Genomic DNA, 72,089 nt, shown 5'->3' on the forward strand with positions numbered 1-72,089 from the left:
AGAAAAAGGAGAAAGGCAAGAAGTTAATCCAAATGCAGAAGTTGATGAAAGATGTGGGTTGCTCAAGACATGGCCAAGGCCACAAACACTGCATGCCTGGTCCTGATCCGAAAAGCCGAAGCAGGATGAACTAGCACCTGCAACTAGCAAGCGCCAAGGTTCAAATCTAAAGTCTGCATGAAGAACCATTCAAGACTCAAGATCAAGCTTCAGAAGACTTATAGATAGGAATCTTGTAACTCATAGTTGTCAAGCTTAGCTAGTCTTTTTCATTTCTTTTGATTTTGATGTAATAATAGGACCGCGGACCGGAACCTCGGCGGACGGCACCTCGACTGGCTCTCCATCTCGGCATACTCCATCGTCTCACTCACTTCTGAACTACACGTGGCCTGATTCCTTTATAGCCAAGTATATGTAGGCAGCTCAGATACCAGGGCTCGGTCACATTCCCCTTTTCTCTTAGTTTTAGTCTCTCCAAATAAGGGTCGGGTCAAAAAACCTGTCTAGTCGTTCTTTGTCTGCAAATACTTCGTATTTCCAGTCAAAGAGGGGCAGCTGTAGACATGTGATTTTTGACCTTCCCCAAGATTTTTTATATTTTAGCATGTAAATATTTAATGTAGGCCTAATATAGCTATTTCAGCCATTTTTGACTTCTTTCCTTTATTTTCGTCACAAAAATGGAAAATTACAAAAAAATATTTTAGCTTACGTATCTTTCATAAATTTAAATAAGAATTATACAAAAATAGTACCTTATATTTTTCTTTACACAATCTTGAAAATACAAAAAAATATATAATAGTTTCATGTTAGATTTTGCATTGTGTAGTATTTTTATCTTATTTTAAAAGGAGTCAATTAAGGTGTTGGATCACAATTTTAAAAGTTTTAGAGCTCAATTCTTGGCCCAATTCGGATTAGTCCATTAAGCCTAGGGAACCTTCTAGACTCTTCTTTGGAACAAAAACAAATAAAAAGGAACCTAAGGACTTAACACAAAAAGACCTAGGGACTAATTGGCAAAATATACAAAAATGCACCTAAACCTAGACTCTACATATAAATTAATGCCAAAAGAGCTGGGAAAAAAAGAGACCTAGACCCCTAGGAAAAGAGGCAGCGCCGCAGAGAACTAAATACACTACCCCCACCTCCCCATTCGGTCTTCATCTCCAAGAGAAGACCAGCTTCTCTCCATGGCAAAATGAGGGAACCTTCCTAAGATCCTTGAGCAGCGGCTGAACACAGAAAACGACCCCTCGTCCAAACAACACCCCCTTTATCTTCTTCTCTTCACACCCCATCAGTTTCTTCTTCTTTAATAACGGCGAACTCGCCGGGAATGCCGTAACACACACACACGCACGAACAGTAGAGAGGACATGGAGCCGACCGCCGCAAATCACCCCAAATAGTCCATTCCCACGACTGTTCCGGTGCCAGGTGTTGACGTTTCGAGTTCGTTGTGCGCTAGCGCTAGCGAGTTAGCGCAACAACTTAGTGTCTTGTTTTTTTCGCTGCTTTTTTTTTACATAAGGTTCGAGGTCCGGCGCGCCGAGGTTTCTGTTCCCAAACGTTCTCAGATTCAAGAGTTGTTGCTTTCAAGGTACACATCACAAATCTGTACTGTATTTTGATTTGCAAGGAAACGTTGCTTATTTTGTCTAAAGTCGTTTAACGTGATTGGTTGAATTTGCTTCCATCTTGTTTTAAACACAAGCACAATATTTAGTTTGATTTAGTTAACTCCTAAAACATGGGCATTAGCTTGTTTGAATTAAATGAAGATTTTGATATATGTTGTGTCTGGAGATTTTCAACTTTGTTGCGAGTTGTGTGTTAAGGTTGCTGCTAAAATGTCACAGCCTATTTGAGCAGATATCCATTTACTACGGCTACACTAGCAGACATTTTCTTCTTTCTTTTCTTTGCAAAGATCTTTGTTTTTTAAATTGCTGATTTGTTTGGACCAGGTGTTTGGATGCTAATGTTATAGCGTTTGTTTCTATTGCTCTGTTTCAATGTTGGGATTTTAGTTATTAATCTTGAGTTTCTAATCTCATAAGATTGAATTGAATTTGCTTTAGGTCCGTAATTAAATCACTACAATTATAGGTACAGTTCTCGTGATGTAGTTGTGACACTTAATTTCGAATTAGCTTTAAATGCGAACATTCGTAGTTAAATGCTTTTCCCTTTAATAAAATTGAGGTGTGCCATCCAATCACCTAGTCTATGGCCCTCACTTAATAATTTTAATCCATTAGAAATCGAGATGCGCCATTTAGCGAATTTCCATGGCCCTCGCAAAGTTAACAACGCGTTAGTTGCTTTAGGGTGTTATTTAATAATTTTACCTTCCTAAACTCGGGTGCGCATTTATGTGACCCAAATCCAAATCTCAACGATGTTAAATTATGTCAAAAACCACGGGTGCATTTATGTGACGTGGTTCGAGACGTGTTTTAACGACGTTGCAATTCTCTTTAAAAATGAATAAAAGCGGTTAAAAGTTAAAATTTGCACATAGGTTCATAATTGTTTAAAATCAGATAATTAAGCCAAATATGACAGTTGAGCGACCGTGCTAGAACCACGGAACCCGGGAATGCCTAACACCTTCTCCCGGGTTAACAGAATTCCTTACTCGGATTTCTGGTTCGTGGACTGTTAAACAGAGTCATTCTTTTCCTCAATTCGGGATTCAACCGGTGACTTGGGACACCACAAATCTCCCAGTGGCGACTCTATATTCTCTTAATAAACGAATCCCGTTTTTATTGTCACTTCAAGTTGGAAATAACTCCCTTTATTATACCCTTCCGAGGGTAGGAAAAAGGAGGTGTGACAGGTCCTCCTCGAAATTCTGCCCCAGTTTCCAATTGCAGGGGGAAATGAAAATTTTTATTGAATTGCGACCGAACCCATAGGGCTGCCTACGTATCCTCTCTTAAACGGGAATCAGGTCAGGCGTAGTTCAATTTACATCATATAAGGAAAGCATAAAGATTACACATAGTAATGCTTGACTGCATCTGAATTGATCGGCTTTGGCCAGACTTCTCCGTCCATTTCTGCAAGTATGAGGGCTCCTCCTGTTAAAACCCGATGAACCATGTATGGACCCTGCCAGTTGGGAGAGAACATCCCTTTGGCTTCATCTTGATGTGGAAAAATTTTCTTCAACACTAGGTGCCCCGGTGTTAACTGTCTTGGCTTGACTCTTTTGTTGAATGCTCTGGACATTCTGTTCTGATAGAGTTGACCATGGCAGACTGCATTCATTCTCTTTCCATCTATAAGGGCTAGTTGCTCACAATGGCTCTCGTCCAGGTTGGACTTAGGTCTGTTCTCAAAATTCTCAACTTCTTTGACAATCTCATCAGGTATGTCATCTTCCTCTGAATCCACGTCCGTTTGTTGCGTTGTCTCATTGCAAGTCACAGTCATTGGTTCATCAAGACAAGTAATAGTAATGCTGTATAGGTAAAGTAATGAGAGAAAACGATAGCAATGAATATTAATTCATAAGAAAAATCAAAAATGCTTTTGATAAAGTGAATAATTGTTTTGAACATCGAAGATCTTATTGCGGGAATTGAAAACTGCGAAAAGAAAATCACTTAGTAAATAAAATGGTGAATAATGCTTGTTTTAGCCTTGCTACCCGAGGCTCGTCGGGCTTTGGTTGTCCTGATGGTCCAATTCTTGAGATGTGCCCCACTGCTCATAGCCTGTATGGAAGGGACTTCCTCCCCATCCTCCTCGAGAATAACGCAACAGTCCATATCACTGTCCTCTAGAAATAAGTTCTTCACTGCTGCAAGTGCTTCTTCTTCATCTGACCCATAAATAGTGTCGGCCTGTTGGAAGGTCTGCTCCAGATGCGGTATTGGCTGCTCTAGTGGGTAGTAAAGACCGCGCCATGGTGGCGACCAACTATTGAATTCTTCCCAGGTGTATTCATATCCCAAACCGAAGGTAGTGCCATGTTTCTTGAGTTTTATGGGTTTAGAGATTCCTTGGAGGTTCTTCCCGAGCCCTTTTCCAGAATCGTACCCACTCCAACTCAGTATGCTCTCGATTTAGCTATCCCACCATTTGTCTTTATCGATAGCATTGACCCGTTCAATGTGGTGGTAAGTTTCGACACCCAGCTTCCTTCTTCCCTCGATCGCCGGAATAGTCTGGTGACTGTATATAGGGTTGCTACCATCGCCGTGAATGATCACTTCGTATTGATTCCATTCGAACTTTACTGCCTGATGCAGCGTTGATTCTACGGCCCCAGCAGCATGGATCTATGGCCATCCCAGTAGCAAGTTGTAAGACGCTGGTACATCTATTACCTGGAAATTGACCTCGAACCAGGTTGGTCCCATCTACAGGCATAGACTAATATCACCAATGGTGGACCTCTGAGAACCATCGAAAGCTTTCACATTGATTGCTCCATCCTTTATCTCATGCAGCCCTTTACCCAACTTCTTGAGCGTTATCAGCGGAAAATGTTAAGACTGGACACTCCATCAATCAGGATTCTAGTGATGGAATAATCTTCGCATCGTACGGTGAGGTGCAGTGCTTTGTTGTGCCCCATCCCTTCAAGTGGCAGCTCGTCCTCATGAAAGGTGATCTTGTGGCTTTCCAGCACTTGTCCTTCCATATTAGCTATTTCCCGGCTAGTGATGTTGTTTGGTACGTACGCTTCATTCAGCACCTTCAACAAAGCATTCATGTGCGTCTCAGAATTTTGCAGCAAAGAGAGAATGGATATTTGTGCTGGCATCTTGTTCAACTGGTCAATGACCGAATACTCCTTGGCCTGTACTTTCCTCCAAAGGTCGTCCGGACCTGTCTCAATGAGGGGTGGCCGATTGGAGGCCTGCTTGCTTGATTCAGCTAGATGTTCAGGGGTATAGACTCTACCAGTTCTTGTCATACCCTGTGCTGCGATAGTTTCTACAGTCCTGACCTTGCCCTTCCTTCTCGCCTCGACTGTATAGTCCCAGGGTATAGCATTTGTATAGAAGGGTGGCGTGGTTGGCATCGCCACTGGGATCGGCGTGGCTATCCTCACGAATGGAACATGTGCCTTGGGTGGCAAGACTGCAACCTCAAATGGTGCAGGTGCATTTGTCGGAGACACGAATTCAACCTCAATTGGTACTGGTATCTTTGCGGGTGGCACTGCTTCAAACTCAAGAGGTATAGACATATTCACCTCAGCATCCTCAGACGGTTGGATCTGGACTATGATTGGATTGAGAGTAATTGCCGGTTTCTTCGGGTCATCACCTTCTGCGATCAACCCGATTGATCCCTCAGGATCCCAGTCATCTTCTACTTCAATCATGTGGATACCTCCACCCTTATGGTCTGGCAGAGGATTGTTGAGGACGTTTGGAGCGGGTTCCTTTTCCACAATGATCTGGTTATCAATCAAAGACAGTATCTTGTCTTTCAAAGAGCGGCATTCATAGATGGTGTGCCCTTTCATGCCGGAGTGGTATGCACAGGACTTGTTTGGGTTAACCCATTGAGAAGGATTCTCAGGGATCGCAGCAGGGATGGGGGTGACATAACCAGCAGCTTTGAGCTTATCATACAGCTGGTCGATGGGTTCAGCGATGGCGGTGTATTATTTTGGAGGTCTGCGATCAAAATTAGGTCGAGGTCTGGGGAAGTTTTGGCATGCAGGGGGTGATTGATAATGGGATGGTTGAGAATTATAAGTGTGGTAGATATGAGCGGGTTGGGAGTATCTGGGTGAAGTAGGTTGATATGTAGGGGGTGGAGATGATTGACAAATTGGTGGCGGAGCTTGGTGCGAGGGTGAGGGTGCTTGGTAACTTGGGGTTGGCTGGTATGTGAGTGGAGGTGTTGGGTAAGTTTGGTATTTGAGGGGAGACTTGTTCCTTTGTGCAACCATCACGGCCCCCACGTCCCTTTTCTTGGACAAACCACCGGACTGTAAAGCCTTATTTGTAGCTTGCAAGGCTTCAAAATTTGTAACCATACCACTTTTAATACCCTCTTCAATTCTTTCACCTAATTTAATAATGTCGGAGAACTTGTGGTTCTCAATTATCATCAGCCGTTCATAGTACTGCAGGTCCTGGGCTCGGACAAAGAACTTGTTCATTTGCTCCTCTTCTAAGGCAGGTCTGACCTTAGCAGCTTCGGACCTCCAGCGAGTAGCATACTCGCGAAATGTCTCTGCGGGCTACTTCTTCAAATTCTGGATATAGAACATGTCTGGTGCGTTCTCTGTATTAAACCTAAATCTATCCATATAGTCAGATGCCATGCTCACCCAGCTTGACCACTTCTTGGGATCTTGGCTGATGTACCAAGACAATGCATCTCCTTTCAAACTCCTCATGAACAGCTTCATGCGGATTCTTTCATCCTTCCCTACTCCAACCAGCTTGTCGCAATAGGTCCTCAGATGGACCCTTGGATCACTCATGCCATCAAACATTTTGAACTTAGGAGGTTTGTACCCCTCAGACAGTTCGACATCAGGCTGTATGCAAAGGTCCTCATAGTTCAGCCCCTCGATTCCTTTGCTTCCCTCGACGCCCTGAATCCGGCTGGTCAGCTTTTTAAGTTCCTCGGCCAAGTTCCTGATAAGCAGATCCTTTTCATCAGACTCAGGTGTGTATGAGATGGGTTGGGTGGACTGTGGCATGGTCTCCACATACATAAGTTTGTTGCGGTGGCCTGGTGTATGGGTGTGGAAATGGTCGTTTGTGGAGTTCTGAGGCTCTAGGATGAGTAGTGAAATGTTATTTGGGGTATGGCAGGCGTTACATTGGTTCTTTGGTGGAGCAACGTGATGGTGAGGTGCGGGATGATTCTGCTATTTTGGGATATTTTGAGGAGGTGTGGGGTTTTGAGCGTTGGGGAAGTTGATGTCTGGGGTGTTGAGGGAAAATGACAGGTTTGCCAGATTTCGAACCTGATCGAGCTCTTCCTGGAATTTGAACAGATTCTGTTCAAGCTGTGACACATTCTCATTAGGAACCCGAATACCCTGGCCATCAGTGGCCTATACCCGCTCAGTTGTGTTTTCCTTCCTGATGTTGTTTCAATCTTCCATTTTATTCTTGCCTTTGCTCTTGCCTTTAGAGGGACTAGGAGGAGTGGGTGGAGGGCCCCTGGATCTTGTGAAATAAGATGATGATGCCAGAGTGCACGAACTAACCTTTGGGGAGGGGAATAAAAGAAAGAAAACAAAAATAAAAACAAAAGGTAATCAAGTCAGTGAGGATTATAAAAAACATTGCAATATTTAAACACATAGTGCGGGAAAGTAAAGCGTGTCCTAATTTGGGAACCTCTTTGTGCCCGAGGTAGGCCTAGCGACAAATTGATTTGGAGAACCTAGAATGCTAAACGCCTCATCTTATTGATAAAAAAATAGGCGAATCCCAAAATGACACTAAATAAGCAAGAAATAAAGGTCACTAATGGCCATTGGCCTTATTACATTCATAAAGCGAAAAAGTAAATTCCTGTCTATTTGGTCCCAGAAGGACCTTCCCCAGACTCGACATCCTTGGCTCCTTCGAACAGCTTCCCCAATTCGCGAAGTCCCAGCAACAGGTATGCTCTGGCTAGATGTCCACCTTCGGTCCCTTCAGCCTTTTGACAGTCTTCAATCCTTTTGAGAAATTTTCCCTCTAATTCTACTATGCCTCGCTCTAAGCATCCTAGCCTTTTGTTGGCACTGATAGCCATGTCTTTCCACTCCTCAATCAACTTCTAGTTGGACTCTTGTATCTCGCGGTGTTCGCTCTCGCATTCACGAATCCTTTTGCGCAGCTAGTTGTATTTGACTTGTGTCTCAGCCTTTTCATCTATAATTCTGTGGCCTTGAACGAACCCTGGCTTGCCCAGACCAGCCCAATTGTCTTCCAACCAACCAGAATAGAAAGGGGTACAACCGGCATGATATTTGTCTGGCTCAATGGTGTCTTTCTCAATTACGATCTTGCAGTGTCACATGTGCTGGGCTTGGCACTTGTGGGGACTATCATCATTTTGGAAGTCAGCTCGAAGATGGCTCATCTTGTCGACCCTGGGTATGACTTGCTTCCTACCTGCTTGCCTCATAACTCGAAGAGGGACGTAAGGGTATGTTCCTGTTAGACCAATCAGTATCAGGAAAGGTGCATCTATGGATCGGGCGATGAACTCCTCTGTCGGAAACCACTCGAACATCCACTGAACATGTTCTTCAGTAAGGTTATCAAAGAGCTCAACCCATTCTTTGGCATTCTCAGGCTGAGCAAACATATTGGGGATGTAATTCATTCGCTTTGGATGGTGGAAAGCGATGTGGTCATCCCAGGCCCTTCGCTGAATTTCTTGTTGGTATTCGCCCTTTTGGAGATGTTCCATGAGCCAAAGCTGAAGTAGTAGATTGCAGCCTTCGAAGTGTCTTGATCCTTGTTGACACTTCTCCAAGGCTCGGTATTTGTCTGCAATAATCATAGGTACAATGCTGAATGTCTGCCCACCAATCCCCTCCATGAGGGTCTTGGTTACCATAGCTAGCCTAGTATGGATTCTCCCTTTCTTCATTGGAAACACGATCAGACCCAGAAAGCAAAACATGAAAACGAATACCCTACGATGGATATGTCCCAAGGATGTGATGGCAAACTCGTCATGGTAGGTACGGTATGATTTGCTGTGACCGTACCTTTCATACAGGTAGTCAAAATGGATGTACGATTCCTTTAGGCATACCAATTTTGCATTCTTCTTCAAACCCGTCAATTTTAGGAAACCCTTGCCTGTGCGGTTCTCAGGCATTAGCAAACCCGGGGTTTCCCACACTAGACCGGCCAGTCCTCCTATCTCCTCTAGCAAAGGTGTCATTTCGATGTCCCCAAAGCGGAACCACGGCCCTTTCACAATCCCAAAATAAGGTAGCAACCTCTATTATCATGTTGTTAGGCTGGATCTCCAGGAGGGATGGTAGATTACCCAGATATTTTCGGACGAGGGTTTTGTCACTAGAATGCAAATCTTCCCACCAACTCAGCAATCTTGGGTGGATATTGGTGACCATGCCGAATCTGGGGACTTCGTGCCTCATATTTCTGCAAGGCAAACAAGGTTAGGCCCTTACCTCCACCAGACTCGACTATTTAACATCAACAATTAGCATGAAGCATTTAGTTCTCCAAATAAATGCACGGAACGTGATGATGTCAGTTTGGGTTTTAGGGAAACCCAGTGGACTTTTGGAAAAGGCTATCTTAAAGGATCATTGTGTGGACAACATAACTGACCCGACTAGGTTTGACCATGATGCATGCAGCAACAATAACACAGTAAGGTTTCTATGGGGTTTTAGACTGGTACCCTCAAGCGGACAACTCGAGGGGAAAGGCACGGAACCGTCGACTGCACCGCTGATCGACTAGTTTTACCACAAATAAGCCTTTCCGAATTTAGGGGGTAATGATATAGGAAGGGCGCAACCACTCATCAAGCGTTGCTATAGTATTTTGTTTGGAACGAGTGGAGTATGATGTTGAGCATGATTATGCAATAATTAAAAGCATGTTGTCATGTATTTGCACGTTAAGAAAGTGATAAATACAACAGTTTTATAATTTAAAGCGGCAGTAAAGGAAGGAAACAAGAAAGATATGTCAGTTTGCATTTGAAGAAGAAATTAAACGCTTAAAGGAATTAAACAAATAATTGCACATAGGGGGGGTACAAATTCACAAAAACGGTCTGAAATCGTAAAAGCCTAAAAATCCCCAGCAGAGTCGCCATGCTGTCGCACCCCCCTTTTTCTCGCGAAATCGGGTTTGTGACATTTTGGTTGAGACAACTCGTTCCTTTTGGGAAAGGGGTTTGCACTTTTTGAAGAGTTGCCACCTAACGATTTAAGGTGCGTTAGGGCACCTATAGGGTTCATTTATAACTACGTTTAGTAACCGGAGACAAGGTAAAAGCTTAAAATTATCCTAAGGGAAAGGTGTTAGGCACCCCTCAGGATCCACCAGTGTGGTTCCCGGCCAAACAGCTTTTGTGGATTTGTACAATTTAGCAAATAAAAAAGTATGGCTCAAATAATAGGGGATTTAAGTTTAAGTACACAGATGTTCGAAAAAAACAGTTAATGAAAAGCTAGATTTTGAAAAGAATTATAATCTAAGCATGTTTGTGAATGTAAAGGGGTGTCCTAGGTTAGTTAGCCTATAGGATCACATCAATGCAATACCCGGTATGACACTCCTCAAAGAGGGGCTACACGTGGTATTAACGCACCGGTCATCATATCCATATCAACCCTTTCCCATCCCATGAAGGTAATTAAAGCGAGGGTGGTCTCGACCCCTATTGCATGCTGTTACTCGTCCCTTCCTATCAGTCCCGGAGGAATTTAGGACTCCTATCCTATAAAAAGGGGGTTCTAGGTAGACCCTCAAGTTTAAAGGTAAAATACTAAGGTGACACATAATAAACAGATAGGACTTTAATTAAAGGGGAGCATGGAAGACAAATAAAAGGCTCAAATATACCTCCACACATAGTACACATAAACAACATGACTCATACACAATTAAGGTCTAAATTCAGATCCTAAGCATGGTATCTATGTGATAACAACAGAGTCAGATTTATTACATAACTCAGAGAGAAAGTCCTAATCAGGCTTGCCTACTGATTTTAACATGCTGATAGTTAAACACTAATCACAAAGACGGTTCTGGTTTTATTTTTAAGTTGATTACCTAAGGCTTGCCTAGGCGTAAAATAATATACAACAGTTTATTCAGATTTGTTAATAATTCCAGGTTGTTATACCTAATAGCATGCAATTCTAAATGTTGCAAACATCCAGAGACTAATTACCAGTTTGTTTAGAACAGGAGGACTGTTTATACATCTGTATTTAGACCAGTGTGATTGAATAAGTGCGATCCTATAACATGATGTCTAATGCAGCATGATGCATAATAACTTAAACAGGATTTCTAAATGCAGAGCATGATTGCAATATGGTGAGTGCATGAATAACAAATTGTGTTAACACGTTTACCCTAAGGCAAGATTTCTAAATGAAATTTCAGAACATATTAACATGGGCAGAATCACATAATAGCAGCTTATTTTATTGTTATTATCTACCCTATAGACAGGATTTCTAAGTGCGGATGAGATGCTGAAAACAGTACATATAAATCCTAAATAACATGATATCTAATGCATGGTATGCTTGGCATGTTGTACCTAAACATGGCTGCTATTGCGCATAGAGAAAGTAAACCTAGGAACATGATTTCTACCCTGGATTATGCTACAGCATGCATATTACCCACCCCTTTTCACTATCCAACCCCAGAGCCGTTTACAAATAATTAATACAGGCCTTTGAATAGTAATGGCATAACTGAAAATAAAGAAAAAAATAAGAAGTTAATTATAGGGAGCCTGCAGAATTGGCCCAAGTCTCCAGGTCCTCAATGCCAAGTATTGTTTCACAACCTTTCTCATAATCCGGGTGTGTCAGAGTTCCCTAAGGACCTCAAGGGCTCCCGGCAGTGCTCACACCCAGATTTCATAGCCAAGATAGAGTAAGTGCAGTATGGAAAAGCCATCTTTTGTGTGTCAAAGTTCAGTGGGAGCTCAAGGGTCCTAAGGTAATGCACACACAAAAGGGGCAGAACATAGTGATCTAAGAGTAGAGTGAGAGTGCTCGACATAGTTTTGAAGAGCTTAAGTAAGAAAAAAAGGGTAAGTAAGAAACAGTTTTGAAAAGAGAGACTTAATTGAAATAGTTTTATAACAAAGGTTAACTGACTAAAACAATTTGAAAGAGCATGCATACCAATCTCAGAACCAAAACATAGTTGGCATTACACCAAGGACAAAGAATAGTCGAGCAAACACAAACAAGGGAATGGGATTGGAGGGACAAATATGGAGTATGTGAGGGCAAACATGTAGCTGGTAGGAACATATATGAGCACACAATCAGAAACTCCTACAGGTTCAGAGGATCAGGGGGGACAGTAGGGTATTGGATTAGATTAACATATCAACACCAAACAACTAAGACCATGATCAAACTAACGTACCAATCATGAGGATTCACATAAGAAACATGAACTAAGTATACAGAAACATGTTGGTCATAACTTAACATGTAGAGGGAATTCAGGATCTTAATTACATGTTGAACAGCAAATATAGTAAATAAAAGCATATCAGAGATACAAGGAATTGTAACAGTAATAGAAACATGTTGGTTATTAGAACATACCAGTGAAGTGAAGAAAGCAAAAACACAAAGCAGAAATGGGAGAGGCGTTGTAGTTAGCCTTGGCTTGCAGACGGCTAACTTAGAATAGTAGCAAGTAGCACAAAAGAGAGAATAGAGAGTTTTAGTTGTGAGAGAGAGAGAGAGAGAGTTGAACAGATTCTTTTTTTGTTTTTATGCTAATGAATCAATAGAGTATATATAGTTTGAAAGCAGGCGGAAGAATAAGGTAAAAATAATAGTTCGGCAGTAATTATAGAAATAAACGTTAATTAAAATCAATTTAGTGTACAGGCTTCCTTTAATTAAGGAATCATACTCAAACGGTAAGAAGCTGTGGCAAAATAAAGAGAGGAATCAAGTAAAGCTGCTTATGACACAATAAGGAAGTAGTACAAGTGTAATATAGGTATAGAGCATGCAATTAAGGTCAAGTTCAGAATCCTATTTAAGGAAAATATATACAAATTAGTTTGCCAGTGGAATCAGCCAGAGAAATATGACAAGAGATATTTCAAATTCTGGAAATCAGTAAGGAGATCCTCGAGTGAGGTTCTAATTACAGGGAATCAATATTTATCAAAGGAAAATATCACACATGAGCGGAGTAACATGCTATAGGCAAGCATAAACAGGAAACCAGCCTTAATTAAAGGGATATCTCAAGAATCAGTAGAGAATATCATGCAAGATCGATGAAGAACCAATCACAGGGATTCGAAGACCCACAAATAGAGAACAATACCAATTTAGGAGAAATTAGCATAAGCTCATGAGAATAAACAGATTAAACTCATAATAGACGAAAATCAGCAACTCTAACAAGCACACATAGGGTAATTTTCTTTAAGCACAATTACATCAAGAGTCACCACTATCAAGGAATATTTTTCACAGCAATACAACTATAATTTTCTTTGTTTTTCAATTCAAGTGGCTCTTACTTTTTCAAAATAGTGCACATCTTTCTCTTTATTTCATTAGTTCCACTCAAAAGCCAAACCAACCACCCCACACTTTAACTTTTACAAAGTTCATAACAATTCAAGTGCTCATGAGAGGTGAAAAGGTTCAAATAGATGGTTAATTCAAACAAATGGGTAAGGCATTTAATGTGGTTTCCAAAGAAACAAGATTACAGGCTCAAAGGAGTTAACTACGATACTTAACAATTAGGTGTGTATATATATATATAGATATATCTGGCTCAACAAAAAAATGCCTATATCACTTCCAAGACTGAACAAAACCACTATTTTGCTTTGCAAACACACGGGGCAAGTTCTAGACATCAAATGCAATGCACAGAATAACACACAAACCTCTCACACTCATGGCACATAACTCACTCAGGATTGGACTCATCAAGACACTCTAGTCAAAGCAGTTAAGCAAAGTTAAGATCATACAATTTAAGGTACTTATACAAGAGTCAAAAACTAAGCCTAAGCATCACAACCAAAGTACTCATCATTCTCAAGGCATAACAAAGTCAAGAGATATTGCTTCAATTCAAATCACAGCACAATGGCTCCTACTCCTAAAAAAATAAAACTAGATACACTCGGTTCAAACAAAACCCTTGGAAAAGAACCGCAGCACAAAGAAAAACCAAGGGGGAATTACTACACTACCTACAAAGAAAACCTTTTTGTCCTTTTTCTTTCGACTTAAATCCCTCAAGAAAACTGTCTAGGAGATCCATCATCGGGAAAAGTCCAATTTTTCTACTTTTTTCCGATTTTTCTTAAGAGCTATTAAAATACTACAGAACTATAAAAACAAAAATAAGAAGTTAACATTTTTCAAATACACTACTACTAATTATCTAGATAAATTCTCCCAACCCACGCTTAAAAGAGTGCAGTGTCCCCAATGCACAAATAAGACAAAATAATAACGAGGGTGGACAAGAAACTCCCTGAAGGCCAAAGGCCGAAGCAATAGCGGCTCACGGGTACTCAGACTTCCCCCAAGTACGGTCCTTTGTGTGGACACCCCACACTTAGTTCTCACCATCTAGCTCGCTTTTGCACACTTCCTCTGGATTAACTCCCTATGCTAAAAATCCTACAAAATAAAACCATACTAAAAAAATAATACAATAAGAAGAAAAATCAAAACTACAAGGAAGCAGTAAAGCTGGGTTGCCTCCCAACAAGTGCCTGATTTAATGTCGCAGCACGACTCAACACGTTTTTAAGTATCGGCCAAGTCCACTGAGGTCTTGTGACTTGCAATGTCACCACCCAAATAATGTTTTACTCTCTGTCCATTCACCAAGAAGGTACCACTTGAGCTCGTATCACGCAATTCTACCGCTCCATGAGGCCTCACACTTACCACAACGAAAGGACCTGCCCATCGAGACTTAAGCTTTCCGGGGAAAAGCTTCAACCTCGAATTAAAAAAGAGACTTCTTGACCTAGCTCAAACTCGAGATATTGGATGTGCTTTCATGCCACCTCTTGGTCTTTTCTTTATACAATTTGGCATTTTCATACGCGTGCAATCGAAACTCATCAAGCTCGTTGAGTTGTAGCAAACTTTTCTCGCCAGCTAAGTCCATATCCATATTTAGCTTTTTAATCGCTCAATAGGCTTTGTGTTCATGCTCGATGGGCAAGTGGCACGCCTTCCCATAAACCAACATGTACGTAGAAGTACTTATGGGGGTCTTGTGTGCAGTTCGTTATGCCCATAATGCGTCGTCCAGCTTTCCGGCCCAGTCCCTCCTATTTCCACTTACTGTTTTCTCTAGAATCTGCTTCACCTCTCTGTTTGACACTTCCACTTGACCACTCGTTTGGGGGTGATAGACGGTGGCAACCTTGTGCTTAACTCCATACTTTGCTAGAACATTATTCAACAATTTGTTACAAAAGTGAGTTCCTCCGTCACTTATCAGCACCCTTGGAGTCCCAAAGCGTGTGAAGATGTGCTTCTTTACAAAGTTTACCACTACCTTTGCATCATTAGTAGGAAGAGCAATGGACTCCACTCACTTAGACACATAGTCGACCGCCACCAAGATGTACCTATGATCGTTAGAGTATCGGAAAAGTCCCATGAAATCAATCCCCCAAATATCAAAGAGCAATATTTTACAAATACATCTCGTGCTTCTTCGTGATTGTTCCGGTTCTTTAGCAACTGTCACATTTTTTTAACAAATGCGTGTGCGTCCTTAAACAATTTTGGCCAATAGAAACTCGATTGCAGCACTTTTTGGGAGTTCTGTCCCCACCATGGTGACCTCCATATGGAGAAGCATGACAGTCATGCAATATTGCATTCATCTCCTCCTCAGGGACACACCTTCGTACCAACTGATTTGTGCACTGCTTATATAGGAATGGCTCATCCCACATGTAGAGCCTCACAAAATGTAGAAACCTTCTTCTATTATGGGGTGTCAATTCTGGTGGCGTCACCCCACTTGCAATAAAATTCACATAAGCTGCATACCACGGGGCTTCACTCGAGGTGATTGCTAATAACTGCTCATCAGGAAATGTTTCTTTCATCGACCCCCCTTCAGCTACATGGCTCCAAATTTCTGGTCTGGACAAGTGATCAGCCACTTGTTTCTCTGTCTCTTTTCGATCTCGAATGTCTAAGTCAAATTCTTGCAAGAGAAGGACCCATCGGATTAGCCTTGGCTTGGCGTCTCTCTTTTCAAACAAGTACCTTATAGTTGAATGATCTATATAGACAATGACTTTGGTTCCCACTAGATAGGATCTAAACTTGTCAAATGCCCACACCACTGCAAGCAACTCTTTCTCAGTAACAGTGTAGTTCATCTGGGCTGGATTTTGAGTTTTGCTTGCTTAATAAATGGAGTGAAAATTTTCATCCCTCCTTTGCCCTAAAACAGCTCTGATTGCTATGCCACTCGCATCGCACATCAACTCAAATGGTTGAACCCAATCCGGGGCAATGATAATTAGTGTAGTCACCAATCTTCCCTTTAGCTCCTCAAATGCTTTCAGACATGCATCATCAAAATGCTTTCAGACATGCATCATCAAACTTGAAGGAGATATCTTTCTCAAGAAGCCTGCACAAAGGAGAAGAGATTTTTGAAAAATCTTTAATGAGACGACGATAAAAACCCGCATAGCCCAAGAAACTGCGAATGCCTTTGACGGATGTCGGTGGGGACAATTTTTCAATCATCTCCACCTTTGCTTTGTCCACCTGCAAACCACTTTTGGACACCTTGTGCCCCAAGACTATACCTTCACGTACCATGAAATGGCACTTTTCCTAGTTCAGCACCAAGTTCGTCTCTTCACACCTAGCAAGCACTTTATCAAGGTTCATTAAACAATTATAAAAAGAACATCCAAACAGAAAAATCATCCATGAACACTTCTACAAATCATTCAACCATGTCAGTAAAAATAGCCATCATACACCTTGGAAAAGTCGCAGGTGCATTACAGAGACCAAAGGGCATTCTCTTGAATGCATATGTGCCATAGGGACACGTAAATGTGGTCTTCTCTTGGTCCTCTAGGGCGATAGCAATCTGATTATACCCTGAATAGCCATCTAGGAAACAGTAGTATTCCTATCCAGCTAACCTATTAAGCATTTGATCAATGAAGGGAAGGGCCTCTTTAATCGACGGCTTTGGAGGAGGCCCACTTGGCCTATTTAGGGGCTCAAAGGGGTTTAATCCCTGCATGTAAGCACATGATGCATCTAGGATATGCATCATCTCCTCAACCTCATCATCAATCTCCAAGATATCGAACTACATGAGTGCTTTCTCTAAAGAATCATCTAGATATACACTCGTGTCAAGAAGTTTCTCATCCACCTCCACAACAGATATCATAGAGAGCTCCTCATAATGTGGGGAAGTTGGATCACCTTGTAGACATTAAAAACTTCTTCCTCGTTGTCCACCCTCATAATCATTTTTTTCCTCTCTCACTTTAATAATTGCATCACATGTAGCCAAGAGAGGTCGTCCCAATATGATTGGAACTTGTTCATTAGCCTCATAATCTAGGATAGTGAAGTCCGCTGGGAAGATGAATTTCCCAATTTGTAGCAACACATCTTCAATCACTCCTTCAGGGTAGGCTATGGATCTATCAGGTAGTTGCAACATCACAGTGGTTGGTCTTGGAGCTCCCAGACCCAATTGTTTGAACAAGGACAAGGGCATCAGATTTATGCTCGCCCCCGAATCATAAAGAGCACGCCCCACATCGATATTACCAATTCGCACAGGGATGGTAAAGCTGCCAGGATCTTTAAGCTTTTGAGGAACCTTGTTTTGGACCCATGAAGCGCACTCCCCAGTAAGTCCGACTATCTCAAATTCAGTCAATCTCCTCTTGTGAGCCACTATATCCTTTATGTATTTAGCATATTTTGGAATTTCGTGAAGCACATATACCAATGGAATATTCAATTGAACCTGACTCAACATAGAGAGAAATTTATTGAACATGCGATCATCATTCTTCTTCTGCAGTCTTTGGGGGAAAGGTGGTGGTGGAATTGTAGCATTTACTGTTCTGAACTTGCATCATCTTTCTTTGAATTCATGTGTTGCCTTAGGATTCAATTCCCATTCAAGTATAGGCTTGTCCTTTCTCTTCTTTGGCACTTCTTCCAATTCCCTCCCATTTATGAGTGTAACTGCATTAACTTGAGGGTTATTCTCTGTATCATTGGGAAGAGCGCCTGCAGGCCTAGTATTTTGATTTGATGCCAACTGCCCCATTTGCCTCTCAAGATTTATGAAATCGGTTCTGAGTTGTTGATTATCAAGCATCAACTTCTTCAACAAGTCATTCGTACTCTCTTCTATGTGTTGGGGTGGCTTTTGAGGTTGATTGAAATTTCCTTGGGGCCTATAGTGATTCCGAGTCGGCTGATTTCCACCCCAGGAGAAGTTAGGATAATTCTTCTAATTTGGATTATAAGTGTTCCCATACTGTGTATGCTGGTTCATCGGACCCCTGCTTTGTTGCCCCACAGAATAAATAGATTCAGGATTCATAGGGCACATGTTACTCGTGTGACTGTCGCCACATACTACCTAAAAACTATCAAGCAATAAAATAACTAGAATTTAATCACAACACTTAAGCAATTTCAGATAACAATCAGTAGGAGAGGATATTCCAGGGTCATAGGCTAACTAACAATCATGTTGCATTCTTGGGTTAAATGACTAATTGGTTTATCTCTATTGTTGATTGATAGAGATGATGTTACTCATAAGAATCTTTCGAGTTCTTACTCGCCTATTCAAGCTAACTTAATGTCTATATGTCTATGGAGTTAAGATTAACAAGAATGCATTTACAATTTCTGTATTTCAACCAAGCAAGGCAATGAGGTATATTTCTATCCTAATTGCGAATCCGTTCCCGGATGCCCGGGTTAAAGAGCTTGCTCTATTTAATTCTATATTCAATCTAGAATTCCCACTTTCGAGTTCAACTCTAGATTCGTAGAAAGTATTTCACTATTAGCTACTCAGCAAGATAATTAAAAACAGAATTAAATAAACAAACCAATATGACAAACTCAAACTCGTCAAATTAAACTTCAAACATCACATTCATGTAGCACCCACGACCCCAAAATATTAGGGTTCTTAGCCACTCATGTTCATTCAACATCAAAAATAATGTTTTAAAACATAAAATCAATGAATACTAGAAGAAGACTGGAAGAATTGATCAAATCCGTACTCCGGAGTGCTTCGTACTTTTGTTTTCCTCTCAAAGTTAGGTCTAAAGTATGTCAAAAGTCCTCAAAATAATGTTTTTACATGTATTTATACCAAGTAGGGTTGGGCCAAGACGAAATCTACTTTTCCTAGCCGAAATAGGAAAACTTGCAAACTTAGTGCTTTCCATGCGTCACACTGTGTGTCGCCCAGTGTGTCGCACTAATGCTTTTTCCTGTCATACCACAAAAAACCCAGTCTTTGAACTTTGGAAATTTCTGACAAAAATTTGCACTAATGCGTCGCACTGTGCCTTGCACTAGTGTCTTTCTTCAGCAGTTGCTTCTTCCTTGAATTTGGTCGTCCAGAATTGATCCTCGACCCCCGAACACGATCCCGGCTTAATCCTTGGGGATTTTACTCAGACTTCAAAGCTCCAATAGCTCGAATTCATTCCATAATATCTACATAGCTCGGAATCACTCTTACAAGGCATAAAATATGCAATTAGTGCAAAACACTTGCGATTAAAGCTCAAACTCAATTAAAGTGTAGAAAATTAGAGTATAATAAGCGACTAAAATACTTAATTATAGCCTATTATCAGGAATCTATCCCTTGACTCGAATTTTGACCATGTGGGCCTGAATTGACTTTTGTTGACTTTTGAAGATTTGATTTAAGACTGAAGCTTTATTGTTTGGAATTTATTCATAAGCCTTGTTTGACTTTATTGAGTTATATTTGACTATATTCGAGACGCTGCGGGGTGGATTTGATGGGAAAATATATTTTGGAAGGTTGAAGCTTACTAGGTGGAGGTGAGTCTTTTGTCTGTCCTTGTAAGAGGAAATTCTTCCCATATGTGATCTATTTGCTACTTGTTGCTTGATTTAGAAGCCACGTATATGTGAGGTGACGAGCGTATATGCATAGCTAGGTTATGGTTGTATCTAGTATTTCTGATTTGAGTTATGTTTTGTTTGGATTATGTGAAGTTATTATCCGTATTTCAGTCGATTCTATGACTATGTCATGATTCATAATTATTGATTTGAAGTATGTTTAAGGTTATGACTTGTCAACTTGGGCATAAAGCATTATGTTTCCACGTTGACCTTTATTATTTATCCATAGTCAGATGATTATCTTAATTTCTCCATTATTTGGTGGTTATAAGGCCAAATTTTTACTCATGTTAAATAATATGATTAGACTTATGCATGTTGAAATAGCTTATTGAGTCGTTATGATAAATAAAAATTACATAATCAGCCATAGCCATTTTTTAGCCATATGATCTTTTATCCATATCCTTATTATTATGTTCGATGCTTCTTTATTATATTGTTTCTTACACATATGGATGAGTAGAGAGTTGATTGTTGTGGAAAGTTGAAGATCTTGGCACTACGGACACTATGAGCGAATAATGATTATTGGATAATTCATTGTAAAATGATCAACACATGGATATGGATCCGTCCATTCGGAGTCAGGTGATTACCCATGTTATTTTGGGTCTTATGAGCGTAGGCACCCGATTTTCGGTGCTTCGTTTGGACTCGTGGTCTGTGTCAGGCACATGGATTTATGCTGTGAATTATTGAAAAAGGATCCTAAGCGTGCATATGTATACTTTGAATCATGCAAGAGTTTTATTTATATGTTGTTGACATATATCTTGATATGAGGATTGAGGTGTTAATACCTTATTTGATCTCCTTTATCGGTAAAGCATACCTAAACCTCGTATAAACTATGTTTTGAGCTTTCACACTCATTTGATGATGCTATGCTTTATTTCATATCTTATTTATAATTTCACCTAATTATTGGACTGTTAGTAAGAGTCGATATTGACCCCTCGCCACTGATTCTTCAAGGCTAGACTTGATACTTACTAAGCACCGTGATTTTATACTCTACTGCATTTCTGCATATTTTTGTGGAGGTCTTGGGGTTGGTATTAGTGGTATTATCCTAGAGGAGCATGAGATGTTTGTGGAGACTTCGTGGTGAGTTGTTTTACTTGATCGGATTCGTGGCACATGGAGTCCTCCTACCAACTTGTCTACTTTTGTCTATCTTTTGCCTTTTTTCTAAAAGATATTGTTGTTCAGTTGATACTCTTTCTTATATTTAGATACTCATAATGTTGAGACACGGGGTTTTGAGCATTATAGACAATTGTGGTCATGTTTAGACCACGTCTCAAACATTTATATTATAATATTAGTTGTTGAGACTTTTATATATATATATATATATATATATATATATATATATATATATATATATATATATATATATATATCATAACTCTATTAAAGACTTAATAATCTACTTTCATAAATGATGATTGAGTGTTGGGTTGCCTAGCGAGTGGGTTAGACGCTATCACGGGCTTTGGTGAAATTTTGGATTGTGACAAGTTGGTATTAGAGCTCTAGGTTCTAAGGGTTTCGCAAGTCACGAGCAGGCCTAGAAGACTCTTTTGCATTGATACAGAGACGTCAGTATCTATCTATGAGAGGCTATTGGGTTTTAGGGAACTTTCCATTTCTTGATTCCACATTCTGCATTGATTATTGTCTGAGTCTAAATATTTATATTTTATTCTCTCATAGATGGTGAGAACATGCACTTCAGCAACAAAAGCGAGTGATGGAGAGGCAACACCACCGGCTGTAGCCAGGAGAGGCAACGCCTGAGGTAGGACAAAGGCTCCCACTAAGGGTTGCACAGTCACACCTAGGAGTGGAGCATCCACCGGAACCCGTGGCCATATCAGGGCAGTTGTAGCGAACCCGCCTATGGATCAGGTGGAGGATCATATTATAGATGACCATGTTAAGGCTCTAGTACCTACTCAACATCCAGATAGTTTCGTTGTTGCACTAGTATTTCATGAATCCATGTCCAAGATGGTCAGCTTTATTAATACACTAACCAGGCTGGAGGGGTTCCAGTGGCCCAACCACATCTCAAGTTGGAGAGGAAGCTCAAACCCTTATCACTCATACTCCAGAGTAGCCTATTATAGCAGCTAGACCTGAGATTATACCTGCCATGTCTGCTGAGGAGCAGCAGATACTATAGAAGTTTCAGAGATTACATCCTCCTCACTTTGATGGTGATGCTTCAGAGGATGCCCAGAATTTTCTAGATCAATGACATCAGATGCTTCGCAATTTGGTTCTAGTAGAATCCAATGGAGTGCACTTCACTATATTCAGCTGAGGGGAGTTGGCAAGAGATGATGACGTACTTATGAGTTGGGCAGGCCAGCTGATTCATCTCCTCTTACTTGGACCTAGATTTCACATTTGTGTCTTAAGTTGGTGGAGGCTCGCCCAGTGGCGGTCAATCCCGTTATTATGATTTTTTGGGTAGACTCGAGGCGGTGGCCTCAGATGCAATAATCACAGATATGGTTTCAGTTTGTCATAGATATGCTTCTGTGTTGTTTGATCTAGGGGTCTACTTATTCATATGTATCATTGTATTTTGCTCCTTATTTGGATATGCCTCATGGTTCTCTTCATATTCATGTTCATGTGTCTGCACCTGTTGGTGATTTTATCATGGTGGATCATGTATATCGGTCCTGTGTGGTTACTATTGGGATTTATGAACCTAGGGTTGATCTTCTATTTCTTTATATGGTAGATTTTGAGGTGATTTTGGGTATGACTTGGCTATCCCTGTATCATGTTATTCTTGATTGTCATGCTAAGACTGTAATTTGGCTATGCCCGAACTACCAAGGTTTGAATGGAGGGTTCTGTTGGGCATACTCCTAGTAGGATGATTTCATTCTGAAGGCTTAATAGAGGGTTGAGAAAGGGTGTTTGGCATATCTGTCCTTTGTTACAAATGCTAGTACTGAGACATATATTGTTGATTCAATCCCACTAATGAGGAAATTTCTAGATGTATTTCTTGCAGAGCTACCAAGCAGGCCACCCGATAGGTATATTGATTTTGGTATTGATTTGGGGTCGGGCACTCAATCCATACCTATTCCACCGTATCGTATGGCTCCAGTTAAATTGAAGAAATTGAATGAGCGATTGCATGAGTTGTTGGATAAGGGATTCATCAGGCCGAGTGTTTCTATTTGGGGTATGACGGCGTTGTTTGTAAAGAAGAAATATGTTTCCATGAGGATGTGTATTAATTATAGGCAATTGAACAAGGCCATAATCAAGAACAAGTATCCATTGCCTCGTATTGATGATTTCTTTGATCATCTTCAAGGTGTCAAGGTGTTCTCAAAGATTGACTTGAGATGGGTTATCATCAGTTGAAGTTAGGCCTTCAGACATCCTTAAAACAACTTTCAGGACTCATTATAGGTATTATGAGTTTTTGGTGATGTCATTTGGTTTGACTAATGCCCCAACAGCTTTCATGCAGCTAATGAACAATGTCCTCCAGCCTTATTTGGATTCATTTGTCATTGTATTCATTGATGATATCATTGTATATTCCCACAGTAGAGAGGAGCACGAGCATCATTTGAGGTGTAACAACATGACCTGTCGTTATTGAGCTTCACCATTCCGTTCGACAGTTTGAGACTTTGGTAGCTTTAATGTTGTATTGTGGGCCGGTCTGGGACCGGGCCCGCGGTTTTAACGGGCTAAACGGTCCCGGCGGGCCGGTCCTGGCGGGCCGGTCCCTTGCATGAGGCCCACGAGACCGGAACCGCTAAGCCCGGGACCGGCAGGCAGTCCTGCGCCGGTTCAACCGGGCCTAACGGTCCTAATAGGATCCAACGGCTCTTTTTTAAAAAAAAAAATTTTTTTAAAAGACCAACGGTCAGATTTTAAAGTCTAGCCGTTGGCCTTTAATTTTCAACCGTTTGGAACTTTAAAAAATAGCCATTTGGCCCCCAAACTTTATTTTAACCCCAAACTTTATATAATTACACTTTTTCCCAATTCTCAACTATAAATACCCCCTCATTCTTTCATTTTTACTCACCAATTCATCAATCTATCACAATCTATCTCAATCTCTCTCAATCTCTCTCAATCTATATCTAATTTCTCTTCTATAATTGCTTATTTTATTATTGCGATTTCGTGAAAAATTGTGAAGTTGGTGAATTGAAGTATTCGAGTCTTCAAGTCTTGAACGATTTTCAATTTTCAAGAAGTTGTTCGGCAATTCGGTAAACTCGTTCCAACTCTTAAGTTTTAAGAATATATTTTTGTGTGTTTAGTTTGCATAATTGTAATTAATATGGCATTTTCTTTGAAAATAATGTTTGGTGGTAAGGGAAAAGCTAAAATTGGTGAAAGTAGTCTCCAACCTACTACCCTTCCCTCGGCTCCCCGACCCAGACCTGTTACCCGTCCTGCTGCTCCTATTATTCTTGATAGTGATAACCCTTGTTTTCAATTTTTCGATGGTGAATTTTGCCATAATGTTGCACCAGGTGAACAATTAAATGAAGAAGTTATGAATGCTCTTTATCCTAATCAAACTATCTTAGAAAATGATGAGGAAAATGAGGATGTAGATGAAACCCAACCGGATTTAGATGATTCACCTACTAGTCCTGTTAATAACCCAACCGATGCCCCGCCCGACCCACCTGTAGAAACCCCTACTTTTAATAGACAACCTTCTAAACGCCTAGAAACATCAATAGGATTTATTTACTCATATAACTAATCGGATTTCTATTACTACTGATATTGGTAGAAGTAATAATGACTGTGATTATCTAACTGTTACAAGTCATTGGATAGACGAGGAGTGGATAATGCAAAAACGCATTATTGCGTATAGAATAATTAATTCACGTCACACAGGTAAGTTTATTGCTAACACTGTTGCAGATATTTGTAGATATTTTTGCATTAGAGATAAAATAATGGCAATTTCTATGGATAATGCTTCTAGTAACACTAGTGCTATAGGCATACTTACAACAACACTAAATCCTGCATTTAGTAATTGTTTCCATGTGAGATGTATTTGTCACATTTACCATTTAATCGTCGGTGATGGTATGAGAATTTTAAATTTAGAAATTGAAAAGGTTAGAATGGCTCTTATTGGCTTTTTTATTCAAACCGTAGAAGTAGACTTAGAGAGTATTTTAAAAAATGTGATGAATTTGGCCTTAGAGAAAGAAAGGTTCCTAAACCTTGTCCAACTAGATGGAATTATATGTACGAAAGTTTAGTAGTTGCATATGAATATAGAAACCCAATTAATGCAACGTTTAATGCTCGTGTTGGTGGTGAGGATGATGATGAAATCCTTACAAATCAAGATTGGACGAATGTCAAAATTCTTATAGATTTTTTAGAACATTTTCAAATTGCTACAAATGCATTTTCTGGACAATATTATCCTACTATTTCAAATTGTTTAGTTTATATTGCAGCACTATGTGATTTGTTTGTTGAATTTTCGGAGGGTGGGGAAATTTATAAACTTGCTATAAATGCAATGAAAGAAAAGTTTAAAAAATATTTTCTCCCTATCCCCCCTATTTATGGTGTTGCTGCAATGTTAAATCCTACAATGAAATTAGGAGGTCCTCACTTTTGGTACTCAAATATTTATAAGGCTTTAGATCTTTCAGTTGAGGAATTTTCTACACTTGCAGAGGCAAAAGCCTCAATTAAAATAAATGCTCAAACAATTTATAATGCTTACCAACTTGCGTTAGATCATGCTAGGCCAAATGTTCCAACCCCTACTTCGTCTAGTTCACAATCATCTAAAAGAGCTGCGGGCCTAAAAGCACTTAAATCTTGGACGGAGTTTAGGGGTTCTCAAGGTGATAATTTTGATGAGACTTCACATCTAAATGAGCTTCAAGTTTATTTGTCGCAGGGACTTGAAAAGGAGAATCCAGACGGCACCTTTGATCTTTTGGAATGGTGGAAGACAAGGGAAAAACATTTTCCGGTTCTTGCAAGGATGGCTCGGGATATTTTATCTATTCAAGCTTCAACAGTTGCATCAGAGAGCACTTTCAGTCAAGCAAGACTTCAAATAGGTGATCATAGAGCGTCTATGAGGGAGAGCTTGGAAAAATCAGTACTATTCAGAGATTGGATCCGCTCGGAAAGAAGAAACTTTGGACTTGCAGAATCACAACCGGAGATAGACGAAGCTTATGAAGAAATGATAGCGGAACTTGCGGAGGATGCTGCTTCGCCCGGAAGCGGTGATGAACAAGCTTCTTTTCCGCCACCACCAACGGAACCTCCTCCGAACCTTGAAGGATTTATGAGATTTGTTAGAGATACAATGTAGATTATGGTGTAACTTGTACTTTGGCATATCTTCTTTAGTTTTTTTTCCTTTTAATGGTGGTATTAGTACCTTGTTGTGCTCATTCCATTGGGGGGAAGAAGACTAAGAAAGATATGCCATTTTTGGTAATAAAAATTATAAGACATGCCCTTGAATATCTCTTCGCAATATTTTTTTGTCTTTAACTTGCAATTATTTATAAGCTATAATATATATACATAACATACAATATATACTACAAGAAATTATATAAGGGAATATATATACATAACATACAATATATACTACAACTATACTAGTATACTATACTAGTATACTATATATATTATATTTACATGAAGAAGTAGTACTATATATACTACAAAACAAGATTTTTCAAAATGAGGGCCCCACCCCCAATGACCACAACGGTCATATTAATTGCACAAATAGCCGTTTTTTTTTTCAATTTACAAAACTAACCTTCTCTAACACTATAAGTACCCCCCTCCCTCTTCTTCATTTCAATACTCAATACTCATTTCTCAATCTAAATTTCTCTCAATCTCTCAATCTCCAATTTTCAAGACTTCAAGTCTCAATCTCAATTTTCAAGTTAAATCATGCCTCGTTCGGAAAGAGTGCGCTTATTTGTTTCGCAATACTATGAAGTGCTTGAAGAAAATGAAGAAGGCCAAATATTAAAGTGCAAGAACTGTGGAAGAGTCTTAAATTTTCGTTCAGGGTGTACCACAGGCATTTTAAGGAGGCATATAAAGTATTGTGTTGAGGGTATTTATCCGCAAATTCGTCTTTAAGATTTTTCAACAATTTATGTTATTTTAAAATTATTAGACGTATTTATGCTTCATGTTGTACTTTGTTATTAATTTATTATGCATGCCAATTTAGTTTTACTATTGATTTGTTATATTATATTTTCGTCAAACACTTTAATAATTAGATTTCTATATTATATATACTACATATATTTATATAGCCATGCATAAGAACAATTTATATATATACATACACATATGGTTTACAAGAAATTGCCTTAAATAAAAAAAATTTAAAAAAAAAGCCCGAAAATAAAAAAAGCCCGTTAGGCCCGCTAAGCCCTCGAGCCCGGCCCATTTAGCCCAGGACCATATGGGCTTAGGCCCGTCACGGGCTGGTCCTACCCGTTGAGCCCACGAAGCCCGGGACCGCGAAGCCCGGGACCGCCAGAGCCCGGGATCGCTAAGCCCAGGCCCGTTTAGTCCGGCCCGTTTAGCCCATTTAGGCCCGGGCCCGGCCCACCATACAGCCTTAGGTAGCTTTATATGATGTATTATGACTTGTGTGTATGGTTGGTTTCGATGTTCGAGAGGTTCAGAATGGATTTCGAAGAGTGATTCTCAATTTGGAAGCTTTAAGTTTGAAGCGTTGATTAAGGTTTTACTTCTGAGTAAATGATCATGAATCAGAGTTTTCATGATTCTAATAGATCTGTATGGTGATTTGGACTCGGAGATATGCACAAATTTGATTTCTGATGTTCCTAGATGATTTTGAGGATAATTGCCAAAAGTTGGCATTTTGAAAGTGTTGGAATTGACTAAGTTTAACTTAGAGTGGACTTTGGTGATATCGAATCCCATTTGGTATTCCGAGCACTAGGCCAGGTTCGTGTTGTTATATTGGACTTGTGTGTGAAATTTGGTTCTATTTCGAGGTGTTTAAGAGTGATTCGGACACTTGAGTTGCATACTAGTTAAGTTTAAGAATTTGAGTTGACACAGTTAAATAGTGGAGTTAATGAGCTCGGATTCATGATTTAAAAGTTTTAACAGGTTTGTATGATGATTTTGGACTTTTCCGCATGTTTTTTTTTAGATTCCGATGAGTTCCGGATGGGTTTAGGTTGTATCACGCTCTTATTTGATATTTCGGCATCATTTATTCGGGCATAAAGTGTACCATGTCGAGAATATAAAATCTAAGTTATGTTTGATTGAACCATTAGATCTGTATCGTGATTTCAGAATCGTAGAAACAAGAATCGTCAAATTTCAAGGTCGTGTGAGAGAGTTATGCCCATTTTCCGTGTCAAGAATGATTACTGGTTTCTGATGCGAACTTTTTTTCTTCGCGAACATGAGGAAGCTCCAGCTAATGCGAAGAAGGAAATTTGGGTTGACCGGTAAACGATAAAAATTTCTCTTCGTGAACGCGAAGGTGTCCCCCGAAGGCGATGAACAAAAATCACCTGGGCAGCATTTTAAATTGGCAGAACGAGCATTTTAGTATTTTGAGTTTTAGAGCTCGATTTAAGGTGATTTACATAGTTTTTTTCTTGTTTTTGAAAGCGGGCAAATATATAACCTTTATTATAATATTTTACCATGATTATTTCCGTTGGTTATTGTTTTTATCCGTGTTTGAATTGGGGTTTTGAGCCCCAAAGTTGAGAAATGGTAAATCCTTGATTTGAGGGTAAACTACTGGACGAAATTGGACAATTTTATGAATATAGAAATATAAGGTACTGGTAATATTTATTTTTTGAGAAATTTTTTGAATCCTGGCGCGTGGGCCTAGGGTTGACTTTTATTGACATCTCGTGCGGGGTTGGAAATTATTTATAATTGATAAATTGTGGGTTCTTGAGTATGTTTATATTGGTTTGCATATTCTTTGGCTTGTTTTAATTGTTCGACATTGGTTGAGGTGTTGAGCGGTGTTGAAGCCGGTTATCGGATTTTGGAGAACTAAGTCTCTTGCCTAACCTTGTAAAAGGGAACTTATCCCCGTAGGTGCTATATTTGCTACATGTTATGTGTCATGGGAGCTATGCACGTTCGAGGTGACGAGCGCCCGTGCGTATGCTAGATTCTTGATTATGTCCGGTAGACTTAGAATTACACCATGTCTTAACTATATTCCTTGAGTTATTCAAACCTGTTTAAATGCTTTAATTTATGTTTTAGCCTATGACTAGACTTGCATAGAGTGTCAAGCTTTGCTATTTTAGAGACTTGGCACGCTACTTGATTAGCCACAGAAATTATACCTTCTCTTAGGATTCACTCATGTGTTGTACTTATTTGTCCGGAAATTTCTTAATTTCTAAGCTCGCATGTATATTCGCGAGTTGGACTAATTACCTGTCGGAAGTTTCACTATTCTTATGTGATCGGGTTGATCGCCTCAGCACTACTCTTGTAGGAGTGGGATGTTCGCCGCAGTAGAATTATGAGATACATTTATGGATTGAGTTTTTCGTCCCTCGGCAGTATGAGATGCATCAATGGATCAGGCCGTACGACCTCTGCAGTATCATGTAACACCATTCTTATGGGATCGGACCGTTTGCCTTGGCAGTTCTATGAAACACTCTTATGTGATCGGGTTATTCGCCTTGGCAAAATTGTGCGTAATATTTTGATAGGTAGTCCGTGCATATATGAGTATCCTAACTCGGATTTGACGTTTGCACCCAGTATTGGTCATTTATATTCCCCTGTAGGTAGTATTCGGTATTTGAGGATTTTGTATTTATTCTTTTCTTGGGGATCATGTTATAGACACATATTTGTTTTCATTGCTACTTGCTATGCTTCATACCTGTCTACTTTTCTCGTACTTCGATTACTGGTCTACTAGTAACCTACTTCTTCGATGTTAGACTAGATACTTACTCGATACACGTTGTTTTACACACTCATACTAAACTTCGGCACTAATTGTGCAGACACTGAGACAGGTACGTTTGATGGTCATACAGGCGCGTAGGCGGAGCTGCTAAGGAGACCTTGTGGTGAGCTTCTTTCTATGTTACGATCCGCATCAACCGAAGTCCCCTACCTATTCATTTACCATATTCTCTCTATTTATATCCCAGATAGTTGTTGTAATAGTATTTTATATTCCGATAGATGCTCATGCACTTGTGACATCGGGTTGTGGAGATTTAGACTACTGTTCTCGGTTGAATTTCTATTATGACATTCAAATTTATATTTCGATCATGTTCAAACATTAAAGATAATGTCAGTAATTTACTACAAAAGCAGAGTAATTTTGCTTATTTATTTCACCAATGTTTTAAAATGCGTTATGAACCACCGATCAGCGTGTTGATTTATTGTTGGATTGCCTAACAGCAACTTTGGGCGCCTTCATGGCCTATGGTGGGAATTTGGTCGTGACACTTGGTGTCAGAGCACTAGGTTGCTTAGGTATCACGAGTCATGAGCAAGTCTAATAGAGTCTTGTGGATCGATACGGAGACGTCTGTACTTATCTTCAAGAGGCTATAGAACTGTTAGGAGAACTTTCTTTTCTTGATTCCTCGTCGTGCGACTTTATTTCGGCTGGAAGCGTATATCTTCAGTTCCTTCCTACTCATTTGTATGCGGTGTCGAGCATTCGATTTTAGTTGGGCACCGACGAGTCATGGTGATGCTAATGTGTTGCGGGATATTTTCCCTACGTATTAGGGTGGACTACTATCATCGCCTTGTGGAGGGGTTTTCAATCATTTTAGCCTAATGTTGGTGTTGACCACGGGTTCAGGGCAATACATAGTGTATTGTGATGTTTCACGTGTCGATATTCATGCGGTGTTGGTGCAGAATGGTAGGGTATTGACCTATGTGTCGGGGTGGTGAATGCTTCAGGATGAGGATTATATAGTTCATGATTGGGAGTTTGGTATTGGTTCCAGCGCAGGAGAGGCATTTGGGCTATGGACGTTCAGTCTTGGGCCGATGGATTTGCGAGCTGAGGTATTTCTAAGCTTAGTAGAGTTCTCGTTTGTGTTGCGTAGTCGTTCTTGTTTGATTATATTAAGGCTCGTCAGTATGATGGTCTCTATTTGCTTGTCCTTAGGGACATGGTGTTGTGAGGCGATGCTAAGTAGGTGGTCCGTAGTGATAACAGTGTGTTGCGACTTCAGGGTCAAATTTGTGTGTCCAATGATGATGGTTCAAGGGAGATAATCCTTGAGAAGGCTCCGGGTTTGTGTAGTCTATTCATCCGAGTGCTACAGAGATGGATCCTGATTTGAGGCAGCATTATTACTGGCAGAGGATGAAAAAGGACATTGTTGGACATGTCTTGCGGTAGTTGAATTGTCAAATGGTCAAGTATGAGCAACAGAGTTCAGGTGATTTTCTTCGGAAGATGGCAATACCAAATTGGAAGTGTGAGCATATCGTTATGGATTTTGTAGTAGGGTATCCGCAAGCTTTGAGTATGCTTAGTGCGATTTGGATCATTGTGGACAAATGACTAAGTCTGCACATTTCATTCTGGTGATGACTTCTGACATTTTGCGAACATGATAGAAGAATTTGTATGGAATGCAGTGGGAATGTGAATGCTTGATAATCATTTTGGGACGCGATATAGCCTCGAGTTTTGAACGTGATTCTGGATCTTCAGTGATGTTGATGGAATTAACGTATTCTTACTGCTGGTGGACGAGTGTGGACTCAGGAGGATTAACTGATTTCATAGTGGTTATACCCATGGCAATGTCATTGGAGGATGTCGACAGGTGTTTATGGCAAACATACGGGTTCCATAGTTTGAGTAATTTGTTTAATTTAGAGGGATTCAGTTTTGATGGCTTGATTATGCGCACACAGGTACTGGAGAGTTTGACAGTTTCGACCATGACCTAAGATTGGTGCCTTCTACGGTTATGGGAAGTTGGTTGCGTGTTGTAATTTTTCTCCTGAGATGAGTTAAGTGAAAGGTTTCTAACCAATGGAGTGCTTATTCTACTTGTGATTCATAATTTATAATGGGATTCTTGAATTTCCATATGATAGCATGGTGGATGCAGTGAGTTGTGTGGTTTGGGATTTGGGGTCAAGGTTGTGGTTTAGTTTTCATAGAATGTCATGAGTTTGAGGCGGTCAGAGAGATTTCAGATTTTCAGAGTATGCTAGCACTATTTTAGTGTCGCCCGAGAATGGTGTGTTTTGTGGAAAAGACAATACGTATTGATTGCAAATGCTTCACTAGCACTACAGGAATAACATGGTTGGTAGTCGTTGATGTTCAGGTGTTCTACTTGGGACGGAAGGTTATTGACCTATTTTGGTATGATTTAAATTGGTATGGAGGCCCATTGGTAGGCCTAAGGTGAAGGTGATTGAATATGTCTATTTAGTTCAGTATTTGTCCATAGAGGAGTCATCGGGTATAATGGATATTATTCATGCTGTCATCTATTTCATGCGTTAATCTTTTATGCTATGTGGGTGTGAGGTGACTTGGTTATTCACACGCATGTTGTGGTCTTATGTAGGCTTTATGGTGAGATATGAGAGAGATAGCTCTCGAGATGTTGATTTGCTTTTTGCACCTTAGTCGTGCTTGGCCTTTTCCCGCATTATGCTATCTGTCTCCCCAGGGCTATGTTTATGCACTTGGCGTTCTTGTTGATTTATATATGTCTAGTGAGTATGAGCACTTTGGCTCGATGGGTATTCCAATGCAAATTATTATGTGTGGATCGGGTGGCATGCCGCCACGAATATAATGTTTGGATCGGGTTGCACGCCGCTATGGTATCATCATGTATGGATTGGGTTGCACACCACAATGGTGAGATATTGGGTATGATTCCTTATACTTATCTTGCGGGTTTTGCTTCTCCTCTATGGGATAGATTCATAACATTTGTTTGGTTGTCTTATTTGTTATGCGGGCTTTATAGTTATGTACTTGGGTTTCCTTTCCTTAATGGTCATATTCGATTTTTGTGGCTTGTTTGGCTCATGGATCGCATCCTATAAGATTCTAGGTAGTATTTAATATGTCCTGGTGGTCGGCGTAGCTTGTACTGGGTGAAACGAAGTCATTGAGCCTAGAATTAATGCAATCAGATCTAGATGGGGTATGTTTGGAATAAGGCTACCATTGGTTAGTTCAGAATTTGGTAACAGTTCTGGTTGGACGAGGGAACTCCATGACTTGTGGTTCTGATGGGTAGTTATGAGTTTTTACACATTATATTCATCAGTTACAATGTTGCGAAGGTTTTGAACATGGTCCTGTGCAATGAAAGGTATGGTGTCGCTACAAAGTTCGGTAAGGAGCTATTGTTGTGGGCAGATAATACGGTTATGCGTGTATGAGTTATGGGGCACATAGTGTAGTTACATCCTGAGGCTTTAGTTATGACTTGATGCAGTTGTGGGGATTGATACCGTGTATGTATACAAGAATCAGATCTTATGGGAAATTCTGGATGTTGGAATTTTGTTCTAAGGCTGGTGTGCTTAGTTCATAGGAAGGATCGCCAATCAGAGGTTTGTAAAATTGACTTATATGGATTGAGATGGCATGGGTGTGTGTATTAGGAGTTTATAAAGTTAATTGACTACTTTTGAACGACCCTTGGCACATTCAAGGATGAACGTATGTTTAAGCAAGGGAGAATGTAACGACCCGACTTGTCATTTTGAGCTTTAGCATTCCGTTCGATGGTTTGAGACTTTGAGTAGATTTATATGATGCATTATGACTTGCGTGTATATTTTGTTTCAATGTTCGAGTGGTTCGGGATTGATTTGGAAGAGTGATTCTCAATTTGGAAACTTTAAGTTGGAAGATTTGACTAAGGTTTGACTTCTATGTAAATGACCTCAGATGAGAGTTTTGAAGGTTTTGATAGATCTGTATGGTGATTTTGGAGTTGAGGTATGCCCGGATTTGATTTCCGAGGTTCCTAGGTGATTTTGAGAGTAATTGCTGAAAGTTGGCATTCTGAAGGTGTCAGAATAGTCTAAGTTTGACTTAGAGTGAATTTTAGTGATATTGGATCCCGTTTGATATCCCGAGCCTTGAGGCGGGTTCGTGTCGTCATATTGGACTTGTGTGTTAAATTTGGTTCCATTCCAAGGTGTTTAAAAGTGATTCAGACACTTGAGTTGCATACTAATTAAGTTTAAGAATATGCGCTGACCACAGTCAAATAGTGGACTTAACGAGCTCGGATTCATGATTTAAAAGTTTCAATAGGTTTGTACGATAATTGTGGTCCACAAGTTTTGGTTAGATACCGATGAGTTTCAGATGGGTCTGTGTTGTTTTGCGCTTTTATTTGATGTTTTGGCGTCGTTTCTTTAGATATAAAGGGCACCATATTGAGAAAATGAGATCTAACTTATGTTTTTATTGAACAATTATACCTGTATCGTTATTCCGGAACCAGAGCAACAAGAATCATCGAATTCCAAGGTTGTATGAGAGAGTTATGCCCATTTGCCTGTCGGAAAAGATTGTTGGTTTCTGGTGCGAACTTTTGTTCTTCGCGAACACGAGGAAGGTCCCAGAAGAATGAAATTTGGGTTGAACGGTCAACACAAAAAATTTCTCTTCGCATACGCGAAGGTGTCCCGCAAAGGCGATTGGAAAAAAATCACCTAGGCAGTGTTTTAAATTGGCAGACAGGATAATTTAGTATTTTGAGCATATTTTGAGTTCTAGAGCTCGGTTTAAGATGATTTTCATGGCGTTTTTCTCGTTTTTTTGAAGGGCAAATATCTAACCTTTATTTTGATATTTTATAATAATTATTTCCATTGGCTATCATTTTTATCCGTGCTAGGATTATAGAAATTGGGTTTTGAGTCTCAAAGTCTAGAAATGGTAAATCCTTGATTTGAGAGTCACTTCATGGACGAAATTGGATGATTTTCTAGATATAGAATATATAAGTTATGGTATGATTAGATTTTGAGAATTTTTGAGATCCAAGCGCGTGGGTCCGAGGTTAACTTTTATTGACTTTTCGTGCGGTGTTGGAAATTATTTCTAACTGATAAATTATGGGTTCTTGAGTATGTTTTTATTGGTCTACATGTTCTTTGGCTAGTTTTTGATTGTTCGACATTGGTTGAGGTGTTAGAGCAGTGTTGGAGCCAGTTATTTGATTTCAGAGCGAGGTAAGTCTCTTGCCTAACCTTGTAATAGGGAACTTATATCCGTAGGTGCTATGTTTGTTATATGCTATGTGTCATGGGAGCTACGTACGTACGAGATGACGAGCGTCTGTGCTTATGCTAGATTCTTGATTATGTCCGGGTAGACTTAGACTCATACTATGATTTGACTGTATTACTTGAGTTATTCTTACCTGTTTAAATGCTTTAATTTATGTTTTGGCTTGAGACTGGACTCACGTAAAGTATCGAGCTTTGCTATTTTAGAGAGTTGGCACGCTACTTGATTAGCCGTGAAAATTATACCTTTTCTTACGGATTCACTTCTGTGTTGTACTGATATGTCCAGAAGTTTCTTGATTTAACTCAAACATATATTTGTGAGTTGGACTAATGACCCGTCAAAAGTTTCACTATGTCGCCTCAGCACTACTCTTATGGGAGCGGGCTGTTTTCCTAGGCAAGATTATGAGATACATTTATGGATTGAGTCGTTCGTCCCTCAGTAGTATTCTGAGATGCATCTAAGAATCAGGTCATACAACCTCAATGATATCATTGTAACATCATTCTTATGGGATCAGGTCATTCACCTCGGCAGTTCTATGAAACACTCTTATATGATCGGGTCGTTCGCCTCGGCAGTACTATGAAACACTTTAATGGGATCAGGTCGTTCGCCTCGACAGAATCGTGCGTAATATTTCGATAGGTAGTCAACGTATATATGAGTATCACAACTCGGATTTGATGTTGCACCTGATATTGGTCATTTATACTCCACTCGAGGTAGTATTCGGTATTTGAGGATTTCGTATTTATTCTTTTGTTGAGGATCATGTTATAGACATATATCTGTTTTCTTTGCTACTTGCTATGTTTCATACCTGTCTATTTTCATCGTACTTTGATTACTAGATAACTAGTAAGTATCGACGTCGACCCCTCGCTTCTACTTCTTTGAGGTTAGACTAGATACTTACTGGGTACGCGTTGTTTTAGATACTCATACTACACTTCTGCACTAATTGTGTAGGTACTGAGACAGGTACATTTGGTGGTCATATAGGTGTGTAGGCACATTTGTTGTGGAGACCTTGTGGTGAGTTGCTTCTATGTTACGATCCGCAACTAACGGAGTCCCCTTCCTATTCATTTACTATATTCTCTCAATTTTCTATTCCAAATAGTTGTTTTAGTAGTATTGTATATTCCAATAGATTCTCATGCACGTGCAACACCAGATTTTGGGGATTTAGACTATTCTTCTTGGTTGTATTTTTGTTATGACATTCGGATTTATATTTCGATAATGTTCAAACATTGAAGATAATGTTAGTATTTTACTGTAAAAATAGAACAATTTTACTTATTTATTTTGCCATTATGTTAAAATGTATTATGAACCACCGATCATTGTGTTGATTTATTGTTGGATTGACTAACGGCGGTGTTGGGCGCTATCACGGCCTATGGTGAAAATTTGGTCGTGACACTTGGTATCAAAGCACTAGGTTTCTTAATTCTCATGATTAATGAGCAAGTCTAGTAGAGTCATGCGAATCGATACAGAGGCGTCTGTACTTAGGTCTCACGAGTCATAAGCAAGTGTAGTGACATGAGGATTATGCTTCAAATTCTGAGGAAAACGAAGTTGTATGCTAATTTCTCCCAAGTTCGAGTTTTGGTTGGTCTCGGTAGCATTTTTGGGCCACATGGTGTCTAGTGATAGGATCAAAGTGGATCTAAAGAAGATTAAAGCAGTTCAGAGTTGGTTCAGACTTTTTACAACTACAAAGATCAGGAGTTTCTTGGCTTTGGTTGGCTACTATCATCGCTTTTTGGAAGGGTTTTCATCTATTGGAGCTCCATTAACCAAGTTGACTCAAAAGGGTGCTCTATTTAGATTATCTGACGAGTGAAGAGAGCTTTCAGAAGCTCAAGATTGCTTTGACTACATTTTGAGATTTGGTATTGCCTATTGTCTATTGTGATGCTTCATGCATTGGACTTGGTTGTGTGTTGATGCAGGACGGTAGGGTGATTGCCTATGCGTCGCGCTACTTGAAGCCCCAGAAGAAGAACAATCAGATACATAATTTGGAGTTAGCAGCTATTGTGCACGCGCTCAAGATTTGGGGAATTACTTATATGGCATGTTGTGTGATGTTTACACTGCTCATCAGAATCTTCTGCATTTCTTCAAGTAAAAGGATTTGAATTTGAGTAAGCAGAGGTGGTTGGACTTATTGAAGGATTATGATATCATTATCTTGTACTATTCGGGTAAGGCGAATATGGTAGCAAATGCCTCGAGTAAGAAAGCGAAGAGTGTGGGTTGTTTGGTGTTTATTTCAGCTATGGAGAGGCCTTTAGCTACGGATGTTCAGGATTTGACCAACAGATTTGTGGGGTTGGATATTTCTGAGTCTAGGAGAATTTTTGCTTGCGTTGTTGCGCACTCGTCCTTGTTTAAGCGCATTAAGTCTCAGCAGTATGATGATCCTAATTTCTTGTCCTTAAAGACATGATGTTGTGAGGTGGTGCTAACGAGGTGTTCATTGTTGATGATAGTGTATTACGACTTTAGGATCAGATTTGTGTTCCTAATGTGGATGGTTTGAGGGAGTTGATTCTTGAGGGGACTCATATTCACAGTATTCTATTCATCCAGGTGATATGAAGATGTATCATGACTTGAAGCAACATTATTGGTGGCGGAAGATGAAGAAGGATATTGTTGGGCTTGTTTCACGGTGTATGAATTGTCAGCAGGTCAAGTATGAGCATCAGAAACTAGGTGTTTCGCTTAAAAGGTTTGATATACCCGAGTGAAAATGGGAGCGCATTATTATAGACTTCGTGGTAGGATTTCCACGAACCTTGAGAAAGTTTGATGATGTTTGGGTCATTATGGATAGATTGACCAAGTATGCGCATATTTTTCCGGTCATGACTTCTTACACTTCAGAGAAGTTGGCTTAAATCTACATTAGAGAGATTGTCTTTTTGCATGGTGTGCATGTTTCTAGCATCTCGGATTGGGGCACTCAGTTTACTCGCACTTTAGGAGAGTTGTTCAATGAGAGTTGGGCACGCAGGTGGAGTTGAGAACTGCATTTCACCCTGAGACAGATGAGCAGTCTGAGTAGGCCATTCAGATCCTTGAGGATATGTTAAGAGCCTGTGTTATTGATTTTGGAGGCTAATAAGACCAGTTTTTGCCATTGGCGGAGTTTGCCTACAACAACAGCACTAGTCTAGTATCCAGATGGCTCCATATGAAGCCTTATATGGGAGGCGGTATCGTTATCCGGTTGGTTGGTTTGAGCCTGTGAGGTTAGGTTGTTAGGCACATATTTGGTTCGTGATGCTTTGGAAAAGGTGAAGTTTATTCAGGAGTTGCTTCGTACAGCACAATCCAGCCAGAAGAGTTATGTTGATAGGAAGATTCGTGATGTGGCTTTCATGGAGGGTAAGAAGGTTCTTCTTCGAGTTTCACCTATGAAGGGAGTAATGAGATTTGGGAAGAAGGGCAAGTTAAGCCCTCAATATATTGGTCCATATGAGGTTTTGGAGAGAGTTGGTGAAGTGACTTACATGCTTGCTTTGCCACCTAGCTTATTGGAAGTTGTCACGACCCGGATTTTCCATCGTCGGGATCGTGATGGCGCCTAACTTTTCGGAATGCTAAGCAAGCCAAGAGATAAAGATTCAATACGCTAACCACCATCCAATTTAGTAAATAACAGCAATTAAACTAAACAGATTAAAGGAAATGTGGAATTTCATAATAATCCAAGTACTAATACACGACTACCCAAAATTTGGTGTCACAATCCACGAACTTCTAAAAGTCACTACAAATACTAGCTGAAAGAAAATACAACTGTTTTAGAATTAAAAGAAAACAGTAAACTAGGATAACTAGAAAGGGACTCCAGGGTCTGCGAACGCCAGTAGATCTACCTTGGGTCTCCTGTTGGACTAAAGGCAGCAGCTCACTAGGGTCAGCACGGTCCGATACCAAAATCTGCACAGAAAGTGCAGAGTGCAGTATCAGTACAACCGACCCCATGTACTAGTAAGTGCCGAGCCTAACCTCGACGAAGTAATGACAAGGCTAGGACAAGACACATATATAAACCTGTGCAGTTATACAATATGCTAACAGAAATAACAATTAACAGCAGATAAACAAATATTAACGGGAGGGGAAACATGCTAAGGGATACCAGAATAAAGAATTATAGCAGTAGAGGAATTTAAACAGCTAGTAGACATTGAGCCGGTAATAACAAGTAAACACAGCAAACTGAAAAATGCACGGCATCACCCTTCATGCTTTTACTCTCAGCCTCACCAAATAATCAATAATAGAAACATGCACGGCATGACCCTTCGTGCTTTATCACTCTTCCTCACCATATTAATAATATAAACGTGCACGGCATCACCCTTCGTGCTTTATCACTCTACCTCACTAAGACAAGAGACAACAATAATAATAAAAAATAGGAATGGCAACAACAAGTCTTACTCCAACACTAAATTCCACAATACTAATCTCATCTTTGGTTAAGAACCCCATCAATACCAAATTCCATAAAACATGATAAGAAACTTCTCATCACATCGATTAACTAGTCTACACATGAACAATATGATCAAAATATAACATTTCCAAGAATAAAGCTCAATCACATGTTATGACTCAAGAACAATGTATAGATACTCGTCACCTTACCTATACATCGTAATCAACATCCAAACCAGTAACAAACAAACAAAAAACACCTAATCCCTCAAGCTAAGGTTAGCCACAACACTTACCTTGCTCCTGCGGCCAAAATCAAGGCTCAATCACCGCTTTTCCCTTCACACAAGCCTCCGGACCAATAGAATCTAGCAAATTATCAACCAAACAATTCCATTTAAGCCTTAGGAATTACCCATGATAGCAAGGAATTCAATTTAGGCAATTTTTTAAAAAAAAGTCAACAAAAGTCAACACTCGGGCTCGCTTGGTCCAAACTCGAAATTCGGACCAAAACCCGGTTACCCATTCACCCCCGAGTCCGGATATACAATTGGTTTTGGAATCCGACCTCAATTTGAGGTCTAAATCCCCAAATTTCAAAATCCCTAGCTTCTACCCATAAACCCCCAATTCCACCATGAAAATCCTAGATTCTAGGTTGAAATCTTGTTTTAAGAAGTAAAAGATTGAAAGAAATGAGTTAAGAATCATTTACTTATGATTTGGGGAAGAACTAGCCTTTGGAAAATCACCTCTTGAGGTTTAGGTTTTGAAAATTTGGGAAATGAATCAAAAATCCCGTCTAAGTCCCTTTTACACTGCTACAGATGTCGCATTTGCGACCTGAGCTTCGTAATTGCGAAGCTCGCAAATGCGAAGTCCTCCACACCTTTGTTGCCTTCGCAATTGCGAAGTTAAGTTCGCAATTGCGAACAAGAACCTCTAAAAATGCGACAAAATGATCGCATTTGCGATCTCTGCCCCTCCCAGTTTTACTTCGCAATTGCGAAGACTGCATGGCCCAGCTTCTTATCGCAATTGCCATGAAAGCCTCGCAAATGCGGAACTTGCAGGGTTCGCAATTGTGATGCCTGATCTCGCAATTGCGAGATCAGAGGCCTGCAACAGGTTCAGTCATAGCAGCAAATTTCCTAAGTTCCAAAACACCCCTTAGCCTATCCGAAACTCACCCGAGCCCTCGGGGCTCCAAACCAAACATGCACACAAGTCTTAAAACATCATACGAACTTGCTCGTGCGATCAAATCTCCAATTTAACACCTAGAACTTCAAATTTAACACCAAAACATATGAAATTCTTAAGAACACTTTTAAATGCCTATTTTCTCAACCGGACACCCGAATCACGTCAAATATATTTTTTCACCAAATTTCACAGACATGACGTAAATGTTATATTAAACCTGTATCGGACTCCGGAACCAAAATATGGGCCTGATACCAATGAGATCAAACATTAATCAATTTCTTTAAATCCTTAGATTTTCAGTTTAACAATTTTTGACAAAAATTCTTTGCTCGGGCTAGGGACCTCCAAATCCGATTTCAAGCATACGCCCAGGTCCCATATTTTACTACGGACCCTCTGGGACCATCAAAATATGGGTCCGGGTCCGTTTACTCAAAATGTTGACCGAAGTCAACTAAAATCATCATTTAAAGGCAAAAATTATTATTTTCTCAAATTTCCACATAAAGGCTTTCTGGAAATGCGCTCGAACTGCGCACGCAAATCGAGAAGAAATAAAATGAGGTTTTGAAGTCCTCATAACACCGAATTGGGTTCTAAAACGCAAGATGACCTTTTGGGTCATCAAAGAAGTTCATCCGGTATTTCACACACTTTGGAAGTATCATGAAGATAAGTCACATGTGTTATATTTCACTTCAGTGAAACTGGATGAGAATTTGGCTTATGAAGAAGAGTTGGTGGACATTTTGGATAGGCAGGTTCGAAAGTTGAGATCGAAAGATATTGCACCAATGAAGGTTCAGTGGAGGGGTCAACTAATCGAGGAAGCAACCTTGAAGACGGAGCATGATATGCGGAGCAGATATCCTCTTTTTTGGCATTCCTAGTACGAATCTAAACCCGTTCGAGGACAAACATTTGTTTAAGAGAGGGAGGATGTAACGACCCGGCCGGCCATTTTATGTATTTGAGCCTCATTCCCCCATTTGATGCTTCATGTATGTTTGTATGTTGCTTTTTAATTTGGGGGGATAGTTGATTTGGTTTAGGGAAGGTTTGAGATGAATTGGAACACTTAGTCTCATTTTGGAAGCTCAAGTTGCTAGAGTTGACCAAGGTTTGACTTTTGCGTAGATGACCTAGGATTGGTTATTTGATGGTTCCAATAGGTTTGTATGGTGATTTTAGACTTGGAAGTATGTTCGGATTTGAATTTGGAGGTTCCTAGAAGGTTTTGACTCTTTTTGCCGAAAATTGGCAATATGAAGAATTGAAATATTCATAAGTTTGACCGGTAGTTGACTTTGATGTTACTGGATATAGATTGGTGTTATGGGACTCGGGATAGTTTCATTTAGTTTATTGGAACTTATTGCGAAACTTAGTTGTTATCAGGAATGTCTATATGTGATTTGGACGTGTTCGTGAAGCTTGAATGTTTGAAAGCTAAAAGAAAGATTTTGATCTTTGATTCCTGGTTTTGTTATTGTTTTTGATGTTTCGAGCCTTGGGACAAACTTTTAGGAAGTTTATGGACTTTTTGGAGTGATTGGATGGGGTCCTATGGGGCTTGGGTGTGATTCGAACCATTTTCCTATGTGTAGCAGTTGCGAATTTGCTGGTGCAGGGTAGTGCTTCGCGATCGCAAAGTTGAGTCTAGCAATCGCGGATAAGGGGGTCTGGCAGGTGAGATTTGTGCTCATTGCGCTCGCGGTAGGTGGTACGCGATCGCGGAGTGTCGAGTCGGGCGGGAGGTTTATCTTTGCATTCCCATGGGTATTCCCGCCTTCGCTTAGAGGCGGAGCCTGGCTAGGGGTGTTGGCTTTCGCATTCACAACGAGGAGCTCGCATTCACGGAGAGATGAACTATTTGGCTTTCGCGATTGCGGGGCTTCACACGCGATTGCGTAGGGTAATTTTTGGGCGGCAGCATTGTGTGCTTCGCGATCGCAAAGCTTTGGACCGTAATAGCAAAGGGTATACCTGGGCAAACTATTTTAAGTTGTTATTTCGAAATTTTTTTCTATTCTTTCATAATTTGAACCCTGGACTTGGAGAGGGAAATTCTTATACAAGGCAAGAGGGTAAGTAATTTTTACACATTTGTGAATACATTTCACGAAACTACATGAATTTCTATCCCCTAAAATAAGGAATTAAAGTGTAAAAATTAGGATTTGTTATGGCTTAAAAGGGTGTACATTTTGGGATTTGATGGTCAACTTAGACTCGATTTTGAAATCTTATCATATATTTGGAATCGTGGGTTTATAGGTAGTCAGAATATACCATTGAATCAGGTTTTGACCATGTGGGCCCGGACTGATTTTTATTGACTTTTTGAGAATTTGATTAAAAATTGAAATTTTGTTGTCTGAAATTGATTCCTAGCTTTGTTTGACGTTATTAAGTTATATTTGACTTTGGAGGTGAATTTGAGAGGAAAAACTATTTTGAAAGGTTGTAGCTCACCAAGTGGAGGTAAGTCTCTTATCTATCTTTGTAAGAGAAAATTCTCCCAATAGCTGATTTATTTGCTACTTGTTGCTTGATTTACAAGCCATGTATCTGAAAGGTGACGAGTGTATATGTGTAGATAGGTTATGACCGTATCTGTAGTGTTGACTTAAGTTATGTCTTGTTTGGATTATGTGAAGTCATTATCCATGTTTCAATTGATTCTATGACTACGTGATGATTCAAAATTAAGATTTTGAAGCATGCTTAAGGTTATGACTTGTCAAATTGGGCATAAAGGATTATGTTGCCACGTTGAGCTTTATTATTTATCCGTAGTCATACACTTGTCTTAGTTGCTCTATAATTTGGTGGTTATGTGGCTTAATTTACTTATGTTAAATCATATGATTAGACTTATGCATGTTGAAATAGCTTATTGAGCCGTTGTGATCAATTGAATTACATGATTAGCCATATGAGCTCTTATACCTATCCTTATTGTTATGTCGGGTACTTCTCTATTATATTTTTTCTTGCACATATGCATGAGCGAAGAGCTGGTTGTTTGAAAAAGTTGAGAATTTTGACACTATAGACACTATGAGCAAATATTGATTATTGGATAATGATTATTGATTGTAAAATAATCAACGCTATAATATGGATTCATCCCTCTAGAGTCAGGTGATTACCCATGTTACTTTGAGCCCTGTGAGCGTAGGCACTCGAATTTTTGATGCTTGGTTTGGACACATGGCTTGTGTCAGGCACACGGATTTGTGCTGTGAGGTATTAACAAAGGATCCTAAGCATGCATATGTATACTTTGACTCATGCAACGGTTTTATATAACTTTTGTTGGCATGTATCATGTCTTTATATGAGGTTAAGGTGTTTATACCTTATTTGATCTCCTTTATCTGTAAATCATGCCTAAACTTCGTATTAAGTGTGTTTTGAGATTTCGTACTTATTTGATGAAGTCATGCTTTATTTCGTATCTTATTTATGTTTTCGCCTAATTATTGGATTGTTAGTAAGTATCGATGTCGACCCCTCGCTATTATTCTTTCGAGCCTAGACTTATTACTTACTGAGTATCGAGATTTTATACTCATACCATTGGCTTGATTAGCGAGCGGGTTAGGTTGGTCGTGATAATAATATTTGCACGTGTTTATATCAGATAAGTTTAAGTCCTTTGCACATATTGCAGATAAAAGAATCCTACTATACACAAGAATATGTACATATCGATCTTTTGATATGGTTGTCTATTTTGCACAGATACGAAAATTGCCATGTTCGTTCTCCCGTGTTAATATAAATGCTTTTGTCTATAGTTTGTTTTGAGCACCAAAACATAATATACAGTCAATAGAGTTAACTGTGCTATTCATATATGCACGAGTCACTCCGAGATTGGCATATCAATCTACGCCAATGCAACATATAATTTGTAGAATTCGTCCAATAACTTGAAGCTGGCATGTTGTAGGCTTAATTGCAGTGTCATTTTCATTATTCTCGAAAGAATATAGTATATATGTATATATTTATCCCAAAAAATATAGGAATTTTTACTTATCTATACAACAACAACAACAACGGCCAGTAAAATTGCACTAGTGGGATCTGGGGAGGGTAGTGTATACGCAGACCTCACTCCTACCCTGAAGAAGTAGGGAGGCTATTTCCGAAAGACCCTCGGATCAAGAAGACGAAAACTACTTATCTATACTGCTTTTGAAATTTATTTACCCTCAATATTGAAGTTTTAACTTAATTACAAATTGATAAACGATCTACCATTTATATACAAAATAATGCATATTTAGACTCCAATTTTTCGCATCTTCTTTCCCTTTTCTTCCTTTCCCATTATATAATACTGCTTTCTGACTTTAACCACATGTGTAGGAATACTCTCAGTTCTACAAGCACTGCTGGAATTTCTCCAGGTTAAACAATCCAATATGATCAAAGAAGCTATCATATCGTTTCAAAACAAATTTACAAAAAGAAAAGCTTTGCAGAAAAGCTTTGTCCAGTAACGAAGTATTAATATGAGGGGAAACTTGATTTCCTAGATACTCCACTAAAATTAATTTTTAAAATACTCAATTACTGAAAAAATCGATCGTGGTGTTCGCGCCTACATAAGATTTAAAGTTTCTCATCACCATCTCTGTAATGAATAGTCATTGACAGCCCTTAAAAAGTTTCAAAGCTTTTAATTCGAAAATTGAATTTTGTGAAATTGTTATTTGTTTGGATTGGGTGTTGTTGCAAATGATTGGGAGTATCATCTGGAGTTTATATCTCAATTGAGAGAATTTGGTAAAAATTCAAGGTGATTTTGGTTAAGATTTCATATTGAAACTCGAATAAGAAGACATAAACAAATTGTATATATTTTATGTGTCGGGTGTAGAAACAACATATAAAATATATACAACTACATAATTATATATAAGTTGTAGTTTTTGACAGGATTCTATATTAAAAATTTGTTTTTAAGTTGTAGATATATTATAGATTTTGACCAGATTTGTACATATTTTGTAAAAACTTTTAGTTACTTTCCGTAAAGAGGAAAAAATTTACACAAAATCTGATAAATAAGTTTAAAATCTCGTATATAAACGAAAAAGTCCCCAAAAAATAACCTGAAAATACATTGTTGGGCCCCTATTGTACACGAGCATTTCACATCTATATAAAAAAAAATCACTTTCACAATTTGTTCCCAACTACATTGAAGTCATCTGATATGACCGTCTATATGTGGTGGCAAAATGGATAAAAGAAAACAGTTATCTATTAAAAAATTGGTTGAATAATGAACTTCTTAAAAGGGGGTTGAATATGGATAAGAACCATATTATCCGTTTAGAAAATGAATAACTGATGGGTTAAGCATTTACATTTGTAAAGTCTCAAATTAGGGGTTCCTTAAGTTTGGGAGACTAGGAATTCTCCGTATTAAATATGGTCGGGTCGGATAATTTATTCATTTTTGTATTACCTATTTTCGACCCATCTCATATCCGATCTGACCCGCCCGTTTGCCACCTCTAATACAAATTTACACACTCATTCAAATAAAACTATTTCATGTATGATGTAGGGTGTATTTGGTATGAAGGAACATGTTTTCCTCGGAAAATATTTTCTTGAAAAATAAATAGTTTTCTTACTTATTTTTCAATGTTTGGTTAGGTAGTAGAAAGTATTTTTGAAAAATATATAATTTAGGCAAACACTTTATGAGACGAAATGGGTAAGGACGAAGGAAGGCGGTAGGTCAAGGTCTAGGGGCCGAAGTGGCAATAGTGATGTTACAGGAAGGGGTGAGGAGTGGCAGGGCGCTAGTGTGGGAGGAGGGAGGTGGGGGGTTGAGGGTGGGAGTGGGTGTGGGGAAGGTTGAGAAATAGTTTCCTCCTTTTGATAGGAAAATTATTTCGTCCAATTGGAGAAATATAAATTCATACGAAATATTTAAGCCGACCAAACATGAAAAAATTAGAAAAAAATATTTTTCGTTCATATAAACACACCCGCAGTCAATTGCATATTTTATATTCCTTGTGTGATGCAACTCGCTCTTGGACATTTAAGTGCCACTTGTGATGTACCTGGGGTTTTTACGGTCTTTGCTATCTTCTATCTTAATGTATGTGTATTTGCATAATCCAATTAACTAGGATACGCGCATGCTCAAATAGTGGTTTTGACAGTACGAATTTAGGAGAACCAAAATTTCGACATATAAAATTTATTACAGATTTAAGTTAACATTTATTGTTAACCTTGAAATCTGATTTGAGAAACCACAAAAAGTTTAAGAAATAACAAAAACATAATAATATTGTTCTACAAATTAGTTAATGAGGTCAATATCAGAAAAAGGTGGAAAGAATAGTAAAATTGATGTCAACATAAAAGTAATCTAAGTTATGATCTTAAAATACTGAATCATCGAAGAACTCTTACCACTCGTTACACTAAGACCGGGAGTGTAACGACCAAAACCAGCTAAGGATGTTCACTTTATTGTTTTTGTTCGTTAATGACGTCTCCCCAAGCCTTTTATTCACTGTATTTGACCATCGTTAGCGTTATTAAACAATGATTTCTCCACTAAAACTGCCATATCTTACCGCTATTTAATAGAAAACACTGGTATATCACTCCTTATCCACATCAGTAGAACCTGTTCAATTTCTTCACTGCAACAACTACTAATTTCTGTATCTTAGCCTAGGCTGACTATTTTAGGTTTCCTACCCACTCTAATATTGTAGGTTCAGCTTTTTGGTGCATCAGGACAGGGTTATTGACATGAATGGCCCCATAAGAGACTGGCTAAGCCGAATGGCCGCATAATTGAAGGTATTTAAAAATGACCCCAGACAAGCACACACGGTTATTGCTCTTTAAGGATTCTCTACCGGACTGGTAGAGTTTAAGCAATATTTACTACCTTTATGCGAAATTGTTCATCGAAGTCTATCCGGTTGACATAATTTTATACTAGATTGGCATGATTTTGTGATATCTGTAATCGACTCGACTTATCTGTTAAGTTGTTCATCAAAATCTACCTGATAGTAATAATTTATCTATATTTTTCAACAGTATTTATGAAAATGCAATTTGGTACAGAACAATATGACAAAATGGTAAAACCTCTAGTTATTAATATTATACTATTCTAGTCCCCATATTATAATCCCAGTATGACTCATTCACAAACCAAACTAACTCTTGAGTAGAGAAACATGGACTCAAGTACAGCTCTCCAACCACAATAACTTGGAAGGGAAGGGTAAACTGAATAAATTTAAGCTACTTCATTTACGGAATATAAACTATTTAAGCTACTAATATCAGTTCATCCATTTTTTTCTCGGCAGATCACTCCTTTCTCTGAAAAAAGAAAAAACTTTCCGAGGCATGGTTCCAACTACTATTACAGCTCGTACAACCTTGAGGAATTGAGAATAGTGTAATAAGTTACTACCTAGTGGATAAGAAAAAGGAGACCTATGTACCTACAGACATGGCACAATAATCTAACGGCTAATATTATGTCTCTTACCGGACATCCAAAAGGATGCCATAGGGTCTGAATAAAAACGAAAATTGCAGCTGTTATCCATAGCTGGATTCTCTCTCTTTCCATTTGTCCATCAAAGCATAAGAATTCCTGGACATACCTTCCTTTACATGCCCCTTCAACTACTCTAGAATCCTTGAGAAAAGCTTTAGCTTATGTTTATGATACTAAACAACTTAGCTTCTTCAGAATAATATAGGAGGTAAAGGAGAAGTTGCACCTCGGATAGAGGCAATATCCAAATTGAACTCATTCCATATCGTATAAACAGTGCAAGTACAAGAAGTTATCCTGATATAAACGAGCGCACAACTATATGCATGGAATAATTTGATAATAGCCAGTCTGATAGGATTAGAAACCTGGCATAACCCATGAAACTACCTAGATGAACTATCAAAAAGCACGAAGACCATATCCGCCAGGTAATAAAGCAGGCAGGAAGGTTTTTCTTTTTTGCTTTATATGGATATCAAGAATGTATAACAATAACAAACCCAGTATAATCCCACAAGTAGGGTTTGGGGAGGGTAGTGTGTACCCAGACCTTAACCCCCCCCCCCCCCCACACACACACCGGGAAGGTAGAGAGGTTTCCGATAGACCCTCAGCTCAAAGAAAGATTTAAAAAAGCAATATGAACACGAACACTAGCAAGATAATAAGAAACAATATAATGCACCAGTATTGTCTTAACTACTGATACAAACACAGAAACAAAATGAACACGAACTCAGCTCATCATAAAAATCAAATCACATTCTGGAGAGCAAGTCAAGCTGCCAGCCAGACAAGGTAAATCAGCACCAATACCATGAGACCTAAATAAGATTTAAGTTCACATTTAAGCGTAAAAGCTCCAACCAATAGGCATTCTACCCTACTATCTAACGCAGCCAATTAAGGATGGTAACACATCACCTGTATTGAAGATCCACATATCGAGCTGCACATGTCTGCTCAACGAGGTCATCTAGTGGACAATATTATGATCTATCAATTAACCAGAAAGTCAACTTAGAAACAATATCATAGAAGGGGAAAATTTGAAAACCTTCATGATAAGGTAATAAGCCAAATATAAATAATTTGGATCAGTTAATGCCCTAAACCTGGCATTTCTTCTAAGTGTAACATCACTCAAATTCGTCTTTCAAGCAAAAAACACACTCTAACATAAAGATTAAATCTTGTAGTTAATAAAGGACCAATAGACAAGAACGCCAGTCAAGGCTATAAGGAGCCAACAAAAGAAGATTTCCAGTGGATTAGGAAACAAATACATTCCCAGGAAAGGGGAGACAATTTTTACCAGAATGTTTAGCAGGTAGGTCAGCATAAAGTTGATGTCAAGACACTAGCTCAGGAAACCCTCTTTAATGCAATTCAGCTGCCAGAGGTAAAGATAGACTACATTAAATATCATAAACATATCCGTAGTAAACATTTAGTTCTAGTTAGATAAAGCAAGCTGAAAGAGAAAACTATTAAGACAAGAATAGCAGCTCAATAATGTCCACAAGCAGCAAGAATCTTAATGGCTGATGCCCTTTTTTGCTCTGAGAGATTCAAGAGCCTTCTCCCGCAGCTCAATCTCAAGCCTTTTCTGCACGGACTCTGACTCCTCGACATCCCCCTTCCTCAGATGCTCATCATAAGAAGCATGGCAATCAGGATTTCTCTCCGTATCTGATGGCGAAGACATGGCATTAGCTGACTTCAATTTTAGTTTCTGGGCATGCCTTTCTTCCTTTCTGCGCTGTCTCTCCTCCCGCCGCTTACGCTTCTCCTCTTTCTTCCATCTCCTCTCCTCTTTCCTCCTCCTTTTAGCCTCCTTCCTATCCTCAACATCAGAGTCATAACTATCATCTGACGATGACTCATATTTGCCAGACCTCTTATGCTTTCTTTTTTCCTTAACTTTAGCTCTACGCTTTTCACTTTCCTCAGAACCAGAACCCTCATCACCACTTTGATCATTCTGCTCAACTTTCCTTGATGAAGTGAGGGGAGTTTCTGACTCAAGTAGCTCTTTGCCCTTGATATAGTTTGCATGAGACAGGTTTTCCTTCTCTGCTTTGAAGCTCTCCCCAGCATATAATTCCCTTTCCCTCTTAACTGAATGAGAGTGTCTATGGCTTGATGGTGACTTTTGCTGATCCAGTTCCTTTGTTTGCTCCATCATTGCGGAAGATTTTTCACTGACATGCAAATATACACAAGCATTATGAAAAGCATACAGACTGAGCATCTTTTACGAGCTCCACAAATAGAACATGCAGGAAATATTCATTTAAAGCTGCCAAAATGTAAAAAAGCAGTTGTAAACAAACCTCTTCATCACTTCATTTTGCTTTCTTGACTCCATGCGATCTGAATGGCTATGAAATTCAGAAAATTCTTCATCATCCCGCCCCTTTCCAAGATCTTTATTTGAATCAGGTGCTGAAGGAATTTTTCTTGAAGACCTAGGTTTATGCTCAAAGGCCTCCCTGAACCACAGCAATCCAGCAAAAATCAGGAAAACAAAATATATTACTTTAAAATATCCATGGACAAGATTACTTCTCCGATTCTAAATGACGCATTAGCCATTACTAACCTTGAATGGTTCATTTCTTTCTCATCTGCAATTTTCTCAGAAATGTTAGAACTAACTCTATCCTCTCTCAATTTCCCGGGATTTGGGCTGTCAGTGTCAATTGTCTTTCTCTCCCTCTGGTTCAAAGTACTCCTTGGCCTACAGTAATCAAAATACAACATTAAGATTCAAAGATAAAATTCATGAATCACTAGCAGTGTTAACAATATTATTAAAAAGCATATACCCTCTATTTTCACTAGGACTCCTTTCCCTTTTTGTTGGTGGAGATTCTGAGGCCGATCTGGAGCGTGGAGATTCTGAAACAGATGGTGACCTCCGTCGCCGAGGAGGCAAAAGCGACTCTTTTTTTCGTGAATCCTTACGGTCATATATGTCCCTCTGTGGTGACCTAGAAGAAATAGGACGTCTACGTTCCAATGATCTGGATCCTTTATGCGCCTCAGTTTTTACTGGAGGAGCATGTCGAACAGGGGAGTATTTTTCACGGCTCCTACAATGTGTATCAAGCATAGCAAGACATAAAATTTCCATGCACCTAAAATTAGTGCAGTCTATCTATGAAGCAAAGCAATCCAGTATTTTCATTGATCAGAGACAACACAAGACAAGCATAGGTATAGAAGGCAGCTAATAACTCTGGGCTCGCAAGTTACAACAACAATCGTCAGTAACAAGTCTTAGAAAACAAGAGAGTTGATATGTATCACTACCTTATCTTTCCCCGAGGAGATTGAACTGGTGAACTTTCATTCTTCAATATTCTCTTTCTGATTGGTGAAGGAGACTTGCGGTAAATGGGTGAGGGAGAAAGTGATTCTTGAGGTGAAATAGACCTTCTGGCAGGGGTTAAGGATCTTTTCCTGCCAGATATGAAGGATTTTCGTTGAGCTGGAGATAGAGAACTTCGAGGACTCAATGGAGATCGGTGGTAACCCCGACCCACCGGAGAAGGGGACCTACGTTTTGTTGGATTCGGTGTTCTGCGCCGAAGTGGTGATCGACGTCTAATAGGTGACCTTGATCTATATCGCACTGGTGAGCGTCTACTTGGAGACCGTGACCTACGCCACATAGGGGATCGTGATCTACGCCTAATCGGAGACCTCGATCTACGTTGAATGGGAGACCTCGATCTACATCGAATGGGAGACCTCCTACGTCGGAATGGAGAACGTCTTCGATACCGTGCAACAGAAGGTGACCCTTGACGTACTCGGGAGGTCGATCTTTGCCTGTGTCTTGGTGGAGAGAGAGATTGTTGAGGTGAATGCTTCCTACGAGGTGAAACAGAGCGCCTTGGTGGAGAGCGGTATACCCTTTCAGATGAAAGTGAGCGACCTCTCCGTTCTAAAGGAGATCCGGATGTACTTCGTGACCTGCGCCTTTCACTTTAAAAGATAAAGCCATCATCATTTCAGTGAAAGCAAAAGTAAAAGTTGAAAGCTGAGGATACATATCATCTAAAAACAGATGGGGGACAATTTCAAAAACAAAAAAGGAGCTTAATGGAAAAAATACCCAGAATAACTCCTTGAATTAGAAAATGACTTGCCGATTGACCTTGATCTCCTGCACAGAATCCAAAGAATTAAACAAATGATATTCTATGTGTAGGAGGCCACAAGAAATACGACAATTTATACCTCGGGGAGGGTGAATGATCTGCTGAACGTGGGGATCTAGAGACCCTGCACAACACACAGGAAAAGGAGGATGAATTGAGCCAAGGCAGATAAAGTTCTACAATTTTGTTTTCTACGAGTAATAACATACAAAAGTAAAGTGTTAGAGGAGGGATTTGGTATTAGTTTATACAAACTGGTAACTCAGAGACAAAAGATCAATCAAGTACTCTCTTACAGGTGTGGAGGGATCATTTTCAGAGCAAGAGATGGTCAAGCCACTACTCTTTCTTTCTTTTTTCTGATAATGAAGAAGGTCAAGCCACTACTATTACCAGAGTGAGGTAAGTGCCCCCAAGTTTTATAGGCAAAAGAGCAGGGTAGTAAGCAGATAAACTTTGAAGATTACAAGTGCAACAAAAAGGAACATTCCCTCTTTCGTAGATTCTTAATAGCAAAGACAACACCCCTCCATCTATTTCCAACTTCGCTCCATCCACCAAAATGCCGTTACCCATACCTCAACCTCCCCTAGACCAGGTTAAAATAATCTTGCTTCTTTCCATTTGCTAACATCAACTTTTTTAGGAAAGAAACTTCGTTACTCCTCCATGTTCCTATATGTTTATACCCTTTCCGTTCTGAAAGTCAACAATTTTTCTCTAATAAATTTTTATTCTAATTTTAGAATTACTACAGTTTGCAATCTGATCTGCATTTTACATAGCATCTTAAAATCCCATTAAGGATGGATTCATGCCATCCAAACTCAAGCAAAGCTAGTCACTGTCCTCAACAATCCAGATTAAAAATAGCCCTGTTTGTTGTATTTACTAGCATCAACTTTTATAAGCAAGAAATTTCGTTATTACTCCATGTTCCCATATGTTTGTCTCATTTCCCTCTGGAAAGTTGAACAAATTTTCTCTGACGTAGTTTTATTTTAAACTTGCTACAATTTGCAATTTGAATTGGAATTCATATAGCATCTCAAAATCTCATTTAGACTGTATCAATGGCTTCCAAGCTCAGTCTAAAAACTAGTTACTACATAGTCCCTTAACAGCTGAAACGTGACAAGAAACTGCATACAAGAATTGATCAAGTGTTTATTATTGAGATACTAAAGCATGATTAATGTATATCATTATATAAGTTGCAATCTTTCATATGATTCAAACACTAGTGCACACTTAATAGACAGCCAATGCACTCTCTACCGATACTAAAAGTGTTTCATGTGATAGTATCAATGGCATGTTTCATGTGATACATTTGATACTAAAAGTGTTCCATGTGATAGTAGAGCCACAGATCCATGCAGATCAATGTGGCGTGGACTACAATTGCTCCCCATGCGTTTGCACCTCCACATTGTTAAGGATGTTTTCGCCATAACTTCATGGATGCGCTACTCAATTCCTTGAGGTTTAAGTCTTATCTTTTATCTTGTGAGAACGCAGTGGAGAAAAATCTATTATTAATTTTCTGTTTAATTATTATACAATGAACCTTATTTATACAATACATATCATACTCCTATTCTATGTGGGACTAGGACTAATTCATATTATGTACATAACTATCTAACACTCCCCCTCAAGCTGGTGCATACAAATAATATGTACCGAACTTGTTACATATGCAACTAATACGAGAACCAGTAAGGGACTTGGTAAAAATATCTGCAAGCTGATCATCGACTTCACAAACTTTCCAGCGATATCTCCTGAGAGTATCTTTTCTCTAACGAAGTAACAGTCAATCTCAATGTGTTTAGTTCTCTCATGGAACACTGGATTTGATGCGATATGAAGGGCAGCTTAATTATCACACACAAGTCCCATCTTGCTGACCTCACCAAATTTCAACTCATTAAGCAAATGTTTGATCCAAACTAGCTCACATGTTGCCATAGCCATCGCTCGATATTCTGCTTCTGCACTAGACCGAGCAACCACATTCTGTTTCTTGCTCTTCCAAGAAACCAAATTACCTCCTACTAAAACACAATATCCAAACATAGAACGTCTATCAGAAGGTGATCCCACCCAGTCAGCATCTGACTACCCAACAATTTTCTCATGGCCTCGATCTTCAAACAATAATCTTTTGTCTGGAGCTGATTTTATATATCAAAGAATGCGGACAACTGCATCCCAATGACTATCACAGGGAGAATCCAGGACCTGACTTACCGCATTCACAGGAAAGGAAATGTCAGGTCTAGTCACTGTGAGGTAATTTAATTTACCAACCAACCTCTTATATCTTGCAGGATCACTAAGCGGCTCCCCCTGTCCTGGCGAATATTTAGAATTCGGATCCATAGGACTGTCAACAGATCTACAACATGTCACTCTTGGCTCCTCAAGAATGTTTAAGGCATACTTCTGTTGTGAGATTACAATACCTGAGCTAGACTGAGCGACCTCAATACCTAGAAAATACTTTAATCTGCCCAGATCTTTAGTCTGAAAGTGATGAAAGAGAAGTTGCTTCAACTTAGTAATATCATCCTGATCATTGCCGGTAACATCAACATAAACCATCAGATAAATACTGAGATTTGAAGCAAAATGCTGATAAAACACAAAGTGATCAGTTTCACTACGAGTCATGCCAAACTCCTGAAAAACTGTGCTAAACTTACCAAAACAAACTCGAGGAGACTGCTTTAGACCATAGAGGGACCGGCGCAACCGACATACAAGGCCATTAGACCCCCTGAGCAACAAAACCCGGCGGTTGCTCCATATAAACCTCAAGGTCACCGTGGAGAAAAGCATTCTTAATGTCCAATTGATAGAGATGCCAATGGAAAACAACAGCCGTGGATAGAAAAAGACGGACTGATGCTATTTTAGCCGCGGGAGAGAAAGTTCCACTGTAATTGAGCCAAATATCTGAGTATACCCCTTGGCAACAAGACGAGCCTTAAGTCGATCAACCTGGCCATATGGACCAAGCTTGACTGCATACACCCAACAACAATTAACAGTCGATTTACCCGAAGGAAGAGGAACAAGCTCCCAAGTACCACTTGTATGTAAAGCAGACATCTCGTCAATCATAGCTTGTCGCCACCCTGGATGAGACAGTGCTTCACTTGTAGACTTAGGGATGGAAACAGAGGACAAAGATGATACAAATACACAATGGGGTGATGACAGACAATGGTAACTTAAACCGACATAATGGGAATTAGGATTAAGTGTGTATTGTATACCTTTCCGTAGTGCAATCGGTTGACTAAGGCCTTCCCCAGACCAGAACTGAAAGGACATACCAGCCCCCAAAGGATTATTGGGCATAGAAGACAAGTCCGCAGTATCAGCAGGGTCAAGTGCAGGACGTGAATCAGCTGGGCCTAATGCTGGACGCAGACGACAATGATAAGTCAGGAATGGTGGAACTGTAGAAGGTTGAACTGGACTAGGTGGTGGAACAGGAGCTATAGGTGGTGGAGCTGCAACTGGAGCTGTAGGTGTTAAAGCTGGAGTTATAGAGGAAGATGAATGGGAGATAGTGACTGAATCTCCAAAAGATGGAATTGGTAGCACCTCAGAAATATCTAAGTGATTACCTGGGCCTGTGAAGTATGATTGGGTTTCAAAGAAGGTAACATGTATTAGCTGGAGGTCAGGAGAATAGCATCGATATCCCTTTTGTGTTCTCGAGTAACCCAAAAATATACACTTAAGAGCACGAGGAGCTAACTTATCTTTTCCTAGAGTAAGGTTATGAACAAAACACATGCTCCCAAACACACGGGGTGGAAGAGAGAACAAAGGTAAGTGAGGAACCAGGATAGAGAATGGAACTTGATTCTGGATAGTTGAAGATGGCATACGATTAAGAAAATAGCATGTGGTAAGAACTGCATCTCTCAAAAACGCAACAGAACATGAGATCGTATGAGTAGGGTACGAGCAGTTTCAATAAGATATCTATTCTTTCTTTTAGCTACCTCATTTTGTTGGGATGTGTACGGACAAAATGTTTGATGAATAATCCCATGAGAGTTCATAAACTGCTGAAATGGGGAAGACAAATACTTTAGGGCATTATCATTATGAAATGTGCGGATAGAAACCCCAAATTGATTTTGAATTTGGGCGTGAAAGGTCTGGAAAATAGAAAACAACTCAATTTCCTTATTCACAGTGGTCGGAATTTGATTTAAATTGGATGGGTAGGCTCGGAATTGCGAGGAGAACAGACTGTCATGAAGAAGTTTTGCCAAAATCTAGCCGAAGTCTCAATTTCCTTTTCTGCCGAAGATTTTTTTAAGGGTTGGTCGTCGAGCCCTGATCTACTCCCGGGTAGTGGTGGTTTTTGCACAACACTGACGGATACTATTATTCTTGCGGACATACCTGTTTTTGCCGGAAAAAGGGCTTCTGGTTGACCGATTTCTCTACCCGGAGTCGCTGGACTTGATGCACAACGATAAATTTTTCACGGTTGCTTTGATACCACGTGAGAATGCACAGGAGAAAATCTATTATTAATTTTCTTTTTAATTATAATACAATGAGCCCTATTTATACAATACATATCATACTCTTATTCTATGTGGGACTAGGACTAATTCACATTATATACATAACTATATAACATATCTAATAAATAGGAAGTGGCTGAGGAAGTAATAAAGGACTTCAGGTAAATAGGATCAACAAAGTACTCCGCACGGGGCATAACTATTTGGCTGTTCACTATTAATCTCAACTCCCAGCCTGGAGGAGACACGATATGATGTAGGCAAAGAATGAAATAAAATTTTATTTACTAACTCATTTGGTGACAATAATCAGATACTGTATTGCAAGTAGATATGGGCAACATGAGAGAGCAATGCTACAAGAAAGCTGTAAATAGAAAAATAAGTAGATTAGTGACATCAAACAAGATGTAGTATTGCTCTCTCATGTTGCTCCTGGATGGGTTTGCTATGTACCCTGGTTCAATGGGTTTCAACCCCCGGATGCTTCTTTACTAAATCATTTTACTTACCAAACCAAAAAAAAAGAAGCTAATTCAAATCCTAACCTGTGTATGCTTCTTGAGCCATTTCTGTCAACATGGTCTAAATCATCTGTCGAGCGCACCCGAGGCTGGTGTTTCGGACTTGGCTCCAATGCAGCCTTTTTTTGTCTCGAATTGCTGGCATAATCGTCCTACAGTAGTTTGAGGTAAAGGATATGAACCCAAATAATTGCAGAAGCAGGCTGATACCAGGGAAACACAAACAAAAGTTAAAAAAGAAAACCCAACTCTGGATAAAATAACTCTTTCATGGATATTATTTTAGTTACCATCATCTTCCTTTTCTCTTGATCCAGCTCCCTACTCTCTCTCTCCTTTTTCTTCTGAATCTCGCTGGCAATTCGATCCGTCTCAGCCTAGAAAAAACGAAGAAGAAAGGCTACTAACAAGAGGTACTTTTAGGACCACAAAGCACCAAAAAAAAAATCAGCGAGAAACACCTTCTTCTTTCTCATTTCCTCTTCTTTGGCTTCTAGGAACTGCTGAGGAACACCGCTTGCATTGTTCTGTGCACTAAGTAGTAGCGCCCAAAGCTCTTTCATAAATTTTCCAGTGTTTCTTTCCATGAATCCAGTAAGTGAAATTTGAACCTCCTTGCCGTTAACTACCTGAAATCCATCACCAGTTTACTGTTACTTCTTTCTTGAAAAAAAAAAATGTTGAAAAGTAAAATCTGAGTGTTAATTATTAAAATCCGAATGTTTAGCAAAACATAGTTAAGTCAAGCAAACAAGTATAATGTATATTCTACCTTTCGTTCAAGAAGGCCATAAATGAAATTGATAAGAACTTCATCTTCAAAACCAATAAGCTCGGTAACTCGTTTGGCTATCCATGGTTTCATTACATCCATCTTCACTTTGGTCATGTCCACCTATCACAAAATAGATTTGAGACACACATAATCAAACGAGTATGAAGGGGATCTTCTATTCCAGAAATTCAAAACGAAGAACAAAATGAAGAAAGCGGGTTTGCATTCCATGGAGTCGCCACGTGACATCCATCTTAACTTTCCACCTAAAAAAATTAACTCCTACAAAACGAACTCACCAGATGTTCCAATTCAGGAGCGAACTTCTGAGATTTCAACAGCTTAGCTTGCTTATTAGAGAACCGAGTGTCCTGCTCGGCCGACGTACCCTAAATTAAAACAATTTTGAATCTATCATTCATCAGCCATAAAAGCGAAATTGGAGCTTGGATCTACAAAGACGAATGGAGAATCAAGAGGAAAACTTACCCGGAAAAACCCGCCCGACATGTTTTAGGGTTTTCTACAAAGACTGATCAAGTGTTATATAGAGTAGTATTAAGTTTTGATTGGAAGAGAGGGATAGTTTTTGATTTGGAAGGATATCTTTTAGGACATGACTCGAAAGATAGAACAGTGCCCACTGCCCAACATCGAGGTACATACCAAGTACCCCCTTAAGGCCAAACTACTGATTGTATCTATGGGCCTGCCGCTACCCTAAGCCCGTAATCACGTCAATCTTTTGTTGAAGGTAGTTTTATGGAAAATTACGGTTATGTTTATTTATAAGTAGTTTATTATAAAAATTGTGTAATTCATAAAATATTATTAATATTAGTTAAATATTATCAATATTAGTCAATTAGCTATTTATAGCCAAAAAAAGGTCAATTTTTTGCTTTTTTTAGTGGGTGTTATTAGAATAGATTGGGTATATCTTAAGGAGCTTGAATCTCAGTTTTGGGATGATTTGGTGGAGTTTTGAGGTGGTTTGAATTGAAAATTCGAACTAGAAGATGAACATGAAAAAATTGATATGTGTATCACATATGTATCATATTTGTATCAAATTTGTATCACATGTATATCCATGCATACATGTGTGTGAGATACATGTGTGATACATGCTTGATACATGTGTCGCAGAAGAATTTTTTGAACTCAATTTTAACTACGAATTTTGATACCAAATCAATCCAAATCACTTCCAATCTTCTTCAAATTTTATATGTTAACTCATTTATATGTTCTCAATGAATTTCTTATTGAAAAATGTTCTTTTTTTATTAGCTTTTTGGAATCTTGTATATATATGTATTTCATCACCTTATTTGCTACCTCATCCATGAAATTTCCTCTTGCATCTACCGTTGTTTATCACGCTTAATAATATGGAAGGAGATCTTTGCGTGCGATTCTTGGAGAGAAAGAACTTTATTTATTTGGGTTTTCAATTATTATATGTGCTTGGCTAGTATTGGTAAGTTTATGATTAATGGCTAGAGGTTGATAAATTGAAACTTATCATGTGACATTTATGTAAGATTCCCTAGTTTTATAGGTTTACCCATAAAAATTCAAATTAATTACGGTTGTCTATCCATTTATTTTATAAAACTTACCTTTCATACTCATTGTAGCTTTTGTTGGTAATTGCCTCTTTTTCTCCTTTTCTTTTTTATCGTTTTTCTTTGTTCTTTGCTTTTTTCTCCTTTTATGTTTATTTTCCAATTATATTATTTTTTATTTTCTTTTTCCACCATAATCTGATTCCATCCTCAATTTTGGCTCCTTTTTTTCCTTTTGTTCATTTTCTTTATTTCTTGTTCCTTTTCTAATTTCATTTAAATCCTTTTTTACTTTTATTTCCTTTTTTCTGCATAATCTAATTTTATTCACTTTTTTTCTTCTTTTCTTTATTCTTCTTTCTTTTTTTCCTATGCAATAATAAAAAGATAACTAATCTATACTTATATCTATACTATATTAAAAGCACAATGGTCCTTATAGAAATGTCATTCATCTTTTTTTATCCTCTAAAAATAGAGTTCGCACGGAAATTTTGTTAATTTCATAATATTTAAGACATAAAATCAACTAAAATTTTGTTTATTAAATCTTTCCTTATTTGAATTATGTATGAAGTCCTAATATTTAGGACTATAAAATTGATTAATATGTTACCTTATTTTGATCATTTTCTTATTTGAATTATGTAACATAACTATAATATTTTGGGAAATTTTCACATAAGAACAACTGAGCTCTGTTTTCAATTTTATAACCCATATGTCAATTTACAACCAATTAGCCCAAAAATAATAGGCTAAGATTCAACATCCAACTCCAATAAGTTCTAGAAATTACTATTTAATTTTTAAAAAAGATTGCTCAAGCTTTTAAGTTAATTTTCGAATCGGTAACTGTGACTCAAATATTAGTTCAACAAACCAACTCCATATGGATGGTGAAAATTAAATTTTTAACAAGGTTAAACATGTGGATTTAAATTTCGAATTTGATTTTGTGAGAAATTTGTAGTGGGTGTTATTTAGACTTGTTAGAAATAGTATAAGGAGGTTGTATATAAAATTTGAAGTAATTTAATGGAGATTTGGACTAGTTTTGAACAAGAATTGCAACTGAAAATCGTGGAAGAAGTTCGTCTATAGATGCTTGTATAAAGGTGTATAAAATTGTATAATAGTGTATAAGATGTGTTTATACACTCATATACACTATTATACAAGATTATACATAATTATACAAAAAACTGACTTCGTCTTCTTCCTTGCGTCTTTTCTAAAATTTAACTCAAATCTTGCTCAAATCTACTCCAAATCACTTCAAATTTAAATTTTGAACTCCTTTTGATATTTTCAATCAATTGAAACAACACCCAATCCAAACAACTAACAAACTCAAAAAATCCTATTTTCGAAAGCAAAGCTTCGAATGGCCTTCAATGGTGGACTTCTACTCTTCATTTTTCTTACATTACAATCAGGTGACACAGGGTAAGAAGCAGCAATGGCGGACGATCCTTTGAAGCATATGTAGAAGATGAGAGAGTGAAAGCAATGGTTGTGAGAACACATATTTAACTCCATAGCTTTTAGAATCAATGGTTGTAAGAACATAAGTTTTGAATTTGCTAATGCTTTCAAAATATGTACAATATAGGCTAGATTGGGTAAAACTTAAAAACATGAGCCATTTTTTGTTATGGTGTGAAGTCATGTGTATTTTCTTGTAATTCTTTCTAATATTTTTCATGTAATTTGCCTATTATTTAGAATTTTGAAATCAACTAAATCTTCAAGTATTCCCGTATTAAACAGTATTCGGACGTGTGAGGAAGAGTTCCAACTTCCAAACATCCAATAAAAGTTTTCATAGAAACAAAATCTAATTAGTTGACTTCACAGTAGTGTTTTGTAAAATATTAAATATTCAACTTTGTTCAAATAAGATTTTTCTCATTTAAGCAGTAAGTCTCTTTTGAAGGTTACAAGAAAAAAAAGATAAACGTTTTAGGACTATTTTCACGTAAATCATTAAAGAAAATGTAGGCCAACACCAATTTATAAGTATTCGAATTAACGAACAAAAAAACTCAAATACAAAATAGATGGTATTCCTTGAATAAGACTTTGATATCAACTAAAATTTATACTTCACAATTAGATATGAAATTCTATTTTTGCGATAGTAATTTATTTTTTTCTAATCTGTGATACAATTCATATAATATTTCTTATTAATTAATTAAATAGACCAACTTGAATTTTGCTTGAGAAATCAATTTTGAAGCTTAAGTTTTAATTTATAGTCATAAATAATTTTTAATATAATATTTATATATTTTTTCTTCAAGAAATCACTGATCGAGATAAGATATACGCGCAAAGCGCGTATCCTAACACTAGTATAGTAAATATTCGTTCACCTTTTTTAATATAACTGATATAATATATCTTTGTCTTACTTTTTCTCGTTTTCTTTTTCTATAGATCTTTTTCTGTAGATCAGTTATAAGAACAACTTATACATTATACATGTTTTCTCTTCTTCTTTATTTCCTTTTCTTTCTTTTTTTGCCTTTTCTAATTTCATTTATTAGCATGTTCCAATTACATTTTTCTTTTAATTTTTTTTATAATGTAATTATGCACATATTTTTTGCTCCTTTATTTTTTTTCCTTTTTATTTTTTCTCTATTTTTTCATTATATCAACAAAAGTTAACTGATATAGTATTTATATATATATATATATATATATATATATATATATATATATATATATATATATATATATATATTAGTTATTAGAAAATAACTTATTCTAGCATATAGTATACCAAAAATAATATATTAGTAGTAGTTGAAGTATATTATTGCAATATACTATAATACTCATATGTTATATATCATAAATTGACAGGGTATTATAGAGGACTAGTCATTTCTTCAACAAACAAAATACTCATCAGTCATCTATGATACTCACATGGTATATATTATATACTAACATAGTATTATAGAGGTCTCGTTCATTCCTTTCGGAAACACACTCAGTACTCTATGATACCCAAATGGTATATATCATCTACTGATAGGGATCATAGAGTTCTGGTTCATTCCTTTCAGAAAGACACTCAGTCCTCTATGATACCAACCTGGTGTCGCGCCCCCTTTTTCTCGCGAAATCAGGTTTATGATATTTGGTTGGGACAACTCTTTCCTTTTGGGAAAAGGGTTTTGCAATTTTGAAAAGTCGCCACCTAACGATTTTAAGGTGCGTTAGGGAACCTATGGGGTTCAACTACAACTATGTTTGGTAACCAAGGATAGGGTAAGAGCTTAAAATTATCCTAAGGGGAAGGTGTTAGGCACCCCTCAGGATCCACTAGTGTGGTTCCCGGCCAGATAGTTTTTTGTGAATTTGTGCAATTAGCAAGTAAACAAATAAGGCTCAAGTAATAGGGGATTTTGAATGTAAATACACAAGTGTTTGAAAAACAATAAAAGCAAGGTTTTGAAAATAGTTATAATCTAAACATGCTTGTGAATGTAAAAGGAGTCCTAGGTTTGTTTGTAATATGGATCACATCAATGCAATACCTGGTATGGCACTCCTTAGATTAGGGGATACACGTGGTATTAGCGACCGGTCATCATATCTATATCTACCTTTCCCACCCCGTGAAGGTATTAAAGCAATGATTGGTCTCGACCTCTATTGCATGTTGTTACCCGTCCCATTCCTATCAGTCCTGGAGGGATTTAGGACTACTATTCCTATAAGAGGGAGGTTTTTGGCTGACTCTTAGGTTTAAAGGTAAAAGGCTAAGGCAAAAAAACACATAGGACTGCATTTAAAGGGGGGACATGTAAACAATTAGAAGGCTCATGTATACCTCCGCAAATAATGCATATAAACAGCACGACTTAAACATAGTTAAGGTCTGAATTTTAAAATCCTAAAGCAGGGTGTTTGAGTCAGAACCATATTCATTATATAACTCAGAAAAGAAGTCCGAATCAGGCATGTCTGCTGGTTGTAGCAGTTGATAGTTAACCAAGGTAGTCCCAGTTTTATTTAAGTAATTACCTAGGCTTGCCTAAGCGTGAGCAGGATTCAGTAGTTATTCAGGATTATTAAGACAGTTGGAGATTATTATTATTACCTAAACATGTTGTTCTAGGTGTTCAGCACATAGAATTTGTGTCTAGTTTAATTGCAAGACTAAGTAAAATTTGTTGTATTCCTTTATGCGTTCATAATTAGCCAAGTTGTGCTTAAGCAAATATAAATAAAATCCTAAAGACTATGATATCTAACGGCAGAGATGCAGAAGAGTATATGCAGAATCCTAAACAGATTTCTATATGCACTGATACTTACAACGTTTAGAACATGATTACTAGAATATGTAGAGATGACATGCTTGTTAGTGTTGTTTTAGCATAAAACAGGATCTCTAAGTGTGCATGGCAGTAGGAACATGATTGCAGAAACACTGGTTATTAACACATTTAACGTAGAATTTGCTAAGTGGTATGATAGTGAAATGAAATGCTGAAAACATAAGGGTAAATCCTAAGGAACATGATCTCTAATGCATGAAATGAGTCCTAAGCATGGATTCTATTACGCAATTAGGAATGTAAACCTAATAACATGCTTTCTACCCCTTTTGATAGCATGCATATTTCCATCCTTTTCACTAGCCAACCCATAAGTTTTAAATTATACAAACCATGTGATTGAATTACATAAGCAGAAATGAAAGAAAAACAAGAAGCTACAACCATAGGAAGCCTGATCTTGACTTCCTGTCTGAGTTATGTAATTAATCACTTCAATGCCAATATTATTCCAAAGCCTTTCTCATATCTAGGTGTGTCAGAGTTCCCTAAGGATCTCAAAGGATCCCGGGCAGTGCTCACACCCAGATTTGCATAACCAAACAGAATGAGTGCAGTGTGGAAGGGCCAGCTCTTATGTGTCCAAGTTTAGAGGGAGCTCAAGGGTCCCAAGGCAAGGCTCACACAAAAGGGGCAGAACCTAGATTCTAAGAGTAGGTGAGAGTGCACGAACTAACCTTTGGGGAGGGGAATAACAAAACAAAAATAATACAAAAAGGTAACCAAGTTAGTGAGGATTATAAGAAGTATTGCAATATTTAAACACATAGTGCAGGAATGTAAAGCGTGTACTAATTTGGGGACCTCGTTGTGCCCGAGGTAGGCTTAGCGACAGATTGATTTGGAGAACTTAGAATGCTAAATGCCTCATTTTATTGATAAAAATAAGACGAATCCCAAATTGACACTAAATAAACAAGAAATAAAAGTCACTAATGGCCTTTGGCTTTATTACATTTATAAAGCGAAAAAATAAATTCCTATCTACTTGGTCCCAGAAGGACCTTCCCCAGATTCGGCATCCTTGGCTCCGTCGAACAGCTTTCCCAACTCGCGGAGCCCCAGCAATAGGTACGCTCTCGCTAGATGTCCACCTTCAGCCCCTTCAGCCTCTTGACAATCTTCAGCTCTTTTGAGAAACTTTCTCTCTAGCTCAGCAATCTTGGGTAGATTTTGGTGACCATGCCGAATCTGGGTACTTCGTGCCTCATATTTCTGCAAGACAAATAAGGTTAGGCCCTTACCCCCACCACACTCGACTATTTAATATCAGCAATTAGCATGAAGCATTCACTTCTCCAAATAATGTACAGAACGTGATGATGTCCGTTTGGGTTTTAGGGAAACCCAGTGGACTTTGGACAAGGCTATCTTAAAGGATCATTATATGGACAACATAACTGACCTGACTAGGTTTGACTATGATGCATGCACAATTTAAACAGAGTAAGGTTTCTATGGAGTTTTAGACTGGTACCCTTGAGCGGACAACTCAAGGGGGAAGGAACGGAACTGACGACTGCACCGCTGATCGATTAGTTTTACCGCAAATATGCCTTTCCGAATTTAGGGGGTAATGATATAGGAAGAGTGCAACCACTCATTAAAAGTGTTGCTATAGTATTTGTTTGGCACGAGTGGAGTATGATGTTGAGCATGATTATGCAACAATTGAAAAGCATGTTGACATGTATTTTCACGTTAAGAAAGCAATAAATACAGCAGTTTTTATAATTTAAGGCAGCAAGTAAAGGAAGGAAAAAAGAAAGATACGTCAGTTTTGATTTTGAAGAAGAAATTGAATAATTAAAGAAATTAAACAAGTAATTACACATAAAGGGAGGGTACAAATTCACAAGAACAATCTGAAATGGTAAAAGCCTAAAAAGAAATCTCCAGCAGAGTCGCCATGCTGTCGCGCCCCCTTTTTCTCGCGAAATCGGGTTTATGTCTTTTTGTTGGGACAACTCTTTCCTTTTGGGAAAGGGGTTTTGCAATTTTGAAGAGTCGCCACCTAATGATTTTAAGGTGCGTTAGGGCACCTATGAGGTTCAACTACAACTATGTTTGGTAACCAGAGATAGGGTAAAGGCTTGAAATTATCCTAAGGGGAAAGTGTTAGGCACCCCTCAAGATCCACTAGTGTGGTTCCCGGCCAGATAGTTTTTTGTGAATTTGTGCAATTAGCAAGTAAACAAATAACGCTCAAGTAATAGGGGATTTTAAATTTAAATACACAAGTGTTTGAAAAACAATAAAAGCATGGTTTTGAAAAGAGTTATAATCTAAACGTGCTTGTGAATGTAAAATGAGTCCTAGGTTTATTTGTAATATGGATCACATCAATGCAATACCCGGTATGGAACTCCTTAGAAGAGGGGATACACGTGGTATTAGCGCACCGGTCATCATATCCATATCTACCATTCCCACCCCATGAAGGTATTAAAGCGATGATTGGTCTCGACCTCTATTGCATGCTGTTACCCGTCCCATTCCTATCAGTCCCGGAGGGATTTAGGACTACTATTCCTATAAGAGGGAGGTTTTAGGCTGACTCTTAGGTTTAAAGGTAAAAGGCTAAGGCGACATACAAAAAAGCACATAGGACTGCATTTAAAAGGGAGATATGTAAAAAATTAGAAGGCTCATGTATACCTCCGCAAATAATGCATATAAATAGCACGACTTAAACACGGTTAAGGTCTGAATTTTAAAATCCTAAAGCAGGGTGTTTGATTCAGAACCAGATTCATTATATAACTCAGAAAAGAAGTCCGAATCAGGCATGTCTGCTGGTTGTAGCAGTTGATAATTAACCAAGGTAGTCCTAGTTTTAATTAAGTAATTACCTAGGCTTGCCTAGGCGTGAGCAGGATTCAGTAGTTATTCAGGATTATTAAGACAGTTGGAGATTATTATTATTACCTAAACATGCTGTTCTAGGTGTTCAGCACATAGAATTGTTGCTAGTTAATTGCAAAGACTAAGTAAAATTATTTTATTCCTTTTATGCGTTCATAATTAGCCTACGTGTGCTTAAGCAAATATAAATGAAATCCTAAAGATATGATATCTAACGTGCAGAGATGCAGAAGAATGTATATGCAGAATCCTAAACAGGATTTCTATATGCATGAATACTACAGCGTTTAGAACATGATTACTAGAATATGCAGAGATGACATGCTTGTTAGTGTTGTTTTAGCCTAAAACAGGATCTCTAAGTGTGCATGGCAGTAGGAACATGATTGCAGAAACACTGGTTATTAACACATTTAACGTAGGATTTGCTAAGTGGTATGATAGTGAAATGGACATGCTGAAAACAATAAGTATATCCTAAGGAACATGATCTCTAATGCATGAAATGAGTCCTAAGCATGGATTCTATTACGCAATTAGGAATGTAAACCTAATAACATGATTTCTACCCCTTTTGATAGCATGCATATTTCCTATCCCGTTTCACTAGCCAACCCCATAATGTTTACAAATTATTACAAACCGTGTGATTGAATTACATAAGCAGAAATGAAAGAAAAACAAGAAGCTACAACCATAGAAAGCGTGATCTTGACTTCCTGTCTGAGTTATGTAATTAATCACTTCAATGCCAATATTATTCCAAAGCCTTTCTCATATCTAGGTGTGTCAGAGTTCCCTAAGGACCTCAAAGGATTTCGGGCAGTGCTCACACCTAGATTTGCATAACCAAACAGAATAAGTGCAGTGTGGAAGGGCCAGCTCTTATGTGTCCAAGTTTAGATGGAGCTCAAGGGTCCCATGGCAAGGCTCACACAAAAGGGGCAGAACCTAGATTTTAAGAGTAGGTGAGAGTGCTGGACATAGTTTGAAAAGAGTTTGATTAATAACTCACATAGGGGATAGGGACTTGGGATGGCAAGTGCACAATAAGTGACTGACAGAGCATGCCTCGAAACACACATAGGGGAGTGCATTAATCTAAAGGGGAAGGGGAGACATTATAACATGCTAGTAATGCACCTTAACAGAACCCCAAGCGGGAGTAGACCAAAATGAAAGAAGCTGAAACAAATAAGGCAGCATGTTGTTGTTGGAGCTTTAAAATTAAACTAGGACATACCACTCAAAGAAGCAAAGTGCAGAAAGGAAAAGTAAGCAGGATTCCACAGTCTAGCCTTGGCTTTCAGCCGGCTAGACAAAGTAGTAGCACAAGTAGTAATAGAGAAAGAAAGAGTTTTGAATGTGTAAGTGTGTGTTCTGAACTCAATTGTTCGTGTCCTTTTCTAATGAAAACATTGGGGTATTTATAGCTTTAAAAACGAGTAGAGAATAAGGTAACAAGTAAGGTTTTATCACAGACATGGAAATAATCACAATCAGAATCAATCAATACAGGTACTTCCATTTAATCAAGGGATTACTGCTCAAACGGATACTAACAGGTTAATTAAGGAAAGAAAACGGTTTGAGACAGATTGATTCTTGTCATATAAGGGGGTATTAAAAGTATAAGATAAATAATTGAGTCTAAGTACAATATATACTTAATTTTGGGAAAGGATTCAAGGTAAAACATCACAGTAATTAAAGGAAGGGAATCAATCAATTTAAACAAATGAGTAAAATTTAGGGTTTATAAGAAAACCTTGCAATTAAACCGTCACTTAAGGAAAGAAAGATCAATCAAGAAGTGGTCACGATTCTGCACTTCAACATATAAATAGCAAGGAATGAACAGGCGTATTAGACATGCAGGGTCAAACATATTGACAAAAGAAGCAACACAAACATATAGTAGTAGCAGGAGTAGGCTATGATTCAGTAGTAAAAGAAACCTACTCGGAGCACAGTAGTTAACAAAGTCAAGTGGTCACATAGAATTAGAAGTGAAGAAACCATGTAATAGGTAAAGGAGATCAACACACAGAAACAAGAAAAGTCTTTAAACTCATAGCAATAAGTGAACAAAACATTTATAAGGAATTAGGGTTTTGACAGAGCTGAGTTGAAAAGGTAAGAACTCAGAATCAGATAAGTCAAACAAGAAAGAAAAAAAGGATTCAAACACAAAGAACTTAATCGAACCAAACATGCGTATAAAATAAACAAAGAGAGAGTTTCAAAAACCCAGATAGAACCAAAACACTTAGGGTTTTTAACACGATGAACCAGGTAGCAGAAAACATGGACAAACTATTTAAACATACTAAAATTATAAAACACACTGAAAATCGGAGAAAAGTTTAGGAAACCCTAATTTAAAAATGATGAGTTATTTGAAAGAAAATCGAAGAACCTTTGAGAAAACACTAAGAAGTTCATAACATGCATAGATCTAAGACAGATCTGAAAGAAAAATCGGAAAGTTCTTAAAGCTAGGGTTTCAGAGAACCCAGAAAAGTGAGAAAGACTTCGAAAGGTTACCGATCTAGCCGGAAAAGCCATGGATCCGACTTGAACGGTCATGAGTCGCCGGAAAAAGACCAGAGATAGAGGTTGAGCATGGACTGGATCAGATCTCTTCGAGATCTGTCCATGGAATCACGAAAATAGGTAACCAGTAGACATAGGAGATGAGTACACGCCTCAAACCGCCATGGGAGTCCATGGATTAGGTGGGGATTGAAAGGAATTAGGGTAGATTTGGGTGGAGGTGGCTAGGGTTTAGGTGATGTTGCAGAGAGAGTTTGAGAGGAAGGGATTCAAGGGCGACTGGTGGTGAGAAATGATTTAGGGTAAGGGGTCGTTTAGGGGTTAAAAATGGTAAGGGGCAATGGTGGCCGTTGATCTGAATGATCAACGGCCTAGATTAAAAGGGGTAGGTGGGGATCCGGGTTTGGGTAGGATTTAATTGGGTAAGGGTCGGGTTCAAATTAAAATTGGGCTGGGGAATTGGGGTTCAATTTAGGCTAAAATTGTAATACAAATGGGCTGTTATTTAAATAGCCAATTTCCCACTTTTTAAATTATAAGAAATAGTAATGGCTTTTGAAGATTAATTTTAAAAAACTAATATGATTTATAACATATAATTAACAATTTAAAAATACAGGACCCCATTTTATAAATATAAAACCTAATTAAACCTTGAAAGGGCTAATATTGCAATTATATGCAATTTAGCTTTAAAAATACTAAATAAAATTGTAAAAATTACCTCAGCCATATTTTGGCATAAATATGAGAATTCAATAGATGAATTACCAAAATAACAATTTTAGAAATAATTATTGGGGACTTTATGGATGAAAAAGGGAAATAAATCAATTTAAAAACCCTTAAAAATTATGGAAAAATAATAAAAATGCTTGGACATGCTTATATATGCTATTTTGAAAGTATTTTTGCATATTGAAAATATATTATAAAAAATTGTGTATCAACAGCTGTCCCTCTTTACCCGGGAAAGATGAAAGAGTTTTCGGGTAAAGAAATGATGGCCAATTTTGACCGAGCAAAACGGTTTGAAGAGGTTTAGGCGCACCCTGGCTTCTGAGCTGCCTACATATCCCTGGTTTTACAGGAATCAGGTCGTATGTAGTTCAGGACTCATCGGCGGAGTATACCGATGAAGCGATTTCAAGAACGGACGCAGCATCTAGGGTTGGGTGAGCGGACGATTTACGGGAATGGTTGGTTTGATATAGTTGCGGGCACTGGAGCAGAACTGCTCCCGCCGGGATGACTGTTGCTCGTCGGTTTACCTGCAAATAAACAACACAAGCATATATTGTGCGCAAATTTAAACATGATGCAGATTCCCGTTGGACCATGAATGCTGTCTTTGGACGGTTAAGAATGGCGTCCTCAGACCATGATGTCCTGGGCCATGAAGCGTATAATAAAGGATTCGCAGGCCATGAAATGATGTTCTCGGGCTATGAGGATGGTGCCTCCGAACCATGACGCCTTTGAATAATGATATGCAAAAGTTTGAAAGAAATCCTCGGGCCATGACATGGTGTTCTCGGGCTATGAAGATGGTGCCTCCGAACGATGACGCCTTTGGATGAGTTGGCGATATTTCAGCCCATGAAGGATGCAGTAGCATGTGGCGATCTTTCAGCCGTGCAATGTGGCGATCTTTCAGTCGTGTAGTGCAGTATGAGGCGATCTTTCAGCCGTGCAATGCAGTATGAGGCGATCTTTCAGCCGTGCAGATGCAGTATGTGGCGATCTTTCAGCCGTGCAGATGTAGTATGTGGCGATCTTTCAGCCATGCAAATGTAGNTACCGCTTTTGATACCTTCTTCAATTCTTTCACCCAATTTGATAATGTCGGAGAACTTGTTGTTCTCAATCATCATCAGCCGTTCATAGTACTGTGGGTCTTGAGCCCGGACAAAGAACTTGTTCATTTGCTCCTCTTTTAAGGCAGGTCTGACCTTAGAAGCTTCGGACCTCCAGAGAGTAGCATACTCGCGAAACGTCTCTGTGGGCTTCTTCTTTAGTTTCTGTATATAGAACACGTCTGGTGCATTCTTTGTATTAACCTGAATCTGTCCATAAAGTCAGATGCCATGCCTACCCAGCTTGACCACTTCTTGGGATCTTGGCTGATGTACCAAGATAATG

The 72,089-nt window shown here is 38.6% G+C and overlaps 1 protein-coding gene across 4 annotated transcripts; it reads right to left on the minus strand.

Annotated features, from left to right (window-relative positions):
- Positions 1-49,196: 49,196 nt before the first annotated feature.
- LOC109237102 (serine/arginine repetitive matrix protein 1) lies at positions 49,197-59,250 on the minus strand. Of its 4 annotated transcripts, none has more exons than XR_002069599.1 (15): positions 59,081-59,250; positions 58,891-58,980; positions 58,589-58,711; positions 58,278-58,445; positions 58,107-58,193; positions 57,841-57,968; positions 52,807-52,851; positions 52,682-52,732; positions 51,874-52,551; positions 51,387-51,653; positions 51,161-51,298; positions 50,892-51,050; positions 49,871-50,759; positions 49,480-49,531; positions 49,197-49,379 (listed from the first exon to the last, which is right to left on the minus strand). XR_002069599.1 is itself a non-coding variant. In XM_019403361.1 (13 exons), the coding sequence occupies exons 1-13, from the start codon at positions 59,099-59,101 to the stop codon at positions 50,093-50,095; spliced, it is 2,622 nt and encodes an 873-aa protein (XP_019258906.1). In that variant the 5' UTR covers positions 59,102-59,250; the 3' UTR covers positions 49,797-50,092. The 4 variants fall into 4 exon arrangements, 1 of the variants encoding a protein (XP_019258906.1); XR_002069598.1 differs by having other exon boundaries at positions 49,197-49,337; positions 49,480-49,551; XR_002069597.1 differs by having other exon boundaries at positions 49,480-49,551.
- Between the last annotated feature and the right edge of the window lie 12,839 nt (positions 59,251-72,089).

The sequence above is a fragment of the Nicotiana attenuata genome, unplaced genomic scaffold, assembly GCF_001879085.1.
Source record: "Nicotiana attenuata strain UT unplaced genomic scaffold, NIATTr2, whole genome shotgun sequence".
Lineage (NCBI taxonomy): Eukaryota > Viridiplantae > Streptophyta > Magnoliopsida > Solanales > Solanaceae > Nicotiana > Nicotiana attenuata.

Coding starts and splice junctions, on each gene's coding strand:
- LOC109237102 (XM_019403361.1), bottom strand. CDS start 59,101: ATGTCGGGCGGGTTTTTCCGG. Junction 52,552..52,681: donor AATTCAAGGAGTTATTCTGG/GTATTTTTTCCA, acceptor TATCTTTTAAAG/TGAAAGGCGCAGGTCACGAA. Junction 50,760..50,891: donor CAAAATGAAGTGATGAAGAG/GTTTGTTTACAA, acceptor TTTGCATGTCAG/TGAAAAATCTTCCGCAATGA.